Raw genomic sequence first — 72089 nt, 5'->3', positions numbered from 1 at the left:
GGTTCATGGTCTCTTTGTCACTGAGGCAATTAGCCAGGGATACATCAGTAGAGGATTGGCCAAGCAGCATTTACATGTTTTGGTCAACTGTGCAGTAGTAGTAGGCTTGGGTATCTGCAAATAGGAGTAATGAGCAAGCAAAGTTCATTAGACAAACAAAGTCTATATCAGATTGATGAATGTCAGACCATGGGCATGTTTCAATAGAGATGAGTTGTATTCTATTTGTTGATGGCTGTTGTACAAGGATGCAAACCATTAAGTAACTGGGGCAAAACGTCAACATTATTTCCCCTCCCCTGTAGGTCCTCTTATGCTGCCCACCTGGCATCTCCCAAATGTTATTTCAAACAAGCTGTTTTAACCAAAAACTGCAGATGTTTTTGGATTCCATAATCCATTTAGAGTCTAACTCAAGACTATTATGCTATCACTCTCTGGAATACCACTTTTTAATTCCCAAATGTCAAGGGAGAAAAAAAATGTTCCTTTTCTCAACTGTCTCCTCATAAGGCACAAACGATTTTGAGATACATGTCCATACATTACAGTGTCTCTGGTTCTTTAAATGGGTTTCTGGATTTACCACGTTTGCTGGAAGTGTGTGGCCACCTCCATTCTTCTGATCGCATATGTTGATATCACTGTGTCTTTGTCACAAGTTGTAGAAGCAGGAGGAGTTTCTCCTTGAGCTCATTACAGGGCCAGCTGGTTTTTGATCAGCCTAGTCTTCAACCAGGAACTTAATAGAGACTTGTCACCTCCCTCTCCTGGGGTCCTGATTTCTAAAGTCTGCATGAACTCTCCGCTTCTGTTCATTCCTGCCCTTTCTCTGTGTCCTTACTTTATGTTACGCCAGCTATTGGTTTGCCCCCATAGGATTGGGGCCTACCCCTTGTCACCAGGCCTCAGGTTAGCATACCTTCTCCTTTCTGCCTGCTTTCTCTAGTAACAACCTTTCTTTGCCTTTGCTTCTTCACTTGGTTCCCAACTTCTTCTCCTACTGTACTCCTCCAACCACCACCTGATTTTTCTCTCATACCCTTATTCCATTTCCTATCACCAACTGATCCAAACACCTTCTAATATGTCTTTCTTTCTTATCTCTTCATATTATCGTGCTCCAACCACTTACTGATCATTCTCTTCTACCTTACTGAACTGTTCTACTGTACTCCAACCATCTCCTTATCTTTCTGTTGTACCACTTTGTTTTCTCTTTCACAATCACCTCTAGGTGTGTCTCCTAATTGGTGATGTTTTTCTTCCAGGATTGCCTAATGTTTCTTCATCTCCTCTATTCTCCATCGAACTCTGTTCTGTCTATCTCCAAGCTTCCCTTTCCTGAGAGTAACCTGGTGAGTCCATTGACCTTGGTAGGTCTATGCTACCTGTCGCCTAAAAGTTGTTGCCCATCTGATTTTTTTCTTCTTCTTTTTGTTCACTGTGCCTTTTAGCAGCCTTTCGGCGACACAAGCAGGTACCGTCCATTTTTTACATATAATACCTTATTTTGTATACCTACTATTAGACACACAGGGTTTATCCCTTTTTAGTAGGTTTGCCGTTTTTTCTTTCTTAGCGAGGCTGATTCTTTTAGCCCAAGTGGCAGGTATTTGTCTTGTTTCACCTGTGGACCGTGTTTGCTCTTGTTTGTATTATTTACATTATTCCTTTTTTTAAGAAATAATGTGCAGTTATGTTTTCCAGGATAGATGTGAAAATATAAAAACATGAAGCTCTTATTTCTGGCAAAATATATGCAGTTGCACGCCACCCTATTTTCTACATTTCCTTCAGAAAAGAGTTACAATACTATTTAACATTTATCCCTCCATTCTCACAGAATGTTTTTCTCAGCTGTTAAATCAGGGCTTGCCTAGGAGTGCAGGAATGGTCTCTATTTTGCTGTAACTGTTCGATAGTGGAAATGGAACATGTTCTTCCCAAATTTGTATTCACTTACAGGAATTCTCATTCATAGTACACATTTGTACTCTCAGCTGATTTCTCTATGTTTCTCTCGGGGAATGCAAACGCATGCTGAAGAATTGTCCTTAGTTTGGGATGTATTCATGAACCATGGAGGCATTGGTATAGGTCTGCTTGTTATTAGGATGCACAAAGTGTTGGGAAAGTATACTTGGTTTATCTGCTGACTATTTAATTGTTGTTGAGAGGTTTGCTGTTGTAGAAGTGGTAGTCTAAGAGCAATAAGTGTTTGTGCCATGATGGATCTGCTCCTTGCATTTTCTCAGTACACCTAAAATGATTTCTTTATATATTTCCTCTACTGGAAGCTAACAGGAAATGCCATGAAATGAGAAGTTTCCTTTCTCATCCAGTAGTTGCCATATTGACGTCAATACTTCACTGTTCAAATGGCTTCCACTGTCTACCTAATGCATCGGTATGGACAAAGCGAGGGAAGACATGGTCTATCAAAGGTAAAGCGGCTGTCTCTGGTCACCAGCATCCTGATGGAAGCCGTTCAATCCATTTAGTAATTTAACATGTCTAATATTGAAAAGGTTTGGCCACCTTTAATGATGGGGCCAAGTGGACTGTGAGTTCAATTCAATTTGAGCTTTTACCTGACATCCACTTGTATAAGATGTACTATATTGGTCTATGTGTCACTAGTATGCAATTTCCCTCAAAAATATTAACCATTTTGTGTGCTTCTATGAGGCACTACCCACTGAGCTTGTCGACAAAGAGGTTTCCTGGTCAACAAACCATTACAGATGTGAAATAAAGTATTGATTATTATCAGCAAGATGAGTTTTTCTGTCCCATCTCAGCCTCTAATTTCAATTAAATACCCAACACGGATTATTACATGTTCATCTGGAGCTCATACATTCAGTTCTTTTTTATGTGATGTAACTAAATTTATCTTGGGAGTTTCAGAACTCATGCAATTGGGTTCTCTCTCCCTTCCTCTGAGTGTGCTTTAATGATAATTGAAATTTGTATTTCCCCAGTGTTCAATGTTCGATGTTCAATGGAATTGTCTAGGTGCAAGTACAAATTAGTTTGCTTGGCTGGTTCCACTAAGTCTTTCTCATCATGAATGAATAGTTTGAAATGTTGTATTGCCCACAACATAACGTAGTAAAGCCTTAGCACCTTCATCAAACTGTAGTACCATTGCTTTTCTAGCTAAAGCAATAATTTCACAGTGTCATGTTTTTTTTGTGAAAGTGCAGCAGACAAGGACAAAGGGTTTGACAAACTATATTTAAATATCCTTGGCTTGGCCTGGAAGTGCTTTCTAAGCCCATTTTACTCCTTTCTTCAATGACATTTCTAATGGTTGTGCATTCTCTGCATGTTCCTCAAAGAATTTTTGTCTCTCATTAAATATTCCTAACAGACTTCGCAGTAATGGTTGTAGGACCCTTTAATTCTAAGAAAGATTGGATTGTTGTCTTTTGTGGATGAAGTCCCTAAGTTTCATGATCTAGACAATTCACTTTGGCTGTAACCTGATTCGTCATGTCCACCAATGAGTGGTGAGTCTTGTGAGTTTGTTGGTCACACCGCCTGTGTACATATCATAAATCGCTGCAGTGGAAGTCTTTTGATGATATGATATGATATGATATGATATGATATGATATGATATGATATGATATGATATGATATGATGATGATATGATATGGCATTTCTAACGCACCTATACACAAGTGTTTCAAGGCGCGACGAGGCAGGGAGGGGGGAACAAGGGGAAGACAGACAACGATCCTACTAGGCCAGGTGTCATTCAGACCGCGCAAGTGCAGGGGTAGGGGGAAGGGAAAAAGTGCAAGGGGAAGGGGGAGGGTGGGGTGCAGTACAAATAAGTAGAATAGAAATAAAATAATAAATAAATAGGGCCAGCTGGTGGCAAGTGCAAGGTAAGTGCAGACAAGTGCTGGGGGGGGGGGGCTGTAGGGATACAGAGACAGTCCCGCAGTGCAGGGGTTGCCAGGGAGGCAGTGCAAGTGAAGAGTGACTGGGCCCAGGACCGAGGTCGGTGAGAGTGGCCCAGTTGCAGAATCAGTGCAGTTTAGGTGAAGAATTTAGCAGGGGAGAGGGAGAGAGAAAGCAGAAGTGAAGAGGAAGGTTTTGAGGTGCTTCCGGAACCGGAGATGGTTCTCCTCAAGTTTCAGGGAGGCAGGAAGGCTGTTCCAGAGGGAGGCCCCTGCCGCGGAGAGAGATCTACCCCCAGCTCGTTGCTTCGAGAAGCGGCTGACCCTGAGGGAGTTGGAGACGAATGAGCGTAGGGCTCGGGAAGGAAGATATTTAGGAAGAGAGAGTTGAAGGTATTTAGGCCCCAGGCCCCAGAAGGCCTTGTGGACAATGCAGAGGGTTTTGAACTTAATCCTCGCAGCCACTGGGACAAGTGTAGAGATTTCAGTCCTGGAGAGATACGGTCCCTGGGCTTGAGGCCAAGGACAAGTCTCGCAGTTCTGTTCTGGATGAGTTGCAGAGGGCGGAGAGTGGAGGCAGGCAGATTAAGATAGAGGCTGTTACAGTAGTCCAGCTTTGAGAGAACCAGGGCTCGGGAGACAGTGAGTTTCTGGGGGAAGGAGAGGAAGGGAAGAATACCTCTGAGGAGGTGCAGCTGGTAATGTGACTTCTTAGAGACGTCAGATATATGATATACGATAGTCCCACAACCAATGGGACTTCAGAAAATGTTGGATTCCCTCTCCCCAACCCCCTTCCCGGGCATTGAACTCAATACCCGTTGTCGGCAGTTCCAATTTCCTGCACAACATCTCCCCTAAAAGGAACTGAACCTTGGATTGATGGCGTCCGAGGTGAGCCAGGTGCTTGCAACCGGCCTACTATCGGACCGCCCATGAGGGTCATAACCACGCGACCCCCAGCACGAATATAATCTCACCATCAGTTTGAGCCCCCATTCTTGAAATGTCAACTTGAATTACAAATTAACACACAACAACAACTATTTTCACTGAGTAACAAATGTAGTGATACATGCGGTTCCCGGTTCTCTTGCGACCAGTCAATCATCCGTCCCGGGTCTGGAGACAAATTCGTCACTGGCCGGCTCTGTTGGCTGTGATGTGCTGATCTCCAACGTGACGGAGGGACTCCAAGACCATAATTCCTGAACAGGCCTCACCGGGTCAGAAGATACGTGCATCCCACTTCATTTGGCATTCTCCTGCGTGTCGTTGGGTCGCCTATATTTTCTAGCTCCTTTGACCTTCTTCCTTCTCGGGCCTCGGGGTCCCCTCTGCGCACCCTCTCGTGATGATTCGTCTTGTGACCCCTCTTTGGGGCCGGTGTCGAGGAGATCCGCCATGCAATCCTGAATCTCTTCTTCTGAGCGGAGTATTATCTTCCTGCTGCCATGTTCGAATGTTAGGAAGAAGGGATAACCCCACCTATATCTCTTGCCCTGGTCTTTGAGGCATCTGGTTAGCGGGCAACACAGGCGACGCAGCGCTAAGGTGAGCTAGGATAGGCCCTGGAAGATGGTTATTTGGGCTCCACCAAGGGTGAGGGTGTCGCCTGACCTGGCTTTAGTGAGAATCCTCATTCTGTCTTGATATCTATGAAATCTGGCCAGGACCGATCTCGGACCCCCTGGTGGGCCTCCAGCTCTCTGTGTTCTTTCTATTGCAGGTTCATCGATATTCTCATCCGCGGTTAGGATTCTAATGATTTCATGTATGGTGTGTTTACGGTCCTCCTCTGTTTCCCCCTCCCGTTCTGGAATCCCAGTTTTTACGCCTCTCCCTGTTTTCTAAATCATCTATCTTCAGCCGGATGTCTTCTTCTCTTTTCTCTATATTGCGCATGCGGGGGTACAGCGGGGTTTCCAGTGTGTCAATTGAGGCTTGGTTGTTCTTGACACTTATAGCCTCTCCTCAATATTGTCCACCCACTGGGCCATTTTGTCAATCTTGCCACCCAAGTTGGCGCCCATGTTTCTGATTTCGCTGAAGAGGGCGGCTATGTCCCCCTTGGTAGCCACTGCCTCTGTTTCGGAGGGGTCTGCTGACATTGTGCAGGCAGTTCTAGGTTCGGGGTGCGGCGGGGTGTAGGCGTATTTGGCTAGTTTGGATCTTGTGCTCATGCGTTGTGTAGGTGCGAGGAGCCACTCGTCCCTGGAACGGGGACACTACCCTCAACACCAAGGCAATGATCTGGTACTGGAGAGCGTTGCTGGGCAATCTCCGGAATGTCCTCGGTAACGAGAGTCCAGCGTTGGGAGGAGGCACACACCCTGGGGTCAGGGGCTCTATCTTCCGGATGCGTCACCTTGTGTTCAGTTCCATGCAGACCTCAGGTTCGGTGCGGGTTCCGCAATGTGCCGGAGTGAATGCGGGTTGACTCGTGGATCTTGTTGGGTTTGCGTAGAGGGGGGTCTCTGATCGGGTGGCCTGGGTCCCAGGAGTGTCTCTTGGAAGGCGTACAGAGGAGGGCACATGCTCCACGAGTGGGGGCCCAACCCTATTTGGCGGGGTTCAGTGTCGGAGTGAGGTTTGTCCTGATGTCAGGAGCTTGGAGGACGAGTTAAATAGGGGAGGCATAGCTAGCGCCCAAATCCAGATTCAGTAGCCAGAGGTATTGGGTGCAATCCTCTTGGTCAGGGTGTGTGATACGTGGCTTGCCCAGTTGACTAAATGTGGCTGGTGATACCGTACCGAGCCCGACGAGGGTTGAGGGATATTCTCCAGGAAATGGAGGGAGCAGCCTCACCGGGCAGATAACTGGGGTTGCGCCGCACACTCTCTCTCGTAAAGGGCCACTGTGCATGGACGTGAGGTCGGGGTTAGGTAGGCCTCTCGGTGAACAGGCACAACGTCCGTAATGGGCTAGTGCGTCAGCGGATGGGGGGGAGCACTCACTCTTATGCACAGTGGACCACAGGCTGTGCCGGGTGCGATGGAATTGCCGCGGGGGTCACGGAACGGGAAGGGCCGGCTCCTCCTCTGCCTGTCAAACTAGAAATTATATTGTGCCTCCTATTGCTATGAATATATGTATATTGGCCTATGCCAAGCTGCTAACAAGCTGCTTATAAACTACATTTGAATAAACTCGCATTGCAAGGTCCTGACCTTAGAAACCATGTAAACTGTCATTTTGGGGCAAGCCGCCATTTTAGGTTTTCTTGCTCTATAAAGTCACCATGTGAGCTAAAATGGTAGCCTATGCTATTCAGAACAGAACTCGATTGTAATGACCTCTGTACAGCTAATGTATAACTTGCCTGCAGGCCACTTGTTAGGGTCATGAGCTGAGACCTTGTCCTTCTGCTGACCTGTGTGCAATGGATTACCTGTATCACCGAAACTGATCTATAATTGAATGAGAACACCTGCTTAACTATATTGTATAAATTAAGTACCGCATTGTAATGTTAGGCCTAGAGCATACATTATTACCATTTCTTCTTGTTAATGTATAAACCTAAGATGAACTAGATTTGACCTGGCAAGGGACCCTAGAGCAGTAACTTATTTATGGAATGGTTAAGGAGGGCTGAACAGCAGGCTTGAAATGTATAAAAGCCTGACTGTTTCAATGAATTTTTGCACTCACTAAGCACACCAAACCACGCCGGAGTTCGCTGTGTTGTACTGAGGGTCGATAGCTATCTGAATTTTGTTCTGTTCTTTTGTAACTGGATTCAGTATAAAATAAAGTACTTTATATGTTCCTTTGTAACCTGTGTTTGGTGCGTTTCCTTTTTGGTTACCCTGCCTCATATTATTTCCTTGTTTTCACAGTTGGCGCCCGGAATAGGGACCCTCAAGATTGATGTCGGATTATTGAAGGTTGACGCACGCTATCGGAGCGGGATCGGACGGTGTGACATAACGGGCCCGACTGAACGAGACGCAACACCTCAACAGCGCTGCACGATCCGTTCCCTGGACGATGGCCGTGTGGTCTGAGACGGCATCTTGACGAGGGTCAATTTTTTGAGGCGGGCAGATTTGCCGAAATCACCATACACAAGGTAAAATTCGTTAGGTAAGTCCTTTGTAAACCGATCGGTCCTCCTTAGGTTTAGTCAGGTGAGTCGTTACCCGACTCTTAATTCAACCCTGACAATTTGAATTTGGCGCATTGTATCTGCAGACACAATTATTGACCAGGTAACACCGAGTATTTGAGAAATGCCTGGGAAATTGTCTAGCTGCTTTAGGGCATTATTTAGCCGTCTGGCACCACAGGCGGGGTCACCGGCATGTACTATGTACTGTAAGCATGGCATTGGAAGTGTAGTATTTAATAAAATTTGGCACAGACAAACCAGACATGCCTCCGAACTTCAGTGGCCCGTCAATGGTAGTTTTGAGATCCCTCGTATTGAATATTTAGAGTCAGTCTTGTTAAAAAAGAAGGCCAGACCTGCAGCATTTGATGTTTGGCAAAATTGGAAAAGAGAAGCGTTGCAGCAGCTTAAAAGTAGGGAAAAACATGTGCGCCGTCATAAAACAAATGCTGAAAAGGCGTTGTTAAATGATCAGGACAAACAGTCTGAGTCGGTTAGGAATATGGACAGGGCTTTCTCACTCGGTATTCAGAAAATCTATCCTTCTAAAGATCTTCATGTTTCTGATGAGTTTATCGACAAATTGTTAAATGAACGAAGGCCTGGTGCCTCTGCACCACCTCCGTATGTTCCTCTTCCTCCTGCTGTACCTCTTCCTGCTGTTATTCCTGCTCTTCCTGCTCAACCTGTTGTTCCTATTCCTCCGGTTGTTGTTCCTCCACCTGCTCCTCTGCCTCTTTCCATTGCACCAGTAATAGTACCTCCATTGAATTTGCCTGCACCCTCACTCCCAAGTAGTTAGTTCTGTACCGCTTGTAGTTGATCAGGGTGCGGGGTCGAGGATTGTTACTCGTAATACTGTTCTTACAGAAAAGAAACAGGATTTGTTTGCATGGGCTAAGCATTGTATGGAGAGAGATGATCGAGCTAATGTTCTTGCCACACTTTCCAATATGGATAATTTTCCTGAGAAAAATGTATTCATTGAAGGTTTAGGGATTCATTTATGTGTAATGCGGGGTAAATTAAATAATGCAGACCTCCCATAAGGATTTAGGGACCTGAATACTTTAGCGTTTTCAAGAGACACTGTGGAGAAAGTACATGAGCATGTTGAGAGGATATTTGTGTATAGGAAGGAGTTGGAAAGGTTACGGAATGAGGATGACGAAGAAGAAAGTATGTATGTACAGAAACAATTTCTTCCGTGTCGTAAATCGACATCTGAGGAGGCGCGGATTTGTACAAAAGATGCGATTAGATGGATTTCAGACATATCGATAACTCCAGTTGAGGTATATGACACATACAGTCAATATACGCTAGAAATGCAGAGGAAAGTGATACAGGTAAGGGTAGAGTACCTGCAGGATGAATGTTTAAAGAGAAAGGTTAGTTGTCCCACAGAGTTATTGAGCATTTATAAGAGAGCTTTTTCACTTGACACTTCTTCAACTGCTTTAGCGCTCGACTTAGCTCTGTTGCTTAGTAAGCGTTCAGAGTTGCCTACATCTCAGTTGCCTATGAGAGAGGTTCCTCCGACATTTGTCCCAAAGGTTGAGATTCCTGCTAATGCTGCAGCAGGTACACCTGCTGTGGACATTCCTGCACATTATGTATCGCAGTTTTTTCACTTCCCGTTTTCACCACAGGAAGTGAATACTATTATACAAACTTTTCCTGACATTAGGAAAAATCCGACAGGGTTCGATAAAGAGATAGAGTCCGTTTTGAAGTCCTCAGTCTTTACCCTAGGCGACATTGATTTGCTATTCCCTGTACTCCTGCCTGTAGATTTGTGGAAACAAGTTAGAACTATAGACGATGTACCAGGGTTGGGAGATACATGGGCTAACATAGTTAGGCTTGATGGGGAAAGGCCAGCTGGTGAGAGACCACCTCAGGTGATACTAACTTTGCCTGACAGAATCATTGAAAAACTGAAAACTATAATCCCCGAAAAGAGAATTATTTGGGACAAGCTTACGGCCTGTGTCCAAGGAAAATCTGAGGGTGCTACCGAGTTCTTTAATCGGTTCGAACAGGTATTCTCGGATTTCAGTAGACAAGACTTAGGCACAGAGTCTGGGAAAAGATTATTTGTGGACAAATTTGTACGTGGATTGCTGCCTGACATCCAGTCACAAATTATGTCTTCTGAGAGCGCTTGGCAGGCGAAATCCCAATAAGAAGTACTGCACATGGCTCAGTACTACGAGAACCGTGTCAATAATGAAAAAGATAGAGTCGAGAAAAGAAAAGGTGATTTGAAGACTAAAGTATTGTTACAGCAAATTGTTAGAGGCCCCAGAGGGGGTAGTTCGCAGATTAGAGGTCAGTATGTTCCACAAGGGAATGTGCCCTTGGGTCCCGTGAATATTAACCAGTGTGCCTATTGTCGCCAGGAGGGTCATTGGCGTGCACAATGTCCCGTCCTTCGATAGAGGTCAAATGACACATTTGGAAATATGGGTAGACGATCCAGAGGTCACCCGGGTGTAGGGGGCCCTGGTAGAGGCCAGTTTTCGCAGGATCCCCAACAACCTTTTTCAGAGGATAATCAGACTTCGAGTGTGGATACTAGAAACATATTTGATCATCCTTCTGCTGCATATCTATCTGAAGAGCTTCCTTTTGAGGATATTTTGTTTCGTTAGGATTGCCCGAAGCAGGGTTTGGAACCTACACCTATTCCCGTTAATCAGAAAGGTCCCTACGTTGAAATGGTAGTGGGAAATAGGAAACATCAATTTTTGATAGACACTGGAGCACAGAAGTGCTCCATTGATCATTCTCGGGTTCCAAACATTCCACTGTCAGGGCAAACCAATGTTTCTGTAGGGTTTTCTGGCACACCAGTTGTTTGTCCGGTTTCTTCACTGGTACCTATTTCTTTGGGTCCCTTTACGGACCACTGTCCATTTCTCTTAACTTCGAATTGTGGAGAGAATTTGCTGGGGTTAAATCTGTTGAAGGAATTAAATGCGGTAATTCATTGTTCTTCTGATGGAGTGCGTTTGACGATTTCACCACAGCAATGTTCTGTTTCACAATTCTTGACTAGACCTTTGCCGCCAGAATTCAGTAATGTATCAGAGTGTTTGTGGGCAGTTGATGACAATGATGTCGGTGTTTTGCAGATTGAGCCTGTTAAAATAGTTTTGAAACATGGAATTAAGCTGCCCCGTAGTCCACAGTATAAGATCTCAGTTGAAGGCGAGCGAGCTTTGAAGAGCATTGTTTCCGATTTTGTGCATCGTGGGGTGATTGAGGAGATTGCAGGAAGTTTGTGCAATAGTCCGATTTTACCCGTGTACAAAAAAGGTGATAATGCAATTCCATTTCGTTTTATAATTGATTTACGTGCCATTTATAAAGTCGTCGCTCCGCAATTTCGAATTGTGCCTGATGTGATGACAATATTAACCATGATTCCAGCTACAGCTACTCACTTCAGTGTTGTGGACCTAAAGAATGCTTTCTTCAGTATTCCTATACATGAGGATAGTAGATACTTGTTCGCGTTCACCTTAGGGGGACGCTCATTCACATTTACTCGTGCACCTCAAGGTAATACTGAGAGTCCTAGTATTTATAGTAGGGCTTTGAAAGAGCAGCTTGATACCCTTGGATTGCCCCCTACTTGTACGTTGCTTCAATATGTTGATGATTTGCTTTTAGCCGCTGACTCTGAGAGCTCTTGTAAAGAGGGCACTGTGTTGTTGCTCATCCATCTACCTAAGCATGGTCACAAAGCTTCGCTTAAAAAGTTTCAATATTGTTGCCAGGAGGTCGCCTATTTAGGCTATCTCCTGTCAAAGGATAGAAGAAGATTGACACCTGAAAGAATAAAACACATTTCTGGCATCTCTGTCCCAAATACACAAAAGGAAGTTAGAGCCTTGATAGGTATGGCTTCTTACTGTAGGTTATGGATCCCAAACTTCTCACTAGTGATAAAACCGATGTTGGCCTTGACGAAGAAGGGTATTTCTTCGCCATTGCCATGGAATACGGAGCATCCACATTCATTCGAGTTGCTCAAGACTGCATTATGTTCGGCGCCATTTTTGGGCACACCGAACTATGAGGAGGCCTTTGTGTTTTTTGTGCATGAATGTGATGGATCTGCTTTGGCTGTATTAACGCAGGAACATGGAGGGAAGAATAGGCCATGCGGTTACTACTCTTCTGCCCTTGATCCTGTTGCATGCGCTTTGCCAAGATGTTTGCGCGCTGTTGCTGCTGCTGCTGCGTCTTTAAAACAGAGTGAGGGAATGGTCCTAGGCCATGATTTAACCCTGATGGTGTCTCACTCAGTAGATATTCTATTGAACAAAACCCAAACGCAACACCTCACTTCCGCACGACTGACAAGATATGAATTAATCTTGTTTGCTCCCCACATTCAAATTAGGAGGTGCTGCGTTCTTAATCAGGCTGAACTCCTACCTTTCCCGCAAAATACTGTTTGCAGTGACGAAGAGTCACATGACTGCCTGTATACTACTGAACAAGATACAAAAGGCAGAGTTGATTTGAGGGACACTCCTTTGGATAACACACAAGGAGAGCTGTTTTGTGATGGCTCCTGCTTCAAACTACTGGATGGTACATCCACAGCTGCTTATGCAGTCACTACATTAAGTACGGTTGTGGAGACCAAGAGAATTACGCATAACTCTGCGCAGGCCGCAGAGATTATAGCATTGACTCGAGCTTGTGAGCTTTCCGAAGGGCTAACAGTAAACATATATACTGATAGCCAGTATGGCTTTGGGGTGGCTCACAACTTTGGGAGACTTTGGTCAGAGAGAGGGTTTTTAACTTCGCATGGCACCAAGATCCAACATGGCTCCCTGATAGTACAATTGCTTTCAGCGCTTGCACTCCCTAGTCAGTTAGCAATCATTAAGTGCGCAGCACATCGCAAGATTATAGATGATGTAGGGAAAGGGAATGCTTTCGCTGATCAAATAGCCAGACAAACTGCCTCTGATCTCTTCACGGAGATGTATGTTTCAAGGGAGACTGTAGATGTCTATGCAATGGATGAGGATGTTGGGTCTGTACGGGATATCCAAGCCGATGCCACATTAGAAGAATCCAAGAGGTGGGCTGAGGGCTTGGGGAAACTCGATGATGATGGGTGTTGGGTGGACATGGTTGAAGGGAAATGGTTGCTTCCTAATGCCTATATAGTAATGATGGTTACCATGGCACACGGTCCCACACATGTGTGCGCTCAACGAATCACGAGAATGTTAGAGAAAGTCTGGGTAAATGATAAGATTTCAAAAATTGCCCAGCATTATGTCCAAAATTGCATGCTTTGCCTACAACACAATGTGGGAAAGGGGACGGCAACTCTAAGAGGTAGCTTTGGGCCTCCTTCTGTCCTGTTTGAAGTGATTCACTTTGACTTTATTGAAATGGAGCGATGTAACAATCTAAAATATGTCCTTGTGGTCATTTGCGCCTTTAGTAAGTGGGTCGAGGCTTTCCCTGTTAAAGACGCTACAGCCATGACCACTGCCAAGACCATGTTAAAGGAATTCTTCCCGCGGTTCGGTTTGCCGAGAGTTATCTGGTCGGATAATGGTCCGCATTTTATCGCTGCTGTAATTCTACAGATATGTACGGCATTGCAAATTGACAAACGATTCCATTCGGCCAGACATGCTCAGAGCGCCGGATTAGTGGAAAGACACAATGGTATCATAAAAAACAAGCTTGCTAAGACGTGTGCCGGCACCAAACTAAAATGGCCAGACGCCTTACCGATCGTGTTACTAGCCATGTGTACAACCCCTCAAACTAAGACTGGGCTCTCTTCATTTTAGGTGGTAATGGGGAGACCTGCCAATATCTCAGGTCTTCCGAAGCCTAGGGCATTGAGGAATGTAGAAAATGTATTGCTTTCAGACTATTGTAGCCAGTTGACTAAAAACCTGTATTTCATTTATCACCAGGTACGAAACGCTTTACCCGCGCGATACGAGGGCCCAGGCCAAAATATACAACCTGGAAGTTGGGTTTTGGTCAAATCCTTTGACCGATCTTCCTGCCTTGCACCTCGGTGGCGGGGCCGTTCCAGGTCCTGCTGGTCACCCAAACAGCGGTGCGTGTCGCAGGCCGGAAGCATTGGATCCACGTGACGCATGTCAAGAAACCTCCTCACCCAGTGCCACACGTTACAGAAGAAACAGAACCCCTCGCTAACGCTGCAACCAATGATCCCAAAGCAGTGAGTAGCACTGAGAGTGCGTCGGAGAATCTTTCTGAGCCCGTGAGGCTTGGGGAAGCTGCCATTTTGTCTCCGCACTCTCCGAAAATTTTGCTCCCGGAAATTGCTGTTCCAACGTCACTTGCCTCTGATACGTTGCTTCCAACGGGAAGTGACGACATATTGTTCTCGGATCAAACAATACCAGGCACAGCAAGATACAACTTCCGGCCACAAAGATAGACATACGGCACGGTTTTGCTGTGCATCTGATAGGCATACGGCACGGTTCGGCTGTGCATTCAAGGAAGGAAAGGATCATCAAGGGCTTGCTTTTGCCCAAAAAGTTGAGGAAGGGGATTCTGTTGGCTAGGGGTTGTGGAAGGACTAAGAAGCCGCGCGACCGTAGTGTCGCCAGCAACGAATATTGGGGTCGTCGATTGAAAATCTACAATGCCTGCTACCGCCACCGCTGCTGCTCGTATTGGACTTATAAATAAGGGGGTGACCAACTCGGACAATGAACAATGTGCCTGGGCCCCGAAAATGTATTGCTGTGTTTTTATGATAATATTTGGTTTTATAATAGTCACTGTTTTAGGCCTTTGGTATTTTGAAGAAACTCATCCTTTAGAGTCTTTGCTGCCGACTGAAATTGTACCCACTGTTCCTACAACTTTTGTACATTTGCATACTCTGTCACCTAGGGACTCACAGCATAGACAGAAGTATCACAATAATACCTTGTTGCTTATAATGAATGCAACACATGCCATTTTTAATAAGACTAATTGTTGGGTCTGCTCACATTTACCGCAACATGGGGATAAGGGGCTAGGTTGGTATATTCACCCTTTACCTTTGACAACTGTTTGTTATGCTTCACCTAGAGCACTGTTCTTTGGCCGATGGAACAATAGCATCTCGGGGAACTTTGATGGCACTAATTTGAATAGTTTTGAGAAACGTGTTCTGACTCCCCTGGGATGCTCTCTTTTCGCAAATAGGAGTAAGCTCAATATTGTTTCTATTAGGCCTTCTGATAGACTGTCTCGTCCTTTCCAATCTTTGATTTCCTTTAAAATTGCTCCGATAGGCAATAAGGATGCCGTGCCTCCTTCTTATACTGTTAACCATAGCCCCGATTCAGTTTCTTTCTGCATACAGAGCAATGGCACCCGGTCAATGGGAGATTTTAAAGGTTGTGCCAACGTTGCAAATTTGACTGGGGAAGACAGACCTTTGTATGTAGGCGAACCTATCTATTTTGTTTGCGGTAATGTAGCATTTCCATGGTTGCCCAGGGATTGGCAGGGAACTTGTTATCTAGGAATCCTGTTACCTGGGGTTTTTACAGCAAGTACTGTAGAGGTTTCGAAGGCTCGTCCACGGCGGGACGAGAATGGCGACACCCTAGCACAGGTTTTAGGAGATGTAGCAAAATCATTCCTTCCATTCTTTGGGCAGATAGCGAATTCCAAGGATATCAGGAAACTAGCGAGAGTACTGGAGAGAACCATCAACCGGACCACAGATATACTCTATAATATGACTTTAGAGCAGAAAGCGATCAGATTGGTAGCGCTTCAGAACCGGATGGCATTAGATGTCATTCTGGCTGAACGTGGTGGAGTATGTAAACTAGTGGGGTCCGCTTGCTGTGTTTTCGTACCGGATTCCTCCCCAACTATTTTTAAGGCAATACAGAATCTGCACATTCTTAGTTCAGAAGTGCATGTTCCCGAGGGAAATTGGGATCTTAGCGCTTGGTTCTGGGACTTCTTGCGGTCTTGGGGTTGGAAAGTGCTTTCAGTCTTGCTGATTATTTTGGGAATTCTGCTATTTCTTTGTTGTCGTATCCAATGTCTACCAAGTATATGTTCAATGCTAGGGGGATGTTGCGCTCAGGCGGTAGGTACAATAGGACATAAAGTGTATGCCCCGGATAAAACCTCTAAGGAGTATGTACTGAAAGAGTTCTTAGTAAAAGATCTAATGGCGATAGATATTTCTGACAGCTATTCAGGGTGTATGGACGATGACACATGGAGTTATTTGCAGGGAGATCAGAAGTAGTTTAGCACTTGGCATAGGCCAAAAGGAGGGTTTGTCAAACTAGAAATTATATCGTGCCTCCTATTGCTATGACTATATGTATATTGGCCTACGCCAAGCTGCTAACAAGCTGCTTATAAACTACATGTGAATAAACTCGCATTGCAAGGTCCTGACCTTAGAAACCATGTAAACTGTCATTTTGGGTCAAGCCGCCATTTTAGGTTTCCTTGCTCTATAAAGTCACCATGTGAGCTAAAATGGTAGCCTATGTTATTCAGAACAGAACTCGATTGTCATGACCTCTGTACAGCTAATGTATAACTTGCCTGCAGGCCACTTGTTAGGGTCATGAGCTGAGACCTTGTCCTTCTGCTGACCTGTGTGCAATGGATTACCTGTATCACCGAAACTGATCTATAATTGAATGAGAACACCTGCTTAACTATATTGTATAAATTAAGTCCCGCATTGTAATGTTAGGCCTAGAGCATACATTATTACCATTTCTTCTTGTTAATGTATAAACCTAAGATGAACTAGATTTGACCTGGCAAGGGACCCTAGAGCAGTAACTTATTTATGGAATGTTAACCCAAAGGAGGGCTGAACAGCAGGCTTGAAATGTATAAAAGCCTGACTGTTTCAATGAATTTTTGCACTCACTGAGCACACCGAACCACGCCGGAGTTCGCTGTGTTGTACTGAGGGTCGATAGCTATCTGAATTTTGTTCTGTTCTTTTGTAACTGGATTCAGTATAAAATAAAGTACTTTGTATGTTCCTTTGTAACCTGTGTTTGGTGCGTTTCCTTTTTGGTTACCCTGCCTCATATTATTTCCTTGTTTTCACATGCCGTCGAGGGTCTCCTCTGTCCACGGGGGCCCAGGGGCTGCGCGGTGAGGTGGAAACTGCCTTGGGGGCCCGCTGCGCTGCTCGATGGTTCCGTGGGAAAGCGGAGGGCGGAGCCAGCAGTCCCAGGCTTCGCAGATCTCAGTGCCCCGTCGTGAAGTCGCACTGAGGGCCTGGAGAGGGAGGCACGATCCTGGAGGCTGTACTCAGGCTACAGAACTCCGATTTTCACCGGATTTTCACTCAGCATGTGGGGGTCCGGTTCCCCCGTCTCATGGATCCGTTGTTATGCGGTGGGGGGGCCAAAAGCGGGGGCTCAAGCCACTTTTGAGGGTCACATGTCGGAGCTCACATGGAGGAAGACCACATTTGTGCGCCCCCTGCCGGCCAGTTCATTAAACACTTTAAGGGTTTATGGTCAGTTTGCACAGTGATAGGGCCTCAACTTCCTAAGGGCCGACACAACAGAGAAACATTCTTTCTCTATGGTGGACCATCTGAGCTCTCTGTCCTCAAGCTGGCGACTAGTGAAGCCAATAGGGTGTTCCTTACCCTTCTCATCTACTTGTGATAGTACAGCTCCTATCCCAGTGTCAGGCATCTGTCTGCATAATAAAAGGTCTTTGGTAATCAGGGGCCCTGAGAACAGGGGCCTGGCACAAGGAGTCTTTTAAGCCATTGAAGGCCTTCTCACACTCTTCAGTCCAAGTTACATTCCTGGGTTTCTTTGGAGTGGTGAGAGCAGTCAGAGGGGCAGCTATGGTACCATAGTCTGCCATGAAATTTTTGTAGTACCCAGTGAGTCCTAAGAAGGGTCTCACTTGGTTCTGTGTAGTGGGGGTAGGCCAGTCTTGTACTGCTTGTACTTTACTGGGTAGAGGCTGTATCCGCCCTCCACCTACTGCATGTGCAAGGTAGACCACCGATCCTTGTCCAATCTGGCAATTACTGGCCTTTATGGTCAAGTGGGCCTTCTGAAGAGCCTGTAACACAATCTCAAGGTGTTTCACATGGTCTTCCCAGGTGGCACTGAAAACTGCTGTATCATCCAGATATGCAAGACAGAATTCATCCAACCCATTCAACACATGATTCACAAGCCTCTGTAAAGTGGCAGGTTCATTCTTCAACCCAAAAGGCATTACCCTGAACTGGTAAAGACCCTGTGGATTTGAGAAAGCTGTCTTCTCCTTGGCATGTTCTGCAAGGGCTATTTGCCAATAGCCTGGAGTGAGGTCAAACGTGCTGAGGCACTTGGAGGCACCCAAGGTATCCACCAGCTCATCTATTCTAGGCAAGGGGTGTGCATCTGTCTTGGTGACAGCACTCAGAGCCCTGTAATCCATGCAGAACCTCAATTCAGAAGTACCTGCCTTTGGAACCAAAACCACAGGGCTGGACCAAGGACTACTGGAGGGTTCAATTGCCCCAAGATCCAACATTTTGTTGACCACCGTCTTAATGTAAGACCTTACTTTGTCTGACATCCTGTATCCCCTACTTTTAGTAGGTACACTGTCTCCTGTGTCTATTTTATGTTTGCACCAAGGTGTCAAACAAGGGGACTGTGAAAACAGGGGGGAAAATTGCCTAAGCAAACTTTTCACCTCAGCCTGCTGATCAGAAGTCAGGTGAGGGGTCACTCGGACCCCCTCAAAGGAGCTATGTGAAGGACTGCTTTGAAAAAGGTCAGGGAGAGGTTCAGACTCCTCTTCTTCAACATCTGAAGCCAATAGCAGTGCTGCGATTTCAACTCTTGGGATGAAAGCCTTCAGCCTTTTTACATGGAACACTTTTGGGGCATGTCCAGGCCTTCCAAGGTCCACTAAATAGTTGACCTCACCCAGGGGCTCCACCAATGTGCAAGGACCTGACCACTTGTCCTGTAAAGCCCTAGGCCGTATAGGATTCATGATCAGGACTTGCTGACCTGGTGTGAAGTTGATGAGGGAAGCTTTCTGGTCATACCAATGTTTCACCAGAGCTTGTCCTACCTTCAACTTGTCACTAGCCAGACCCATCAATAGTACCATCCTTTTTCTGAGCCCTAGTCTACTACGTTGGTTGTAATAGGGGAGTGGGCATCTCCCATCCCTCCTTGACTATGGCTAAAGGTCCCCTTACAGGGTGACCAAACAGAAGTTCAAAGGGGCTGAAGCCAACACCCTCTTGTGGTACCTCTCTGTAGGCAAACAGAAAACATGGCAATAGAAGATAACATTTTATTCTTTGAGGCTCTTCCAGAGCCCCAATCATGCTTTTTAAGGTCCTGTTAAACCTTTCCCAGACCATTGGTCTGGGGGTGGTATGCGGAAGAAAACTTATAGGTGACCCCACATTCCTTCCACATAGCCTGCATATACTTGGACATAAAGTTGCTGCCTCTTTCAGACACAACTTCTTTAGGGAAGCCAACACTAAAGAAACACAAGTGTTTCCCTTCCTCCTGAAACACTTGTGTATAGGCGCGTTACAAATGCCATATCATATCATATCATAGTAAGGATGCCCAGTAAAGCTTTTGCAACTGACTTGGCAGTCACAGTTTTCAAAGGGATGGCCTCAGGATACCTGGTGGCATGGTCGACCAGCACCAGGATAAACCTATTGCCTGAGGATGTCTGTGGGTCAAGGGGACCAACAATGTCGATCCCTACCCTTTCAAATGGTACTCCCACAACTGGGAGTGGTACCAATGGAGCTTGGATGGACTCTTACCAGATTACTGGCAGGAGGCACAACTCCTGCAGTGACTTTCTACTTGCACCCCCATCTTGGGCCAGTAGAAATGCATGGATAACCTTTGCTTGGTCCTCTTAATGCCAAGGTGACCAGCAAGGGGAACTTCACGCGCCAGCTGCAGGAAGAAGGGTCTTACAGCAAGGGGAACCACCAAGCTCCTATGGTCTCCTTCTGTAGACTCTGTGGGCTCACTGTACAGGAGTCAACCTTTCCAATAAATCTGATGCTTCCCAGGAGGTTCACCCTTATGCTGGGAGCAGGCCTGTCTCCTTAGGCCTTCCAGAGATGGACACACACGTTGGCCTTTACTGAATTCTTCCCTGTCAGGACCACCTTCTACTAATAAATCCTTTAGTTCAGGATGGTCATTGGGGTCAAACACTTCAGGCATCACCACCTCCTCATCAGGTCCGGGTGATTGACCAACTACCTCCACCTCAGTGGTAGGTGAGCTTGGGGGAATATTCTCTTTCCCTCTTTTTGATTTTCTTACTCCTTTAGCCTTGGGTTTCCCCTTTGGCTGGGGCAGGGCAGTGGTCTTGGCCAGTGCTGCCCTTGTTTGAGACCTTGTGCAGGGTCTGTCAGCTGTATCCCCCACAAGCCCTAAAGCTCTGAGATCATTTCCCAGCAAGAACTTTCATGGGACACTCCTCTGTATGCTCACTGGAATCCTGACAGCTGTACCACTGATAGTAAGATTTAAAGGTATTACTGGGAACATGAGAGGTGGGCCATCAGCCAACTTAGTGGGCATCAGAGTAGCTCTGACAACTTCCTCTGGGTCTACCAAGGTAGACTACAGTTCGACTGCACCCACTATCCCTAAGAGCTGGAGTATCTACTCCATTGATCAGCACACTGTCTTTAAAGTAGTGCTTGGTGTTATCTGGAATCCTAGCATAAGCCTCTGAGACTTTAGGCTCCCAGGAACCCAGGGAAACTAAAAACTACCTCAGCTTCTATCCAACTGGGGAAAGAGTCTGAGGAGAAGGATGCTCCAGTAATCTCTTCTTCCTCGTAGGAGGAGAAGGCCAGATTAACAGAGGGGACCCCCAAGGTTTTGACCTTACATCTGGGATCCCCCATCACGTGGTCAGTTGCTCCACAAGAAAAACAAGATCCATTGGGTCTGTTTACATAGGGAGGCTTACTATAGTATAGTTCTGTTTTGGAGGCTGAACTCCACTACCCTGTGAATTCTCTTGTGTCTTACCCTTATTTTTCTTTTTGTGGCCTTTATGGGAGGAAGATTTATCAGTTTCCCCACCCTACTTATCTTTGGACGTTTTCCCTTCCTCCTGCTTACCAGGATGGGTCTTGTCCTTATGGGACACTCTATGTGACACCCACAAATCTGCTGCAATGGCAAGCTTCTTAGGATCTATCTCCTTGGAATCTGCCAAATGCTGCTTAAGCTCAGTGGAAGAAGATACAAAAATATGTTCCAGCATGACAAGACTTATTATACCTTCAAAGGTAGAAACCTTATAACCTTCAACCCAGCCAGACAAGTTTTTTAAGGATTCAGTTACATAAGATACCCAAGTACCACCTTCTTTTTTCTTGTACTCTCTGAATCTTTTTAAGTATTAGGCAGGACTCTTTCCAAACCTTAAAATCAGAGTTTGCTTCAACATTGCAAAATCTGCTCTCTCAGCTTTTGACATTTCCATAGTGGCACTGCAGCCAGAATGGGGCAGTCTGCTAAGTAACCAGGCAATTTTATCAGCATTGTCAACTTGTTGAACTTCACATGCATACTCAAATGCATTCAGCCAGTCCATAATGTAATTCTTTTCCTCATACACACTGAGCAGATCTTTTGGAAACCTTGGATGAGAGGAAGCCCCAGACCCATGTCCAGGACCCTTGGATCCATTTGCAACTTGAAGCTTGGCCAGTTCCAACTGGTGATCCCTGTCTTTCTGTTTTTCTGCCTGCTCGATTTTTAGTTTGGCCATATTGAACTCAAGCTCCTTCTGCCTAAACAGCAGTTCTTGCTTCTTGAATTTAAGTATGGCTTCCCCATCAGCACTGGCAGAGGAAACAATAGACATTACATCCTCCATGTCCTCATGGTTACTGTTACCAGTGCAGCGGCAGAACTATCAGTTCTACCATTGAGAGCAGCCCCACCTCCTTCTGCACTGTCCTCCGAAGCTATAGCACTAAGCTGAGCTTCTTGCCAGGCCATGATTCTTTGGATCATTTCCACTTTTGTGCCCTGAGAGGAGACACCTCTCTCAGCACACATCTTTTTCAATGTTTCGGATTTAGAAGCATTTAAAGTTAACAAGGTACTTGTTTCCATACTGTTAGATAGGACTATGGCCTTTAAAAAGTTATACTACAACAATTCACTATGTGTCCTGTTAGAAATAACTTGAAATGCCTTCACTAGTATGCAACAGTGGATACCTTCAGTCCTATCCCACCCCTGTCACCAATTTGTTAAGAAGGATTTCTGAACTCTGACCTGTAGGGGCAGGGGTTCAGAAGGCCAGCCTAGTTTCTTGGAACAGGGTAACCTCTGGACAAGCCAGACCAATCAGGGTAGCTATGGCAGGCGGTTAAGACTAAGTCTCAAGAGGGGTGAGGGTGACTGAAAGATCTCAATGAGCATACAAAGCAAGGACACTTACAAATTACTCCAGACAGGTGTTATATTAAAAATATATACACATTTATTACAAGGCCTTTGTAAAGTAGACCATAGCAAAGAATCACAGTAACACTAGAGTAAAGCAATACATCAATATCAATACAATATATATATACAATACCATTGGGGTCTAAGGGGTTAAAAGCATGAAATATGTAGATCACCTAGATGGGGAGGAAAACAGGCAGTGCAAATAATCTTTAGACCCAGTTCCACATCGAGGATACACCTAACTTAAGGGGCAGTCCAAGCCCTACGAAGAGAGGAGCCTTATGCTCAATAGTACATGCACGCGCTTGTGCCAATGGACAAAATAGGGTCTCTTCAAGGATCTCTCACAGCTCAGGAGGTGGATAAGGCGATGAAGAACAAGTTCCCACTATTCAAATAGGACCTCCACTTGAGGGCAGAGGCAGTTGGAGAGTTCGGGATGGAGTCGCTATTTTACAATACCTGTGAAAAGGAAAGGGGCCCGAAGAGGCTATTTTGTGCGTAAAAATGGGCTCCTGCACTAGGGACCACCAGTTGGGGTAAGAATTACTCAGACCCAAACTTCGCCAGTACAGTCCACTTCACTGGCAGGTTCGAATGCGACAATCAGGACATCTGGACACTGTGTAGTTCCCGAGATGCAGCGTGGATTCCCAAATGGGACAGTGGCGATTTCTCCGCTCAGGGTGGAAGAATCGGCCCAGTTCCACTGCAGCAGGCTTCAGGGGCAAGGGGGTCACAAATGCAGTGAACTTGCACAGGTCGTTGCCACAGCAGGGCAACCCGGCAACCTTTGTTTACTCCGGTCCGGATAAACTCGTCTCACTTCAGACCTGGGAATACCAAGTGTACGAAATTCGGTGTGAGGGTGCCGTGGACAAAGAGCTAGCAGTATGCCTAGATTCGAGGGCCTCCTCGAATCGGTGGCGGTGACAGAGCAAACATCCCGCGTAAACTGGTCAGTCCACTGGTTGGCCCAGGGACACTTCCGAAGAGGCTTACTTGCAGGGTTTGGTGAAGGTGCCGAGAATAGTTGGTCCCACTATTCCAATGGGTTGAAGCGCCTTCACAGTCCTTGTAGGATGACCAGATGCAGAGGGGTCTCACTGGACGACAGCAGGTACAGGGTGCCAAACCTTCCAGCGGGTCCCCAGCGATTTCTTGACTCTGCTTTTGTTGCAGGATACTTGGCTCCTTATCCCTTGTTCAGTGTGAACTCGGGAGATCGACCAGATAGTGGTGTTTTCAGCTTCCTCTTATCCAAAGTTCCATTTGCGGCATAACAGAGAGGACCCAATGGGAGATCTGCTCACAAACACTCACTCCATACGTGGACCAATCATGGACCACGGTGGTCCCAGGCATTCAAGACACTCTAGACTCTCTGGCACCCAGGATGTGTATTGGGAACAGACATCCCAGCCCACATCCTGGAGGCACACACACAAGGCATGCAGAAGTCCGTGAAAGCATTGTGATTCGCGGGAAAGTGCATGACCAAATAAGGACTGACCTGGGTCGACTCGACCTGGGGAAGGTGAAGGGGCAAGATGACCAAAGGACAGGACAAAGAACCTCGTGGCATGGCCATTTTGGAGCCAGGCCACCTATTCGTGCCAATCGCGGTTAACGCAGTTTAACATGGCAAGAAAGGGTTAAAAATACATGTAAATGATAGCTGCCACCAATCCTGTCCCTGACACATCTGCACAGTTCATAAAAAGTCCAGCGAGAGTTTCTAGGGCCTTTGGAAAGACTAGAGACCCAAGTGTACTCTAAGGTAAGTTACTTTGTACACTTGTTACATGTTGCACAAAAGTTGCAACATGAGGAAAGGACTAAGGGAAACAAAGTCTCCCAGTACTGACTGTCTTAAGGGCATGTCAGTTTCCCCATAGAAAGTGAGCGAAAGCCCAGAGGAGTGCAGCTGAGGGCTGTGCTTCTCTGGCAAAGTTTAGTTACAGGTGTTTAAACAGCAGCAAAAACTTTGTGGGTTGACACATGGAGGGGAAATTAAATTAAAATATGAAATCTTTCCTAACAATATGTTCTATAACAATTCTGATGATAAGATACTTTTATGAATTTAAACCGGATAAAGTTATGTGAAACACATATAGATGATAACAGAAATAGTCAGATCACAACATTGGAGGTTATTTAAAATTGTAAATCAGTCATATGCCTAGGGGAATACGATCTACTACCTCAAGCCAAGCCTGCGGAGCCCAGAGGCACCTTTACATATCAGGAGCCTAGGAAACCGTGTCATTTTGTCCGGGAGAATCTATACAGATCCTGGAAACCTGCATGCAATCTCAATAACCTTAGACACACTTCAGTAGATCATTTGGTGAGCATTGGAAAAATACAGAGACATAACCTGAATGCTCATTTTTTAGGCATTCTTGGAAGGAAATCTCTTTCACATCATTCACATAGGAAAATAGAATCAACATTTGTCAGCGACTAATAGCGTTTTCAGATTCTTTAAGTCACATACCATTAAAATACTTCAATAACCTGGAAACATTTACATTCATTACTTCTGGCTAAATACAGTATTATTTGGGAACCTCTGTTGCTTGTCAAATCTAGGTCTGTGCTCAAAAATACCCTAATAATAATAATAATAATAATAATAATAATAATAATAATAATAATAATAATTAATAATAATAATAATAATAATAATAAAATATTCAGAAATACTGAGCATACAATTTTCAGACTTAGCTTGCTGAATGATCACATATTTATTTCATGAATGTTCTATTTTTCCTTTTGGGTTTATTTCATGTGATTTTCATGTAATACTCATTGAATGCATTACTCTGAATATCAGGAGCTCGGGTTTATTTTGTGTGTAGGGAGAAGCACAGGGAGCTCTACATAAGGGAGACAGCACACAGGTTCAAGTTTGCCGGGAAAGCCAAGGAAACAACCATTTACATATCACCCGAGATATCTTCAAGTAGAGATGTGATTTTAGTAAGAGAAAATATACCATGTCACACGAAACCGCATGGGAAATATTGGGTTTCGAAAACATCCCATTAATTCTTCCAATATTATTCAATGATATTCTCATAGATAACAGCTTATCATTCTATTTAATTTGTTGCTAAGCAGTTTGTAATTAGCACAATCGTTATCTCAAAAACAAACAAGGTGTGTGAAATTATATATTACCTTCCATTTTGGATGAAGGAGAGATCTAGTTAGTGTGTAGACATGTTGCATTGCAGTGTCTATCAGACCATACATAGACTTATAAATTGTGTGTAGCTTTTAAATATTGAACTCCAGACTAATTATCAACCGAGGAAGTCAGTAAGGCTCGGCTGTTGTCTGGTCTGGATTTTCCATGTTAGCCCATGAAGGGTGGCAGCTTAATACAGTTTAGCTCTGTTTGACTGAAAATGTTTCCCATTTGACCAAAAATACGTGAGGATACTCCACTCCCCACTTTCCCCTACCTCAGCCTATTCCCTTACCCCACCCCTCATATATATGTAATTTAATTCAACCAAAATTCCCCCAAAAAACGATTTAAAAAAATCGATCAAATTGAAAGTTCAATTTGGCCTGCAATCAAGTTAGCCAATACCCTTAATACAACTTGTTTGGAGACTAAATGAGTTGTAAAACAGTTTCAGAGGTTAGGGATTGCTTTACCTCTGTTTAAAAAGTGATGTTTCTGAATCAATATTATATTTCAGGGTTGTTTGAGTCTCCCAGTTGGTTTCGGTTTTGGGCAACTTTCATGTTACAGTGGCAACCTGCTGTTCCTTTCTGGCCAAGGACATATAGGGGGTTTGTCACTGAGGCAATTAGCCAGGGATACATCAGTAGAGGATTGGCCGAGCAGCATTTACATTTTTTGGTCAACTGTGCAGTAGTAGTAGGCTTGGGTATCTGCAAATAGGAGTAATGGGCAAGCAAAGTTCATTAGACAAACAAAGTCTATATCAGATTGATGAATGTCAGACCATGGGCATGTTTCAATAGAGATGAGTTGTATTCTATTTGTTGATGGCTGTTGTACAAGGATGCAAACCATTAAGTAACTGGGGCAAAACTTCAACATTATTTCCCCTCCCCTGGAGGTCCTCTTATGCTGCCAACCTGGCATCTCCCAAATGTTATTTCAATCAAGCTGTTTTAACCAAAGACTGTTGCTCTCTGAGGAATGTTGCAGATGGTTTTGGATTCCATAATCCATTTGGAGTCTAACTCAGGACTATTATGCTATCTCTCTCTGGAATACCACTTTTTAATTCCCAAATGTCAAGGGAGAAAAAGAAAAGGTTCTTTTTCTCAACTGTCTCCTCATAAGGCACAACAGATTTTGAGACACATGTCCATAAATTACAGTGTCTCTGGTTCTTTAAATGGGTTTCTGGATTTACCACGTTTGCTGGAAGTGTGTGGCCACCTCCATTCTTCTGATCGTATATGTTGATATCACTGTGTATTTGTCACAAGTTGTAGAAGCAGGAGGAGTTTCTCCTTGAGCTCATTACAGGGCCAGCTGGTTTTTGAGCAGCCTAGTCTTCAACCAGGAACTTAATAGAGACTTGTCACCTCCCTCTCCTGGGGTCCTGATTTCTAAAGTCTGCATGAACTCTCTGCTTCTGTTCATTCATGCCCTTTCTCTGTGTCCTTACTTTATGTTACGCCAGCTATTGGTTTGCCCCCATAGGATTGGGGCCTACCTCTTGTCACCAGGCCTCAGGCTAGCATACCTTCTCCTTTCTGCCTGCTTTCTCTAGTAACAACCTTTCTTTTCCATTGCTTCTTAACTTGGTTCCCAACTTCTTCTCCTACTGTACTCCTCCAACTACCACCTGATTTTTCTCTCATACTCTTATTCCATTTCCTATCACCAACTGATCCAAACACCTTCTAATATGTCTTTCTTTCTTATGTCTTCATATTGTCGTTCTCCAACCACTTACTGATCATTCTCTGCTACCTTACTCAACTGTTCTACTGTACTCCAACCATCTCCTTATCTTTCTGTTCTACCACTTTTTGTTCTCTTTCACAATCACCTCTAAGTGTGTCTCCTAATTGGTGATGTTTTTCTTACAGGATCTCCTAATGTTTCTTCATCTCCTCTATTCTGTCTCCAAGCTTCCCTTTCCTGAGAGTAACCTGGTGAGTCCATTGACCTTGGTAGGTCTATGCTACCTGTCGCCTAAAAGTTGTTGCCCATCTGATTTTTTTCTTCTTCTTTTTGTTCACTGTGCCTTTTAGCAGCCTTTCGGCGAACACAAGCAGGTACCGTCCATTTTTTACATATAATACCTTATTTTGTATACCTACTATTAGACACACAGAGTTTATCCCTTTTTAGTAGGTTTGTCATTTTTTCTTTCTTAGCGAGGCTGATTCTTTTAGCCCAAGTGGCAGGTATTTGTCTTGTTTCACCTGTGACCCGTGTTTGCTCTTGTTTGTATTATTTACATTATTCCTTTTTTTAAGAAATAATGTGCAGTTATGTTATCCAGGATAGATGTGAAAATATAAAAACATGAAGCTCTTATTTCCGGCAAAATATATGCAGTTGTACGCCACCCTATTTTCTACATTTCCTTCAGAAAAGAGTTACAATACTATTTAACATTTATCCCTCCATTCTCACAGAATGTTTTTCTTAGCTGTTAAATCAGGGCTTGCCTAGGAGTGCAGGAATGGTCTCTATTTTGCTGTATTTGTTCGATAGTGGAAATGGAACATGTTCTTCCCAAATTTGTATTCACTTACAGGAATTCTCATTCATAGTACACCTTTGTACTCTCAGCTGATTTCTCTATGTTTCTCTGGGGGAATGCAAACGCATGCTGAAGAATTGTCCTTAGTTTGGGATGTATTCATGAACCATGGAGGCATTGGTATAGGTCTGCTTGTTATTAGGATGCACAAAGTGTTGGGAAAGTACACTTGTTTTATCTGCTGACTATTTAATTGTTGTTGCGAGGTTTGCTGTTGTAGAAGTGGTAGTCTAAGAGCAATAAGTGTTTGTGCCATGATGGATCTGCTGCTTGCATTTTCTCAGTATAGGTATACCTAAAATGATTTCTTTATATATTTCCTCTACTGGAAGCTAACAGGAAATGCCATGAAATGGGAAGTTTCCTTTCTCATCCAGTAGTTGCCATATTGACGTCAATACTTCACTGTTCAAATGGCTTCCACTGTCTACCTAATGCATTGGTATGGACAAAGCGAGGGAAGACATGGTCTATCAAAGGTAAAGCGGCTGTCTCTGGTCACCAGCATCCTGATGGAAGCCGTTCAATACATTTATTAATTTAACATGTCTAATATTGAAAAGGTTTGGCCACCTTTAATGATGGGGCCAAGTGGACTGTGAGTTCAATTCAAATTGAGCTTTTACCTGACATCCACTTGTATAAGATGTACTATATTGGTCTATGTGTCACTAGTATGCAATTTCCTTCAAAAATATTAACCATTTTGTGTGCTTCTATGAGACACTACCCACTGAGCTTGTCGACAAAGAGGTTTCCTGGTCAACAAACCATTACAGATGTGAAATAAATTATTGATTATTATCAGCAAGATGAGTTTTTCTGTCCCATCTCAGCCTCTAATTTCAATTAGATACCCAACACGGATTATTACATGTTCATTTAGAGCTCATACATTCAGTTCTTTTTTATGTGATGTAACTAAATTTATCTTGGGAGTTTCAGAACTCATGCAATTGGGTTCTCTCTCCCTTCCTCTGAGTGTGCTTTACTGACAATTGAAATTTGTATTACCCCAGTGTTCAATGTTCGATGTTCAATGGAATTGTCTAGGTGCAAGTACAAATTAGTTTGCTGGGCTGGCTCCACTAAGTCTTTCTCATCATGAATGAATAGTTTGAAATGTTGTATTGCCCACAACATAACTCAGTAAAGCCTTAGCACCTTCATCAAACTGTAGTCCCATTGCTTTTCTAGCTAAAGCAATAATTTCACATTGTCATATTTTTTTTGTGAAAGTGCAGCAGACAATTACAAAGGGTTTGACAAACTATATTTAAATGCATCCTTGGCTTGGCCTGGAAGTGGTTTCTAAGCCCATTTTACTCCTTTCTTCAATGACATTTCTAATGGTTGTGCGTTCTCTGCATGTTCCTCAAAGAATTTTTGTCTCTCATTAAATATTCCTAACAGACTTCGCAGTAATGGTTGTAGGACCCTTTAATTCTAAGAAAGATTGGATTGTTGTCTTTTGTGGATCAAGTCCCTAAGTTTCATGATTTAGACAGTTCACTTTGCTCTCTACAGCACTGTCCCATTTGGAAAGAATCTGTAGCATCGGCATCTCACAGTTGAGTCAAGACATGTCTAAGTTCTGCAATATGTTCATCAAATGTCAATTTCATCTACATAAGTCAGAATTCACCTCTTTGGCATCTTTCATGACTTCCACAGTTCACATAACTGAAAGGTATTATAGTGAAACATAATTGTTGCCCTTAGAAGTGAAACACTAATTGGTATTGGTTTTTCCCTTACCACTAGCATGGACAGGAACCTGTGAGGTCTAGCGAAGCATACATTTTGGAATCTTGGATTTGAGCTAGACCTTGGCAATTAATGCTGTAAGTGCAACTCAGGTTTTCAGGTCCCAGGGATCAGCACACATGCACTGTTGAACATTTTTGTTTTTCAAGACTGTGTATAGGTACATTTTTTCTTTTGGATTCTAAATTCTTTATGATTTCTGAAAGATTTTCCATGGATGCTAGTTGTATTTTATACTTTAAGTAAAAAGGAGATGCATTTTGATCTAGAGGAATAGTTGCTATAGGTAGACAAGCAAACCAGATGGGTTGCAAGATAATATATTTTCAAATTCAGCAAACAAATCTCACAATTCCTATTTATCTTCTTTGCTTTGACAAGCCTCAGCCAGTTTTCAGTCTTCCAATATATTGCTAAAATTCAGGAAATGGTTCCTTTGAAGATATCTATGCAATCACCTCAATCTTGGTTAGCAATGTATTTGACTGTAATATACAGACATGTCTTGGATTTATTCTCCCTGATGCAAGGGCACCATTTTGAAAGGATAGATTACTCTTGATTTGGAAAAAAAAAGTATTTCATTTTGAAATTAACAAATACCACTATCTCTTTCATATGGGTAGATAGAGTAAACAGGGAAACATGATTCATGATTAGTGGACATCATATTAATCACCAAAAGTAAAATAGTAAAATGCTAATAATGGCAGCAACTAATCCTTCTTTGTTGACCTTAGCAACCTGATGGTTTTTTGAGAAGTAAATCATCTGTGTCCTCTGATTTTCCACATCAACATTGAAATGTTCTTCATTAATAGGCACCAAAGGAGTATATTTGTTCACAGGTCCCTATTGGATGATTTGATATTTTAGTCCTGGTGTACACATGCATAATATCCTGAAATGGTTTGACCCTCTCCTCACTTGAAAAGGAAGGGTAGATTGTCCTGAAAATGCTGGGATTCAGATATCTTTCCTTGCCTCAATTTCAACTGTGTAGGGTAGCCTTTGCTTTGTGTTGGAGGCTTGAATATCATTTGAGAAGGATACAGCTTGTTGTTTGCTTGTTGGTTACATCAACAGTGACAGAAAGAAGAGATAATGTATAACTGTTCAGTTAGACATTATTTTGGACATTTCTCAAAATGAGCAGATTGTCGGGCATCACATTGCTTCCGATGGTGAGTTTAAGCATGCATCTGCCCATTAGAGGTATTTTTGTATTGGGGTCGTTAGGTGACTTGAGCTACATATCTTTGAATGCATGATATTTAATGTCTTCGCAATTAAACAGATATTAGGATAATTGATCATTAATGTGTGTTTTCGCCTTTTAAATTTAGAATAACTTTGACAGGTTCTTGACACTCAGCAAGGTGATCCAAAGGTTTTATGTTCTGATTTTGTTGCTTAATCTGAGCAATCAGAGACAGATTTGGATATGGTGTTTACCTTTGGAGGCGTTTTGTGGTCATCAGAGAGGCATTGCAATTTGATAGTGCTTCTGTCTACTTTGGTAACCAGTTTTTGCTGAGGACTCAGTCAAATTGCTTGAATCTCATTCCTGTGTACCTGTGCCCAACAGAATACTGAAATCTGACACTCATAGTGTCAGGATTTGCATATTTTCTAGATACAATCCTACACTGTTCTCTATTATGTTGACAGTGAGATCATTGTTTGGTTTTCAAGGTCACTTTGTGAGGGACCGAGCTATCAAGTTAACATCATACTATACAATAACAGGCCAGATGTATGTTTGTCCAAGGCTGTCCTTCCCGCTTTGCCTGCTGTCACCGGTAGAGGGAGATAATGCCTTACATATACAACAATACGATTTCAAGTTCATCTTCCAGGCAAACAAGATGTGTATTTCAACAATATAACATACAATTAGCTGCAAAATAGGCCCAAGACAGGGATACCACTTTAACAGCATACTTCAGGTTGCATACAGTAAGAAAATATATGCATTACAAAAAACCATATAAACAGAAATACATTTGATTAAGCACTATTTTTCTAACAAAATGAATTACTTTTTGTAATGTACTATGTGTTATGTAATTACTCTTGGTATGTATTATGATATCAATAATATTCTCCATGTACGTTTTAAACTTTATTTGACTCCAATGTACTTTATTTTATGATCTCATGTCTACTTTCCAGCCCATAAGTGGAATCCAAGACAATGAGGAGCAGATACAGCAATTGGCCATACTTACGCTGTTGAACTTTCAAATAATTCTGTGAGATTTTATTTGAGGTTACTACTCCACATAAAAGTAGCCTTTACAATTTGTTTTTTTTTCTATTAATGAAATTATGTTAAAATACACCACATCACATATTTACACTCTGAGAATGTATTCCATTTTGCACATTTGTCCGTGTACACAGGCTTTCCACTAGTAATCAATATATAGACTTAGTCTTCTGATCTTTCCATTACCTTAAGGAATGGATATGCTGCCTTTTGATTTGGAGAACAGACCAAAACTCATTGCGTGAAGTTGTTTGTCAATCTGACCTTTTACTTCAGACTGAGCAGGACACCCTATTGGAGTCTCATTCACAGTTAGTCATTGACATCATATATGGAGTCACCTTCTCTTGGGTCTTGGCAGCTCAATTTTTGTTAATCTGTTGGAAAATGAGTGGGAAACCACAAGTGATTGAGTCCCATAATCCAATAAAACATATACTGTTTCCAAACATGTTACATTTTCAAGCATAGTGGGGATCTTTAAGAAATGCAGACCCTTATTCAGTTATGGCATTATCATTTTGAGCAACACAATGTGGATGAGTATTTTGTTTTGCTTGAAAGATGTTTATTTCAGAAGATAAAGATTCACATATAATATAATTGTTTGTTGACTTTTGCACCACGGGACTATTTTGGTCTCTGATGTTTATGTTACTTTGAGAAGTGTTAATGTGGTCTGTATTTAGCATGGCTTGGATGCCTTAATTTTAGTAAGCGACATTTTGTTTCCCTATCTGGGCATGCACTAGAGTGTACTGAAAGGGTGTTGCTATAATTGGTTTGGCAATTATAGAAATGCTATTCATATACATATTCTGTTCAAATGGAGCGATACATATTTCAGGAAATATATTTGAATATGTGTTGAATGTAGTAGTAGTTTGTCACTTACATGTCTGTGTCAATGTTATGTTGTGGCACAGCCGTGTTTCAAATGTTATTATTCCGAGAAGTGACGTGCTGTGCCAGCTCACTTGAGTCTACATTTAGGGTATACTGAACTCACTTTTCAGTCACATCATTCCTTTATGTTACTGGGCATAATCTGGAATCTTTTAAAGTCTGCAATTCTTCGTACATACTTAGCTGGGCAGATTTTCTGGTCGCCATATTTCACCTTACGGGAGTTTCTCTCTGAGAGCGAATTCCATCGCATCTTGCTTGTAGCTCTTATCATCATTTAATGAGAATGTTAGGATGTGTTTCACTCTCAAAGCAGCGTGCACTCTCCAGCGCCACTCGCCACACATTTCCCTGACATTGGAGTCCTCGCTATAAGTAACCTTGTAAACTAATTGATTCAGTAGAACTCTCCCAGCAACTATCGTACAGGTTGCGACGTGAATTAAAACATATGTTATATCTGTTGGCTTCTTTAAAATCGTTTCTGGGCTAGTGTTCACCGGAGAGCCATTTATAACTAATGGTGAAAGCTGGGAATGTGCATCATAATTAATATTACTGAGCTCCTTGCCAGTATCACATACACTGAATATCACAATTGTCTTTCATTTGAGTTGTGCTCTTGCTTCTGCATTCTTAATGTGTCTTCGTTTGATTGCCAAAATGAATGCCTCGCTTTGTTGGCTGCTTGTGTACATATATATTGAAGCAAAGTGTGATGTGCAAAACCTGTATCTTTGGGCATTGTAAATCTAAGTCATTTTCTGTCTTCTGAATGTTGGATTTTCATGATACGATTGCAGACGCTCTCCATGCAGGTTTCAATAAAATCTATCACGTTGCTGCCCTGACTCTCCAAAAGGTGTTCTTCTGCAGTCATATGTCCTTTCATTTGAATTAGAATAATCCTGGTTGTGAAAACATTGCCCACTGGGGATTTTCAGATTTGTTTTAACATTTGCTTCTCTGCCGAGACACAAATACTTCAGGTGAATTGTAATTCTAGGACAGAGTTTCAAAACTCTGTGTCCTTCCATAAATTAGCTTCCTGGTTTTAAATCTCTTTATTTTTTTGTGATTAGGGAACATACTTTACACCTATGTTTTGTTCCTCTATAATTTGGCAAAATATATGGGTCTCGTCTCAGGGTTGATTGTGCAAACGGCCTCCTCAGAGGGGTGCTGAGTCTGAGGAGCTGCTTACAAGTGCTTGTGTTTCCACTTTCGCATGATATATGGACAGCTGTGAGTTTGTCAGTTCAATTTGTTCAATTGTGATCTCTGAAACTGACGTTTCTGGGATTTTACTTTCTGAGGAACACCAGTGTCTGTAACTTAGTGTGATACCTCACAAATGCTTGTTGCTCGCCTCATTGTTTAAGGAATCCAGCATTTATCACTCCAGTCCCTGGCCAGGCTATTTTGTATGTAGTCCTGCAGCTCATAAAAATAGAAGCCGCTAAGCCCTTCTGCATCAAAATCAAATCTTGGGTTTTCACTGCCAAGGCATTTTTACAACCATGGAACTCAATATGATTGTTGTGCAGACCTTGAAAGCAAGCAGCCAGCGTGACTTCTCGCAAGAGAGGGGACTATTCATGGCAGTAGGGATAAAAAAGGCCGAACTGCTGAAAAGCCTCCATGCTTTTGAGGAGCCAAGGTGGGTGAAGGGTTTCCCAGGGACCAGTCGAATGCTGGATCCCCTAGCCCAGCTGTCAATTCAGCTGGGGGGGCAGATATAGCTGGGGAGAGTGTCAGTGAGAGCAGTTCCCAGTATTCCTACCAGAGAGAGGGCAACATACTGTCCCAATAGTCACAAGCAGAGAGAGTTCAGCATACTGTCCCAATACTCACAAGCAGAGAGAAGGCAGCATACTGTCCCAATACTCACAAGCAGAGAGAGGGCAGCATACTGTCCCAATAGTCACAAGCATCCCGCAAGTCATAAACAAGATCCAGTGCTTCAGCCGGGTCCCGAGCCCCTGTTTGGTCCTCGGTGAGTCCCGCTGGGGATGACTCTGATAGGAAATGCCTCCCAGAGAAGATGGTAGCCATCATAAAGAAGAAGCAGAGGGAAGCTGCATAATGTAACATTTTTGGAGACTCACACACAAATGCTTTTTACCTTGCCTCCCCATTGTCACTTCATTTGACAACGCGTTTCCCTTTGCCCGGTTTGTTTTGTTTTTGTTTTACTTTTTTTTAACAAACTGAATTTTTAAGAACAACTTTGTTATAAAAATGCAATTATGTTGAACTGTTATTGTGAAAAACCACAGCGTCCAATTTCAAAACTGTATTTGTTTCCCTATTCCGACATATACTGTAGACTTTGAGAAAATTCCAACACAGTGAAACGGAGTACTGATTAAACACTGCCACCCTCATTAAAGAGACATGAGTTTTGGCTTCAGGATGCACAATCTACGCATTCTGCTAAATCTCACTAAAAAGCATTCTACTTAACACCAAGGCTCACTTTATTCTGTAGAAATGGTGCATGCATGAAGTTGGGAAGCAAAATGACATCTAATTGACATGTACATTTGCAACATAAAAAGGTATAAATTGCCAATCTACCTCTGTGAGAAAAGGAAGAAGTATACATCCACCCTCGCAAAGACAATCATTTGCTTAAGAATCAAATGAGTTCTGCTAATAATGCCTCCAAAGAAATGCTCAAAATGTTTTCCGCAACCATCACTGTTGTCAACATTGCTGCAATAGTCCATTACATTGTTTAATAAAATGTCAGGTTTCTGAAGCTACTATAACATGAGCAAATGGGAGTAATAATTGATGTCCTTTCAGTCACAATATGAATATTCATAATGCCCTCAATAATTATTGGTATTGACTTAATTTCAAACATCTGACAACAGAGACGAAAATGCATAGAGGAAATCCATTATACAATCTCCAATACTGCCATCTGATTTGCATAGTTAGTGACTACATACCAAAGCTGGCATCTGCACACCAGATTAAGTTGGTTTTATGTCACTACTAATCCCTGGAGAATGACAAGTGTTTCACCTGACCCCACCTCGCTATCCAGAATAGATAACAATGAGTATGTATAAGATGAAAGTAGGTGGACTGCCTGAAGACTCTGCCAGCCGCAAGGGGAAAACACACTGTTTAGCTTTGGTTTCCCATACCAACTGAATCCAGAATCACCTTCCCTCCAATAGCCGAAGGAGACCTTACCAGATAGATGTAAAATCAGCATATTTCAGAGATGATGCAAGAAGGGAACCCAATCTGAAGATATTAGGAAATAGAAAACAAAAGCACGAAAAAGATGTTTGTATGGAAGTTTCCCAGCGTGTGTAAATCCGATCGGGTAATCTGAAGAAATGGTGGCAAAATCTAGGCCCGAGTTCAGCTACCTGTACGTTCCAGCAATCAAGATAAGCATCGCATCACCACAGTTAAGGAGAAGTATCAGCAAAGTAAACATTACAGAGTGCAAACCAAAATACACCAAACAGATATGCAGAAGAAAAGATATTTATCTGCCATGGAACGATTGAGACGCCTTGTTTCCACGTTCCCTGATTGTGACGACATCCTTTGAGCGCATTGACTGAGTACGTCTTGATGCTACCCGAGGCCAGCATGCTTGGAGCTTTATCCGTGCCTGACCTCTTTGTTCCCCAAGCTGGCACATCAGTTCCCAAGGCCGTCGTATGTGTATCTGCACCTTCTTCTGTAACAATATATATTGGCAGACCACGATTAACAGTTCCTTCCCCACCAATTAAGAGAGCCCACCATATACCATTCATTTTTGAATTCAGTAAGCCCTTCTATGACTCATACAGAGCCACGTAGATCCCTCCCCCTGTGCCAACAATGAGCCAAGAACCAGACCGGGATGCAGAGAGAATATATATTTATTTAAAGCATATCTGCCATACATCTTTTAATGGTTACACATTTCACCTTCTCTGTGGCACAAAACAAAACTTCCACATGACATGGCTCGCATTTCTGTACTAAACAGGCATATGTTAATGGATAAAATGTATATTGAAAACAAAGCAGAGTTTTGATTATAAAAAAAAGTCACACATTACATGTACACTGCTTGACACATGTGGTTTCTCTGCACACTTCAAACGCTTGCAGTTTTGAAAACACACAGACTTTGAAGATACTTTTTTTATTTATAGAACCTTTCTTTCTGCACCCCAAAGGCAATACAAAGATCATTCTGCTATCAGGGTTTCTTACTCACTCTCAGGAAAGAGTGTATATTTTTCAGTGGAGAATTACGCTGGGTTTCACTTTTGCAAAGCACTTCTCTCACCAAACATCAAAAACTCAGGCATCAGTTATATGCAGCACCCCTCTGTTTAAATTTCAGGTTAGGGAGTGGGGACAGTTTAGTAATTTCATTTTCAGCCAAGTGCAACCCTTTGTGTTATGTTTAAGGAGTGGTGACAATTGGGAATTTCGTTTTGTGACAAAAACAACTTTTGTTGCAAGGCAGGGTTTTGGGAAGTGGTATCAGCTGGGAATTTCATTTTGGGACAAGCACCTACACAATGTGCTCCCTCCCCCACCCACTATGAAGGGAAGATATTAAGGCAGGCAGATCCCCCACAAAATTGGTTTTAAATTGATCAATTCTACTTACCTTGGACCCCTGTTTGGGCTGCTCAGGTAAGACAGCCAGGCTTCTCTGGGGGAACATCTTGGGTCAGGTCACAGGCTGCTGTCGAAGATAGTCCTAGCATCCATCCCTCAGTTGGCTCTCCTTAAGAATCAGGGCCCAGTCAGCTGTTTACTTTCCCAGTTTCTCTTTCCCATGCACATTTTAGGGCCTCTCAATGTTAAGGCCTATCCACCCAAGAGGGTTTTAGGCAAGTTTAACTTTTTCTCATCCTCCCCTTTGCCTGTCCTTTTTCCCTTTCTGCATAGAGCAACTGCTTTTTAATGTATACGCCACAACTTCTATTATTACAATTAGGAGGTGCCAATTTATTGGTGCTAGCATTTCATTGGAGGATTATCCTCTCTTCCTCCTCCCAAGAGCCAACCCCTCTCTGCTGATAAGCCCTTGATTGAAAAGTGAAGAGGTACACACCTTCAATCATTTACATTTTTTTTCATTACAACAATTTCACTGAAAAAGTCCCTACATGTCAATAGTTAGTATTTTACTAATAAAAGTCATATTATATAGATATTAATATTCCCCTATTCATGACAAATCGGTGGGGCTTACTTTTATTTTGGGATGTTATTGCATGAGTGTGCTATGGTCTTCAGCCCTTCATGCAAAAACAAACAAAATTGGGAATATGAAACTTCATAATTAAATGACTAATTTAACAAGCCATTAGCTCCCCAACATTCAGATTTCTAACCTTGTTGGGGTAGCATGAAACACATTTTGTGTTGCAACTAAAATTCCACAAATCACATTCGAATGAAAGTCATATTAATACCTTAGCCTGAAAATGTGCTTTATAATGGCATCTATTACAATGCAGTAAGTATCACAGTTTCAAAAGAATTAAATAAAATGACATTTGCAATGCTTTGAGCTGGAGCTAAATATGGCCACACTCTGCTAATAGCACTGGCCTGAGATTCAGTAACACTATTTGCATTGGGTGGTATCCGGGAGGATTTACTGCTGGGATACCATCCACTTGTGATGAGGCCATTAATGTTAGAAAACTCTGTTTTTCATGTAACATCAATTTCTGTATTCTTTCTTGGCCTTCTACGCATATGCAAAGTCCTTAATCAGAGTCTTTTCTTCTTGCTTTGCCTATTTTGTTATCACTTTGGCAAACTGAAAGTGAAAGACTGCTGTTCATTTTCTACTTCACAATGGGCATTTTTCATGTTATAATGTTCCCTGTGTTGCTTAACTTTCAGGGTCCACAGCTTTTTAATGTGTGGCAGTTTCAATGAAAAAAGCTGTATTTCTTTCAGACAACCATGTCCTTTTCCATGTTCATACACATCTTTCAGCAAGACACATATTTTCCATGATACACTGTTCATTGTGTCATTTCCAGCAAGACATCTGTTTTCCAGAATACACTGTTCATTGTGTCATTTTCAGCAAGACACGTAATTTGTACTCACCACGTTCCTTCACTGTATTAAGGTTTTAGCCCTGTGATTTTTTTTCTAGTGGGCCTTGCCATAAGAACGATGCATTTCAAATTAGAGGCCTTTCGATTTGTGTGCTAGGGCTGTCATTAAACCCCACATCGCACTGCTTTTATAACCCTGACCATTGCACACTCTAGAAATGCAGACATATAATCTCAAATCATGTTGTGCAAGTCCTGTCATGTAATTGTACTATTCTGTATAAACTATTAAGGCAGGCCTACAAGTAGCAGAATGAAATATGAAGTGAGCCTGATTTTCACCTTGTTAAATATTGTACAACTGACATGGGACAACATGTGATCTGTACAAACCATACTATTGGGTTGCACTACTTTCGGGGCTTGGGCACTCCACCAGACACGCCTGTATGATCATCATCTTGAATGATGCTTGTTTTTATGCATAATGTGCATAACATTTTCAGTTCCCCCCAAAAATGCACATGACTTTCCAATTCGAACAAGCGAACACAGGAAAGTGACTTTTGCCAAGTTTTTTTTACTGTGATTAATTTTACTTAAGAACAGCAGACAATAGGGGCCTAAAAATGTAGATGGCTTATCCAAAATATCAAAACTTAACAAGCTTGACAGAGAATGCCCATTCAAATACTCTTTGAAATGTTTGCTGCATCCTCTTAAAAATCCATCTGTTTATTATTAATGAATTGCTCTGAGCACAGACACTGTGAAAGAAAAAGTATTTGGAGCACAGTGTTCAGCCTTGTGATGGCACATAGGACCAATTCATATTTTCATAGAGGTCTCAGCTGTCCCAAAAAGTCCCCGCTGTCCAAACATGACTTTGTTCCCTTCACTGTCGAGTCTTCATGAGGGCAAGCTGCACTCCATACGTTCTGGTCAGTACAGCCCTGAGGAATTGGTTGAGGGTGTCAAGAGACAGAGTAAGGGGCTCATATTGCATGTAGGTAGTGGGTGGGGTCTTTAAACGGCCTGTGAACAGCGTCCATCTGTCTTGGTTGCAGAAGGACTGCTTGGCCAATCCGGTACCACAGATAGACAAATAGTGTTTGCAAAATGGTGCATATGGTTTGCAGCTGTGAATACTGCTGACTCGTGAGATCTACACCTTTGATCTGTTACTGTGACTCAAATTGCCTTACTTGATGATAGAGTCAAACAAAAATTTCCCCATTTTCATTCCCCCACAGAAAACAGAATTTGGAGGTGTATGAAGAGAAAGCTGACATCCTGTCTCACATTTAGCAAAGGTTTCCATCACGGCACCGAGGAAGATTCGTTCTATGTTCTTTCACCGCCGGAAATGTAAATGCCTGCAATTTAAACGTGTACACAATTACATCTACAATCGTGTACACAATCTACATCCATTTTTTTTTTTGGAGGGGGGGTTTCATCACCCCCAATCCCCCTAGTTTTACCTATTGCCTACACCCGCAACCCATTATCTGCCCTTTCCCACCCCCCCTAAATATTTCGATGTACATTTTCGTAATTATGTACACGTTTAAATTGCAGGCGTTTACATTTCCGCCGATGAAAGGACGTGTTACCGGGAGATTATTGCTGTGATTTGTGGTGACCACGAAAACACTCCCCTGGTTGTGCATCAGTAAATGTGTATTAACCTTGCCACACAAGCATCAGCAAAGCAGGCACGTTTGCCTAACCTCTGCTAGTTCTTTACGTTGTTAGAGAAATTACCCTCTCGTTTAGGCCAGCCTAACAATCAGAAGGTTCTGTCCCCAAAGCACTTTCAAGCATGACATAGTTGGAAGATGGTTGGTACACTAGGTTATTCAATAATGCCTCGTTCCCTGCAGTGGTAGTAATATATATTGGGAGAAGCCCTACTTGGAAAAGGGTATATTTCAAAAATAAATATGAGTATTCGGGTGTCAGTGCCCCTGCCGAATTCGTCTTCTACCTGGCATTCTGCGTGCTTCTTGACCTTGACTACCATTACAAGGAACATTTTGAAGCGCCGACCAGGGCATTCAGTGATGCAAGAGTTGTGTTCCGCGGTGGGATGACATCAACTGGAGCAAATACCTAACCAGATAAGGAATCCATTGTCCGCTAGCGGAGAATCAACCATATTATAAGACTAGCACTAGCTGACTTTGCCACCGGCGTGTGATCCACCTAGTGCTGCACATAGCAGGAATTCCATGCTGAACTACTGTAAATTGTATAGTTAGCATTAGTGCATCACTGCCTAAATCCCTGTGCGCAAGTAGCAAAGCCTATTACACGGACCTACAAACACTTGGCACCGTTACAGAGTTGCCATGCTTGTTGCTCTAGATAGACTTTTTGACATTCAAGAATAGAAATGTTGCCTAGTGACATGATCTCTTAACTCTGCACTACAACCAGCACTGGTTCTGAAATCAGAAGTAGAGTAATCATCTTTGCATGGTGCACCGCAGACACCATGAACATAAGTATTCTTAATTAAACCCACACGAGGGCCGCTTCAATTGGACATTGATACCCCTCCTTTATTTTCATAAAGTTATTAAGTCCATTCATGAAAAATAACTTCACGTTTATGCTTATTGTAAACACCTCTGAAGTCATATTTAAAGCAAATTGACACTTACTTACCCATGAACATACCGAGTTAGCCGACATTAGTAGGTTCTAGGTTTCTGGTGTATATTGTACCGATTGCTGACTAGTGCTAAATGGATGCATGCTCTTTGTTATGCTCTTTGTTAACTAAGCCTAATATAGCAAAATTATGATTGCAACCACTGAACTCCTTTTGAAAGGATAAGAATGTGAAGCCTGTGTTCTAATATACCCATTTGGGGTGGGAACAAGCCTGATTTGCATATGGTCCATCCTCTTCTGTAATGGCTTGGCAGGCTGAAAAATAATGTTCTCGAGGGTTGCCCAGAGCTGTGCCCGTGGATATGAATTAGTCAAACCCTTCCAGCTATCAATCTTTGGTTTTATGTTCTCATATCTAACAGTGTGCTGCATGGCAACAAAAACATTCAAGTTGTTAAAAGAGCCGGTGAGTGTGGCTTTCTCCTTGGGTTGATCCCTCATGGCAGTTGTTTTTTCCTCCATCACAGTCATTTCGTGTGTGCAGTGTGATTTATTTAGTCTGTAATATAGCTTCCACTGTTGAAATTCATATAAGCTCTGTTTTAGTTTTGGCTATTTGTTGACGCTGCCAACATTTTACAACTCTCAAAATATACATAATAGAGATAAGAGGTGCAGATGGACTAAGTACTGCATCCACAACAATCAAGATATGCAGTGTGTATCCTTCCACATGCCAAGAAGAACTACTGAGTTTGCCTAAGTTTTCTATGAACACTGACACTAGTGTACTTGCACAACATTACCCAATTGTTCAGAACCTAAACCCCTTTGATGGGACAATGTGACTTCATGTGTTGGTTCACAGATGTGGAGGTGGACTGATGATCAAGACAGATGGCTATGTGTGTAACAATGTTAGCAACCAACCGTATATAGGCAAGCTATTGATCTTAGAACACCTTGTATAAAACCTTGTATGAAACAGTTTTTTTAACCAATATTCTTTTCCTACTTCTTGAGTGTCAGTGGTTGGTTTTATCAATGCATGACATATACCCAATTTCCTTGTAGTGTTAGTGACAGAGAAGGGATAAGATTATGTACTGCCATTTTACATTGGGAAGCTATCAACACATGCAAAGGGCCATCACATTTTGTACAGTGCATGTGGTATTTGCACAATTCATTTTATCAATGCAATATATTTGAGAAGAAGGGGATACAAATGTCATTGATCTTTAGTAATGTGCCATTCATTGCACATGCAACCATTTTCAATAGCAAGTATGTTTCACACCTGGGTCAGCCACAACGGCCATGCTAGGCAGAGTTATTTATCCCAGAATGCGGTAAAACATAATATCCAACCATTACTAATTAGGTAGAGAATGAGCTGTGCCAGGGTTTAGCTTCCTTCTACTGTAGCTGACAGCAGTACTACCAGAGGGTTGTTAGCTATGTCAAAGACTACTATCTTTTTAAACATAGCTCTCACCTTGAACCAGAACATCTTTATCACCGACATCCTTATCAGATATATGAAGTATATATATCCTGTTTTTTTCCCCAAAATTGCACAAGCACGCATCCATATCTGATGACTAAGAGGTTCCTTCTGACAAACTTATAAATATTTGAAGACCACCTCATGGTTATTTTTACGAATGGACGTTTGTGAAATCCTGGCCCATACATTTTAGAGGTTTTGCCCCAGATTCTTTTTTGATTACTTCTCATGCTTCCATGCTGTGGTTTCCGGTTCGTCTGGGAGCAATGTCTACACCGCTCTGAGCAGGTGTTTTAAATTATTTATGGATTAAAGTATTTTTCAAATTCAATCAATTTTGACATAGATCGCTCTTTTATGGGGCCGGTGATTTGGAGAATTTAACACTTTGCATGAAACTAGTGGTGCAACTACAATTCCTCTCTCAAGTGTGATAAAGTCACCTACGCTATGGGCATAGTTATCGGGGTGACCCTGGGGAGTGAGGGCCTCCTGAAGCAAGTTAATGGTGGACCTCAGAAGGCATGGGGAGGATCTCCTGGTTAGCCTGAGTATCGACTCTGAAGTGCATGAACAATAGTTTGGGGGGATTCCATTGTGCCCTCCAGGACCAGAGAGCACATGGAGCTGGAGGGGTATGCAGAAGTGCCTTGAAGAATTCCCCTGCTGCAAATCAGCATGTGTTGCATTGTGGGAATGGCTGCTTGGGAAATTAGGTTAGGGGTTCTTTTCTGCCCTCTGGGTCTTTACCATGAGATGAATGCTGTTTTCTGATTCTGTTTCTAAATCATCACTCTGCAAAGCTGCTATACCGCCTCAGACCTTTCAGAGTCCAGGAATGCCTGTGTGCAGCTGCAGAATATCTATGTGCACTCAGTACTGCCCGCTGCACTGCCCTATTGCACTCGTGCCTCGCTTCCTTAATGAATATGAAAGGCTTTATTTAGTTCTTAATCCCATTAATTTTCATGATCTCTCTGACTTCACTACACTACCAGCTCGACAGTTTGTAGACACAGGGGGCCTCATTACAAGTTTGGCGGTAGCCTTGCCGGTAAAACCAGCAGGCTGCCGCCAAACTTGCAATTTTTTCTGGCACCCGCAAATGGACAATTACCGGGTCATTACGGCCCAACCGGACCCGGTAATTGGCCATTCGCGCGCGCCAGAATGCATTACTCCCCATACGAATTTCAGCCCCATAGGGCTCAATGGGAATGTGGAGGTTGGATGCACAGGCACTATTGAGAATGGGGCCAGTGCATCCGACATGCCTTGTTCGCGGCTGCCGGTACGGCGGCCAGGACAGACCTGGCAGCCGCAATGACACCCGCGAGCAGGTGTCACAGTACTGGAGTTCCAGGAACGGCACACTTGTAAGGACCCCCAGGGTCTTTAAAGACTACTCTCAGTGTGGCAGACCCAGTGTTGCTGATTTGGCCGTGGCAGGTCAGTACTAACATTGGGTCTGTCTTCCAGGTTATTTGCAGTCCATTCAGGACTTAGAACCTGAGTAACTCTTAAAATATCACTACAACAACACTAGTTGATGTAACAATTCCAGGCACTTGAGAAATGTATGTGTTGATTATTGTTACTTTGGTGGTTGGGTGCCTCGGACGACCAGGGTGCCCGGTGCAGGCTTTGAGTCTAAACAGTCTTCATCAGCACTGTCTCTCTGCCGGGTTACAGTTTGTTTTAGTACTGAATTAAGGACTGGCACATGTTTTTCTTCTGTTGCATTTTTTACAAAAACTATACAATTGGGAAATTATTGCAAAAGGATAGCATTAATTGAAGAGTAGAATGTCCGTACGCTTTTGCAATTTGAACCGATCTTAATCGGTTTTATGGGTGCAATTCTAAGGTCAGTTGGCTCATTGTTGGCTAATTGTGTTTTTTTAAATTGTACCTAATATAAGATTCATTTATTGATTATGTATCTATAGCTGCATCTAATTTTATGTTTGGTGGAATGTCAATTTTTAATTGGATGCAAAACTTAAATAAGCCATTATTGGGGATCTGCCTTCGGCGATGATAATGTTAGTTGACTGCATATTCAAGGATGTACATGGCAAGTAAGATAGGACTTGTATGACTTGTTTTTTGAAGACCCTACAACTGACCCCATTCGCCAAGCAAGGACCATTTTAGAAACAATCATTATTTGACCAAATGCATAGTCTGCTTAAGGAAGTGGAAGCTTTTGCTTCAACTTGTACAAGGGAGACAACAAGACACCTCTAGTAAAATAACTGATCTATTACAACTAATAAGCATAGAAAACAAAGGGGGAGGGAACAGGGTCTTCAGCCACAACCACCCCCTGAATGTCAACAAACAACAGAAATGCATATACAGTTTTAGTTATTGAAGGACAAGGGATCACATACTGTGGGCATTCAATGTGTCTGCTTATGTGACTGATTAACCATAATGAAATTATTTGAAGAAATTATGGTTGAATTCAAGGTGATTGCGGCTACAAAACACGTTAAAAAATAAATGTGGGAGTCACCTGTTGCTTTTGACACTCTGCTGATATGTCCAAGTCAATCAACTATAAAGGGAATCCCTGTTGTACAGAGCCTAGAATTGAATAACATTGTAATTACTAACAATCAGAAAACTCATGAGCAACAAAGATGGGCGAGTGTGAGCATCCGTCATGGAATAGGTCATGCAATAGGTTCTACATATGATGTGCAAACAGAACGACCTACGAGCATGATGGAACACTCAAAAGTTAAAAAGGTGTGTAATCTGGTTTGTGAAGGAGATATACACTGTATTGTTGGGATACTTGTGAATTGCTGCTTTATCATTTGCTTTAAATCTGTGCCACTACTTGTAAAGCACAATCCGTGTACTGTCCAAGCTGATGGAAGGTCCACTCACATGTTAAACAACCCAGTCAATGCCATCGAAGAATACAACTCCAGTGAATTCAGCACATGTTCACAATTCTGAACAAACTATTTTCCCATTATTCTTTGACGATCCTGAGGATGGCGTGGCTGATTCATTTAGACATTAATAACGTTATGGGGGGGGGATGGGGGCGTGGACTAATGTTTCTTGCAGTGATATTGCCAATCCATTCAGTGATTCAATCTAGTTTCATGGGACATTGTGGGCCCCAATCCTAAGGTAGAGCATCAGGGCGGCTATCCTTTATGGGGCTATATACTATGTGTTTATTTTAGGAAACCTTGTTATGCGGGGACATTTATAATCCTGGCTTTATGTCTTATTGCAAACCTGCAGTTAAATAAATATAGTAGAAATGAGGATGGTTTAATAATCTACACACAAGGGATATTCAGAGGCACCATTTATTAACATAGTACAATGGACTATAATATGCAATGGTTCAATCACAGAGAAGCGGATATCTTTATAGCTGAACATTTCAATATTTACAACTCCACTGTACACTCTCCCACAATGCAGGCACTGACAAAGCTTCTTAACAGTCATCAGCCAACCTGGTGAACATATGGTAGATGTTCTGCTAGGTGACTTCAGCACAGACATGTGTTTGAATATTGACATAGTGATCTTTCCTATGAGATTTATTGTCACAGCACAACAAAAGGTATTGATATGGAACCACAGTGTGTGCCGATACACAGTGGTTCTGTGGTATCCACTTCTTGGGTAAATAACCAGGCACATGGGGACTACATTCTCCAGCACCCCAAGTGCACGCATATACAAGCATTAAATAATAATAGTATTTCATGGGATTATACATACCACATACCAATGGCAACGCAGCAGAAAGGACAAGCTGCTACAGCATAGTAATTAAATACCCCACCCACACACCTCACCGTGGAATGATGCTTATCAACCGGCATTCAATGTGGATTTAAGCTCCTGGATTTTTGCTTGCCTTCACAGATTTCCTCCTGGTTTTGTCTGGATCGTCAACCTTTTGGCTCTTCTTCGGGGCTTGAAGACTATCTGCATTATATCTCCATCTCCATCTGGACTTCTTTGGTTTTTGTACTTGGCTTTTGTACAAAGGATGTTGGACTTCGATTTCCCTTTCCTTGGATTATACTGTGTTCCCCCATAAAAGATCTCGCCTGTTGAACAGCTGGTATTGAGTCTGACTCTTTTCACTCTGTTGTTCTGCCTGCAATTTGGAAAAAAGGAACAGTGTGTGGGTACCTACTTGACTGCAGTGACTGGGATGTTATGAGGGGGAGGTTTTGCAAAGTAGGCTAAAGTGCCTGCTCCATTTAAAACTGTGATCTTATTTTGTTTTGCAGCCTGGATAGAGAACCTGTTCGTATTCCTCCCAACTTTTTGCTTAATACCATTGTCTACAGATTGCTGTATCTTCTTACACATTGTTTAGTTAATCAGGAGTTTGAGAAGTAAATTGAGTGCCACCTAAATTTAGTAAAGTGCTAAGTGCACATAAACCCTGATTACGAGTTTGGCGGTGTGGAAAAAAAAGTGCTGGTAACAAGTTACAGGCACCCTTTAAAGATTCCCAAACTATGGGTCTGCCTTTAGGGGCACGGAACTCCCGGCAGGCCTGACCTGCTGGGGGTTCAGGCCCCTACTGGCAGGTTTTTCTCTGAAGCACCGACACTAGCTGTGCCAGTGCTTCAGGTTAGTGTTAGGGAGAATTCTCACAAATGTGCTAATTCCCTTCACCTTAGAGACCCCCAGCAACTTTGCTGGATTTTTGAGGACTTGATTTTTTTCAGGAGAGAGTGTGACCCTTTTTTCCGACTCTTTCATGTACTTTGATGTGTGTTTAACATTTGTGTTCTTTGATTATGGAGTTTTAGATAACTCCATAGGCATCATCTTGTCATGTGTGTAACAGCACCCTCAGTGCAATGACACAGGGATGTGTTTTAGACTTCCCACAGGTTTAAATTCCTTCTCTGGGATAAACTATTATTTCCCAGAGAATGTAAAGTGAAATTGACTTTACTAGTCTTTCCAAATTCCGAGACCCAGCACACACCATCCTACAATGGAATGCTGGATGGGGTTACATAGTATCCCCTGTGTCTAAATACTCATGTAGCAGTCAAATTCTACCCTTTCCTATTGAAAAGGCTGGTGGCAGTGGTTTTACGGAACAACAGGGGGGAGATCCCAAACATCCACTGTATGTGGAGTCCTACCTTGAATTTGGGAAAATTGAAAGACTTGCAATATAGGAAAGGTAGGGACAGAGGGATTGTCAACAGTCACCTCTTCTCTTAATGATTAGATCGCATTTAAGAAAAATATAAAACGACTTTAATAGTGATGGTTTTTGAATTCAACATCGTACATATATTAATACAATAAAATACATTTATAATTTCAATTTTAGACACTCTAAAATGCATGCATGATCAAGACAGTAAACAAAGACTAATTGAGACTCATCAATCTAAAAAAGATTTAGGGGCATATGGTGGTAAAGCCATTTGTTTTTAACCTTGATTGTAAATCCTATAGTTTTCGTAAGGTATTAGATCTTATTAGATCTCTAGGTAAATTAATACAATCTAAGTAGACTCGTAGATTGCCAACTCAACATGTTTCAGTCCTCTGTAACGGGTGTTGGGACTTTCTTCAGGAGTAGTCTTTAACATCCAGATAGAGTAGTCAGGCGAGTGATATAGAGTCTTCTTTAGGTGAAGAGTCTTTAATTCAAAAGCGAGGTAACTGTTGACAAAACCAAACAACCAGAATCAATATTATGTAGTATTCTGGTAACACGGTTGAAGTGTTATGCAACGGAGTAAGATAGATAAATTACCTTTCCGTTTTCGTGTAGAGACTCCCTTAGATGGTAGAGAGGTGTCCACGTTAGTTGGATTGGTTCTCTTTTTGGGCTATGGGTATAATTACTTGAGTGCCTAAAAGGGATTAGATATGGGAGTCAGAAAAATCTGTTTTTCCTATCAGGGTCGGGATTTACAAAAACATTTGCATCAGTATAAGGATTAAGAATGTATTGCCTAGCTTGCCTACCTTCTCAAACGTAGGCGGGAAACTACGTATGGGTATGTATCGCTTGAGAGTAATCTCGTAGTTGGTAAAAGGGCTCATCTAATTTTCACAGCTTGTGCACGGCACCTATAAAATCAATAGGAGCTGTTAATATTGCCGTGGTGTTTAGTATAGTAATGCAAAAGCCTTTTAATGTGGAGAAACTGTTTACCTTAGTTTCAAGATGATAGTGCTCGTCAATGCCTTATTGTGCGCGACACGCAGTCTGCTACGCGGTCTTGTTAGTGGGTCGCGGAACGTATATTGATGTCGAAGGTAAACCCGGGTCGGCTGCCATTTTGGGTGTATAAATGTGTATATGCTTAATTCTCTGTTAGTCCTTCTTTTTTGTTTTTTGGTGTTGAACCGTTCCAAAGAGGCGGCGTTATTCACCAGTCGATTGTTCCGCTAGTATTTTATTTGAGTGCGTTGTCAAGAGAAATTTTGGATGTTCTGCAAATGTGTATGTTTAATCATATTTCTACAATAGCAGATAAAGTTTTTTTCAAAAAAACTTTTTTAGATTTTTAGCCATTCAATGGACTCATTAAGCCCTTTCTTGTCACTTTGTGTCAGGAAAATAAGTTTTTGTTCTTTTTTGAAAAGGATTCTGCTCTTAGTGAGGTGGTCATTCCCTTTAATCTTTAGCAGTATGGTCCAATTGAAATCTTCATATCCATGTTTAGCTTCTAGAAAATGTTTTACTAGAGGGGCATTTATTGTTTTGTTTTTCAGGCAGCTTTTATGTTCTTGCATTCTAACCTTTGCTTTTCTATTTGTTTTTCCTATATAGTGCTTGTTGCAAGGACAAGTGATCATATATAGGACATATTCCGAATTACAGTTAGTAAACTCTTTTTGTTGCCACATTTCTGGTAGTCCAATATCCACTTCTTTGGTTTTTTGTGTTTGTTTACACATCATACATTTACCGCATGGAAAGTGGCCCACTATTGGGTTGTGGCCCCAAATTTGTGTGAGGCTTGGCGTTAAGGGTCTATTCATCTTTAGTTTGTTACTGCTAACTCTATCGCCTATAGTGGCTGATTTTTTATATGCAAACATTGGTATTGGTATGGGTGAGTCACCCTTTTCAAAGATTTTCCATTGTTTCTTCACTATTTGGTTAATTTTTAGACTCAAATTAGTAAAAGTATTCACACATACAAGGCGGTCTTGGATAGGTTGTTTACACTTATCTTCTAGCAGGGCATCACGATTGTTATTAAATGCTCTCTTTGCAGATCTCTTTACTAATTTTTTCGGGTATCCCCTTTGTCTCAGTTTGGTTGTTAGGTTCTCAGCTTCTTTTTCAAATGCTGATCTTTGGCTGCTGTTTCTTTTCAGGCGTAAAAATTGACCATAGGGTAGATTGTCTCTTAGGTGTTTAACATGATGGCTTTCGTAATGTAACAAAGAGTTTTTCTCTGTGGGTTTATGAAAAGGTTTAACAAGTAAACGACCTTCTTCGTGAAAGATGGTGAGGTCTAGGAAATCAATCGAATATTTTTGAATATTGATGGTGAACTGCAGATGATGGTTGCAGTTATTAAGCCAGATAAGAAATTCTCCGGCTTTTTCTGCTGTTCCTGTCCAGACCATAAGTATATCATCTATGTATCTTGCCCAGGATTGGATGTTGTTTTCAAAAGGGTTCGTCATATAGATGAATTGTTTTTCAAAGAATTCAACAAAGAGATTAGCTAGACTGGGAGCCATAGTGGCTCCCATTGCTGTGCCCTCTATCTGTTGAAAAAAGGTTTCTTGAAATTCGAAATAGTTTTGTGTAAGTGCAAGTTCTATGCACCATAAAATAAAAGAACTGGGTACCGGATCATTATCTAGTCTGTTAAGCAAAATTTCGCTTATTGTTTCAAGTGTAGCTTGTTGTGGGATATTAGTATATAAAGAAACAATGTCTAGTCCTATCAAGTAGGAATTCTCTGGATTGTATGGTAGATTTTCATATTTAGTTATCACATCTTTAGTGTCTTTAAGATAAGATTTCATTTTTACTACATAGGTTTTAAGATAGTGATCCGCAAATTTAGAGAGGGGTTCCAGGATGGAATTAATACCAGAGACTATTGGTCTGCCTGGTGGATTCGTTAGTGACTTATGTATTTTAGGTAAACAGTAGAATTTTGGTACAATGGGTTCTGGATTGTTTAGAAATGCCCATTCCTGTTTGCTGATCCAGTTTCTTTCTAGGGCTTTGGTGGTTTTGAGTTCGATCATTTGTTGTAAGTCTTTAGTAGGATCTGTACTTAATTTCTTGTAATAGTTTCCATTTGTTAGTTGTTTTTGACATTCTGCGATATAGTCGATCTTGTTTAGCATCACGATGGCTCCGCCTTTATCGGCTCTTTTAATGATTATTTTATCATTCATTGCTAACGATTCCATGGCTAATCTTTCTTGTGTCGTTAGATTATGATACATAGGTATATTCTGCTGTTCTAGCTTTTTAACTTCTGCCAGTACTTTCTTCTCAAAAATTATAGATTCTGGAGAATAGGTGTAAGTGGGTGGGCAGAAGGTAGATGGATTCTTTAAGCCTGAATGATTCATAGTATTGGGTCCTTTTGGTATGTCTGGTTCTTTAGCGAAAAACTCTTTTAATCTAATCTTGCGCATGAATTTAAAAAATTCCATGCGGAACTGGAATGGATCATGTTTGTTGGAAAAGACAAATCCTAAACCTTTTTCCAAGAGTTGTTTCTCAGTATTAGTTGGTTCATAGGTCGATAGGTTAACTAAAAGTTGTTGCCGCTTCGGAGGTATCTCTGGTCTCCGTTCCGGTTGCCCCTGTTGGGGCCCTTGTATAAAAAAGGTTGAGTACTCAGGTTCCCTCTTCTTTGTCTGTAATTGGGGTTCCCTCTTCCTCTATTAGGTGGGTTTCTGGAAGGGCCTGGATTAGAGTTATCTTGGTCATTACTGGAGTTGCTCGAGCTGTATGATGTAGCTCTAAATCTTACTCGTCTGTTTTGACGTGGCTGGCCATATGTGGGTATTGCTTGTGTTTTATATCCATCTTTAGTATACGGATATGCTTTCTCATGTGAGTAATTGGCAAGGTCTTTTTTAAGTCTTTGTATCCTCTCTTGAGTGTTTATTTGTTTGAACTCTTTCATTTCTTTATCAATTTCTTCTATTCTTTTCTTTAGTACGTCTAGAGCGATCAATTTCTTAATATCTAGTTCCAATTTTTTAAGATCGATCTCTATTTTACTTGTGGTTTCTTTAGCTGTGTCTATTATGAGTATGAGCCAGTCTCTTCCGCAGCGGTTCGCAATATAACTCCATTGTAATATGAATTTAGGGTTGTCTAAGAATAGTCGTGGTTCATTAGGTACAGTTAACCCTTGTGGTAGGGCTTTGTTCTTGAGATATTCTAACATGATGGCACCATGTAGTTCTGTTCTAATCAATCTTTTCCGTAGTTGGATTATTTCATCCCAGTCATTGAGTTTGTCGCTATTTTCTTCTAAATCACTATTATTAATGATTGAAGTGGCATTCATGAGTGCTGTGGCGTAGTCATCGCTGTAGGCGAGTAATCTTTCCTCTGTCATTTTAAGCAAAGCAGTGGAAACGTGTATTCTGTATGTTAAGTGTAGCCGGTTGGCTTTGAAATCCCGCTCGAGAGAAGAAAAAACAGATCACTACACTGTGTGAATCTCCGTGACAAATTAGCCACTATGGAAGAAGGAACAACAGGGGGGAGATCCCAAACATCCACTGTATGTGGAGTCCTACCTTGAATTTGGGAAAATTGAAAGACTTGCAATATAGGAAAGGTAGGGACAGAGGGATTGTCAACAGTCACCTCTTCTCTTAATGATTAGATCGCATTTAAGAAAAATATAAAACGACTTTAATAGTGATGGTTTTTGAATTCAACATCGTACATATATTAATACAATAAAAATACATTTATAATTTCAATTTTAGACACTCTAAAATGCATGCATGATCAAGACAGTAAACAAAGACTAATTGATACTCATCAATCTAAAAAAGATTTAGGGGCATATGGTGGTAAAGCCATTTGTTTTTAACCTTGATTGTAAATCCTATAGTTTTCGTAAGGTATTAGATCTTATTAGATCTCTAGGTAAATTAATACAATCTAAGTAGACTCGTAGATTGCCAACTCAACATGTTTCAGTCCTCTGTAACGGGTGTTGGGACTTTCTTCAGGAGTAGTCTTTAACATCCAGATAGAGTAGTCAGGCGAGTGATATAGAGTCTTCTTTAGGTGAAGAGTCTTTAATTCAAAAGCGAGGTAACTGTTGACAAAACCAAACAACCAGAATCAATATTATGTAGTATTCTGGTAACACGGTTGAAGTGTTATGCAACGGAGTAAGATAGATAAATTACCTTTCCGTTTTCGTGTAGAGACTCCCTTAGATGGTAGAGAGGTGTCCACGTTAGTTGGATTGGTTCTCTTTTTGGGCTATGGGTATAATTACTTGAGTGCCTAAAAGGGATTAGATATGGGAGTCAGAAAAATCTGTTTTTCCTATCAGGGTCGGGATTTACAAAAACATTTGCATCAGTATAAGGATTAAGAATGTATTGCCTAGCTTGCCTACCTTCTCAAACGTAGGCGGGAAACTACGTATGGGTATGTATCGCTTGAGAGTAATCTCGTAGTTGGTAAAAGGGCTCATCTAATTTTCACAGCTTGTGCACGGCACCTATAAAATCAATAGGAGCTGTTAATATTGCCGTGGTGTTTAGTATAGTAATGCAAAAGCCTTTTAATGTGGAGAAACTGTTTACCTTAGTTTCAAGATGATAGTGCTCGTCAATGCCTTATTGTGCGCGACACGCAGTCTGCTACGCGGTCTTGTTAGTGGGTCGCGGAACGTATATTGATGTCGAAGGTAAACCCGGGTCGGCTGCCATTTTGGGTGTATAAATGTGTATATGCTTAATTCTCTGTTAGTCCTTCTTTTTTGTTTTTTGGTGTTGAACCGTTCCAAAGAGGCGGCGTTATTCACCAGTCGATTGTTCCGCTAGTATTTTATTTGAGTGCGTTGTCAAGAGAAATTTTGGATGTTCTGCAAATGTGTATGTTTAATCATATTTCTACAATAGCAGATAAAGTTTTTTTCAAAAAAACTTTTTTAGATTTTTAGCCATTCAATGGACTCATTAAGCCCTTTCTTGTCACTTTGTGTCAGGAAAATAAGTTTTTGTTCTTTTTTGAAAAGGATTCTGCTCTTAGTGAGGTGGTCATTCCCTTTAATCTTTAGCAGTATGGTCCAATTGAAATCTTCATATCCATGTTTAGCTTCTAGAAAATGTTTTACTAGAGGGGCATTTATTGTTTTGTTTTTCAGGCAGCTTTTATGTTCTTGCATTCTAACCTTTGCTTTTCTATTTGTTTTTCCTATATAGTGCTTGTTGCAAGGACAAGTGATCATATATAGGACATATTCCGAATTACAGTTAGTAAACTCTTTTTGTTGCCACATTTCTGGTAGTCCAATATCCACTTCTTTGGTTTTTTGTGTTTGTTTACACATCATACATTTACCGCATGGAAAGTGGCCCACTATTGGGTTGTGGCCCCAAATTTGTGTGAGGCTTGGCGTTAAGGGTCTATTCATCTTTAGTTTGTTACTGCTAACTCTATCGCCTATAGTGGCTGATTTTTTATATGCAAACATTGGTATTGGTATGGGTGAGTCACCCTTTTCAAAGATTTTCCATTGTTTCTTCACTATTTGGTTAATTTTTAGACTCAAATTAGTAAAAGTATTCACACATACAAGGCGGTCTTGGATAGGTTGTTTACACTTATCTTCTAGCAGGGCATCACGATTGTTATTAAATGCTCTCTTTGCAGATCTCTTTACTAATTTTTTCGGGTATCCCCTTTGTCTCAGTTTGGTTGTTAGGTTCTCAGCTTCTTTTTCAAATGCTGATCTTTGGCTGCTGTTTCTTTTCAGGCGTAAAAATTGACCATAGGGTAGATTGTCTCTTAGGTGTTTAACATGATGGCTTTCGTAATGTAACAAAGAGTTTTTCTCTGTGGGTTTATGAAAAGGTTTAACAAGTAAACGACCTTCTTCGTGAAAGATGGTGAGGTCTAGGAAATCAATCGAATATTTTTGAATATTGATGGTGAACTGCAGATGATGGTTGCAGTTATTAAGCCAGATAAGAAATTCTCCGGCTTTTTCTGCTGTTCCTGTCCAGACCATAAGTATATCATCTATGTATCTTGCCCAGGATTGGATGTTGTTTTCAAAAGGGTTCGTCATATAGATGAATTGTTTTTCAAAGAATTCAACAAAGAGATTAGCTAGACTGGGAGCCATAGTGGCTCCCATTGCTGTGCCCTCTATCTGTTGAAAAAAGGTTTCTTGAAATTCGAAATAGTTTTGTGTAAGTGCAAGTTCTATGCACCATAAAATAAAAGAACTGGGTACCGGATCATTATCTAGTCTGTTAAGCAAAATTTCGCTTATTGTTTCAAGTGTAGCTTGTTGTGGGATATTAGTATATAAAGAAACAATGTCTAGTCCTATCAAGTAGGAATTCTCTGGATTGTATGGTAGATTTTCATATTTAGTTATCACATCTTTAGTGTCTTTAAGATAAGATTTCATTTTTACTACATAGGTTTTAAGATAGTGATCCGCAAATTTAGAGAGGGGTTCCAGGATGGAATTAATACCAGAGACTATTGGTCTGCCTGGTGGATTCGTTAGTGACTTATGTATTTTAGGTAAACAGTAGAATTTTGGTACAATGGGTTCTGGATTGTTTAGAAATGCCCATTCCTGTTTGCTGATCCAGTTTCTTTCTAGGGCTTTGGTGGTTTTGAGTTCGATCATTTGTTGTAAGTCTTTAGTAGGATCTGTACTTAATTTCTTGTAATAGTTTCCATTTGTTAGTTGTTTTTGACATTCTGCGATATAGTCGATCTTGTTTAGCATCACGATGGCTCCGCCTTTATCGGCTCTTTTAATGATTATTTTATCATTCGTTGCTAACGATTCCATGGCTAATCTTTCTTGTGTCGTTAGATTATGATACATAGGTATATTCTGCTGTTCTAGCTTTTTAACTTCTGCCAGTACTTTCTTCTCAAAAATTATAGATTCTGGAGAATAGGTGTAAGTGGGTGGGCAGAAGGTAGATGGATTCTTTAAGCCTGAATGATTCATAGTATTGGGTCCTTTTGGTATGTCTGGTTCTGTAGCGAAAAACTCTTTTAATCTAATCTTGCGCATGAATTTAAAAAATTCCATGCGGAACTGGAATGGATCATGTTTGTTGGAAAAGACAAATCCTAAACCTTTTTCCAAGAGTTGTTTCTCAGTATTAGTTGGTTCATAGGTCGATAGGTTAACTAAAAGTTGTTGCCGCTTCGGAGGTATCTCTGGTCTCCGTTCCGGTTGCCCCTGTTGGGGCCCTTGTATAAAAAAGGTTGAGTACTCAGGTTCCCTCTTCTTTGTCTGTAATTGGGGTTCCCTCTTCCTCTATTAGGTGGGTTTCTGGAAGGGCCTGGATTAGAGTTATCTTGGTCATTACTGGAGTTGCTCGAGCTGTATGATGTAGCTCTAAATCTTACTCGTCTGTTTTGACGTGGCTGGCCATATGTGGGTATTGCTTGTGTTTTATATCCATCTTTAGTATACGGATATGCTTTCTCATGTGAGTAATTGGCAAGGTCTTTTTTAAGTCTTTGTATCCTCTCTTGAGTGTTTATTTGTTTGAACTCTTTCATTTCTTTATCAATTTCTTCTATTCTTTTCTTTAGTACGTCTAGAGCGATCAATTTCTTAATATCTAGTTCCAATTTTTTAAGATCGATCTCTATTTTACTTGTGGTTTCTTTAGCTGTGTCTATTATGAGTATGAGCCAGTCTCTTCCGCAGCGGTTCGCAATATAACTCCATTGTAATATGAATTTAGGGTTGTCTAAGAATAGTCGTGGTTCATTAGGTACAGTTAACCCTTGTGGTAGGGCTTTGTTCTTGAGATATTCTAACATGATGGCACCATGTAGTTCTGTTCTAATCAATCTTTTCCGTAGTAAAAGCTAGAACAGCAGAATATACCTATGTATCATAATCTAACGACACAAGAAAGATTAGCCATGGAATCGTTAGCAATGAATGATAAAATAATCATTAAAAGAGCCGATAAAGGCGGAGCCATCGTGATGCTAAACAAGATCGACTATATCGCAGAATGTCAAAAACAACTAACAAATGGAAACTATTACAAGAAATTAAGTACAGATCCTACTAAAGACTTACAACAAATGATCGAACTCAAAACCACCAAAGCCCTAGAAAGAAACTGGATCAGCAAACAGGAATGGGCATTTCTAAACAATCCAGAACCCATTGTACCAAAATTCTACTGTTTACCTAAAATACATAAGTCACTAACGAATCCACCAGGCAGACCAATAGTCTCTGGTATTAATTCCATCCTGGAACCCCTCTCTAAATTTGCGGATCACTATCTTAAAACCTATGTAGTAAAAATGAAATCTTATCTTAAAGACACTAAAGATGTGATAACTAAATATGAAAATCTACCATACAATCCAGAGAATTCCTACTTGATAGGACTAGACATTGTTTCTTTATATACTAATATCCCACAACAAGCTACACTTGAAACAATAAGCGAACTTTTGCTTAACAGACTAGATAATGATCCGGTACCCAGTTCTTTTATTTTATGGTGCATAGAACTTGCACTTACACAAAACTATTTCGAATTTCAAGAAACCTTTTTTCAACAGATAGAGGGCACAGCAATGGGAGCCACTATGGCTCCCAGTCTAGCTAATCTCTTTGTTGAATTCTTTGAAAAACAATTCATCTATATGACGAACCCTTTTGAAAACAACATCCAATCCTGGGCAAGATACATAGATGATATACTTATGGTCTGGACAGGAACAGCAGAAAAAGCCGGAGAATTTCTTATCTGGCTTAATAACTGCAACCATCATCTGCAGTTCACCATCAATATTCAAAAATATTCGATTGATTTCCTAGACCTCACCATCTTTCACGAAGAAGGTCGTTTACTTGTTAAACCTTTTCATAAACCCACAGAGAAAAACTCTTTGTTACATTACGAAAGCCATCATGTTAAACACCTAAGAGACAATCTACCCTATGGTCAATTTTTACGCCTGAAAAGAAACAGCAGCCAAAGATCAGCATTTGAAAAAGAAGCTGAGAACCTAACAACCAAACTGAGACAAAGGGGATACCCGAAAAAATTAGTAAAGAGATCTGCAAAGAGAGCATTTAATAACAATCGTGATGCCCTGCTAGAAGATAAGTGTAAACAACCTATCCAAGACCGCCTTGTATGTGTGAATACTTTTACTAATTTGAGTCTAAAAATTAACCAAATAGTGAAGAAACAATGGAAAATCTTTGAAAAGGGTGACTCACCCATACCAATACCAATGTTTGCATATAAAAAATCAGCCACTATAGGCGATAGAGTTAGCAGTAACAAACTAAAGATGAATAGACCCTTAACGCCAAGCCTCACACAAATTTGGGGCCACAACCCAATAGTGGGCCACTTTCCATGCGGTAAATGTATGATGTGTAAACAAACACAAAAAACCAAAGAAGTGGATATTGGACTACCAGAAATGTGGCAACAAAAAGAGTTTACTAACTGTAATTCGGAATATGTCCTATATATGATCACTTGTCCTTGCAACAAGCACTATATAGGAAAAACAAATAGAAAAGCAAAGGTTAGAATGCAAGAACATAAAAGCTGCCTGAAAAACAAAACAATAAATGCCCCTCTAGTAAAACATTTTCTAGAAGCTAAACATGGATATGAAGATTTCAATTGGACCATACTGCTAAAGATTAAAGGGAATGACCACCTCACTAAGAGCAGAATCCTTTTCAAAAAAGAACAAAAACTTATCTTCCTGACACAAAGTGACAAGAAAGGGCTTAATGAGTCCATTGAATGGCTAAAAATCTAAAAAAGTTTTTTTGAAAAAAACTTTATCTGCTATTGTAGAAATATGATTAAACATACACATTTGCAGAACATCCAAAATTTCTCTTGACAACGCACTCAAATAAAATACTAGCGGAACAATCGACTGGTGAATAACGCCGCCTCTTTGGAACGGTTCAACACCAAAATACAAAAAAGAAGGACTAACAGAGAATTAAGCATATACACATTTATACACCCAAAATGGCAGCCGACCCGGGTTTACCTTCGACATCAATATACGTTCCGCGACCCACTAACAAGACCGCGTAGCAGACTGCGTGTCGCGCACAATAAGGCATTGACGAGCACTATCATCTTGAAACTAAGGTAAACAGTTTCTCCACATTAAAAGGCTTTTGCATTACTATACTAAACACCACGGCAATATTAACAGCTCCTATTGATTTTATAGGTGCCGTGCACAAGCTGTGAAAATTAGATGAGCCCTTTTACCAACTACGAGATTACTCTCAAGCGATACATACCCATACGTAGTTTCCCGCCTACGTTTGAGAAGGTAGGCAAGCTAGGCAATACATTCTTAATCCTTATACTGATGCAAATGTTTTTGTAAATCCCGACCCTGATAGGAAAAACAGATTTTTCTGACTCCCATATCTAATCCCTTTTAGGCACTCAAGTAATTATACCCATAGCCCAAAAAGAGAACCAATCCAACTAACGTGGACACCTCTCTACCATCTAAGGGAGTCTCTACACGAAAACGGAAAGGTAATTTATCTATCTTACTCCGTTGCATAACACTTCAACCGTGTTACCAGAATACTACATAATATTGATTCTGGTTGTTTGGTTTTGTCAACAGTTACCTCGCTTTTGAATTAAAGACTCTTCACCTAAAGAAGACTCTATATCACTCGCCTGACTACTCTATCTGGATGTTAAAGACTACTCCTGAAGAAAGTCCCAACACCCGTTACAGAGGACTGAAACATGTTGAGTTAGCAATCTACGAGTCTACTTAGATTGTATTAATTTACCTAGAGATCTAATAAGATCTAATACCTTACGAAAACTATAGGATTTACAATCAAGGTTAAAAACAAATGGCTTTACCACCATATGCCCCTAAATCTTTTTTAGATTGATGAGTCTCAATTAGTCTTTGTTTACTGTCTTGATCATGCATGCATTTTAGAGTGTCTAAAATTGAAATTATAAATGTATTTTTATTGTATTAATATATGTACGATGTTGAATTCAAAAACCATCACTATTAAAGTCGTTTTATATTTTTCTTAAATGCGATCTAATCATTAAGAGAAGAGGTGACTGTTGACAATCCCTCTGTCCCTACCTTTCCTATATTGCAAGGCAGTGGTTTTACAACAAACTACCATGATTTTTCCCGACCGCGAACACCGGTATCTAAAATCACGGGAACCATGTTTTTCAAGATGGCGCCTTTAGCCCCTTTGTTTAAACAGGTCCCGGTCTTCTTTTTTCGCCATTTCTTTTTGGAAAGGTCCTTCTAGTGATTGTCTCTGTGCGCCAAACCAGGTTTGGTCCCTTTGTTCGTGTGCCTTTCGCGGGCCTCAGGACTGAAGTGTCTTGGGTGGGCAGGAAGTGAGGGAGGTGCCTAGAAACACCCTGTGCTTAGTCTCCTAGGAAACCCAGATGCACTCTGGCATGATTGGCTGGCTGACTGTCCAGCAAGGACAGCCACCCTGCTAGATGAGTGACAGCTAAACTGGAATGAAAGGGAGAAAAGTGTTTAAAAGGCGAGTCTCTAGGGCTGGAAAGCAGAGTCGACTGGAACGAAAGAACCGAAGATGAGCTGGAAGAGGACGGCTGCCAAAACTCCTGGACCGTAGGTTTGTCCGGTGAAGCCCTGGTGCAGGTCCGAATTGCCAAACTCCATTCGACAGAGAAGCTCCCTCAAGGACGGCTTCTTCCTTTGAGTTGGTGGGACCAATCAACTCATAAGACACCTGGATACCATTCTCAAGGCTCGTTAGGATTAACCAGGGAGAGGGACACCAGTTTGGGTTCTTGAAGCTACAGCTCCTGGAAACTTAAGTGACTCACGTGCAGTGCAGGAGTCCCCTGACGTCCTCCCTCTTTTGCCCATGAATGAGGCTCAGGAACAGCGAGATCTGCAGGACCTGCCAGGAACCACGACTTCAGCAACATTTGTTTCTTCATACAAAGGTACTGTGCCAACCCGATTGAGAGAACGCCACTCTTGCGGTGAAAGTTCGTGAAATTTTCCCAACTTGCAGACCTAATCAGCTTCTGACCCGACATAAGATTCTTTTTCGACTAAACTACTTCTAAAAACTTTCGCAAAGACTTCACCGTTTGATACCAGAAGTGCTCTTTCCTATGCAGAAAACTAGGCCATTGACTTTGGCCTGGCCTATTCACTTGAATTGAACTCTTCTGGTGAACTGAAACTATTTGCACTGTCTAAAAAGTATATATGATCTATTTTACTTACCATGTGCCTTTTGCTCCTTTCTAAGTAACTAAACTGCCATTTAGCTCCTATTTCAGGGAAGCTCAAACTGTCTCAAAACCTTAGAATTTCGTATTGAAGTGTATGGGTTTATAATAATGAGCAGTCTTCTAGTGAAATGTTTTTAAATGATTGTGTAATAAATTACTAAGTGTTTTTTTACCAATAAACCTTGAGTATAAGTCTCTACTTGAACCACTGTGATTGAAAGTCCTCTGTGTAACTACTTGTACTGCTCAAATTCACTCTTGAGATAAACCTGGCTGCTCAGCTCACTACCAAAAACTGTGTGGGACAGACTTATACCAAAGGTTGGTTTGGCTAACACCTTTAGTCCTAATTGTGTGTAGTGGTCCCAGAGGGTACTGCTTGCAATTCTGCTTAACAGTTTCCCAATCCCCCAGAGTCCTATGGGACTCTATGGGAATAGGAAATAAATGTACCACTGCCACCTGTGCTATCCCAGGAGCACCAGGATGTCAGGCGGCAGTAACAGTGTTACGGAGTTGCCAGTAACTCGCCGCCCTCCGGCGGGATTTACCAGCAACCTCGTCATGAGGCCTATAGTCTGAGTTCAAGAGTTTGATTTCAAAATACTTTGATGGATTCCACCATGATGTCACCTTTTTTATTGAACATGGGCTATCACTAATGTTTTCTATGAGAAATGAAGCCTGGAATGGCAACCAGTTTCGGCTCTGAAAGTCAACTATGGGTGACGCGGGAGAGTATTCAAAGAGCCATCTAGGCCCTCACAGCGAGTAAGGAAAGTAAAAAAGGACAACAGATAAGGTTACTCAAAGTCCAAAGTATCAGAAAAGGGATAAGGTCTGCTCATACACAAAACCTTTGGGGGTTAAGGGAAAAAGCACATTTTACTTTAGGTTCATTGAACTTTGTGAAGTATTTAAGGTGAAAAATCCTTTGTCCACTAGACTTAGGTTACCCGAGAGTCAAAGGATTCATCCAGTGTATCATGTGAGTTTAATAAAATCAGTAACCCCTAGAATAAATAAGGTGGACAGAGTTTCTGCGTTTGAAAACCAGAGACAAGATCCAATATTTGGTAGACTCTAGGGCTATGGGCCAGAAGAGAGAATGAGAATACCCACTAGCCAAGTTTCTGTGGAGAAGTTAAAGAGGGATTTCCACTTAACCAATTCACTCAAGCCAGACCATTATACAAGGCCTGAGAGTGCTGCGGGATAGGCAGGTTTAGATGGTAAGAATGTCTGGGGAGGTGGTGTTGTTTAGGAGTCCTGAAGGGGCTGTTTGGATGAATTATGGTTCAGCTTAACAGTGTTTTCAAAGCAACTCATTAACTAGAATTTTAAGATGTTTGCTCTTCCTTATCCTTTTGCCCTGTACTTGGGCCCTTTAATAGATCAAACTGGGATGCAGAATATCAGCAGAAGTCGTGTCTCATATTGGTTAAGAGGATCAGAGGACATCCTTGGCCCCTCCAGAAACCTTATGGTAATAACTGTTGCCATTGTGGCAGCCCTCAGCAAGTGCTCAGGCATGCGAAGCAATCTCTAACCAGAGAGTGGTTTGGAGTAGTGTTTCCATTTTGCTGAGTAGTGTTTCCTATCAAATTTGTTGTTGAGAGATGCTGAATTTTGTCACAGCCGATTTCCAACCTAGCACTGAACAAAATAGCAATGGTGCCAGTTTTGAACTCTGAGACTTCAACATAATTCCCTTCATATTTAGTCCATGCATTGGAGCACCACAACCCTGCAACCTCCACATTGTACAAAATGTTCGGTTACAGCAGGATACCCATCAGCATGCAGAGCTGTGGTATGAATTATTGGTGGCACCCTGGATGCACTGGGTAAAGGAAAGCTATTCATTATTTGAAATGCTGAATGTTTTTGCAGAGGACACAAAGTTGTGGCCACACCTATGGTGGTGGGTTATGACAAAGGCAGAGCCATCACTTCAGGGACTCCAAAATATATAATTTATGCTGTGGATGTGTTAAGGCACAAACAGATATGGAAGCTGCATGTGGAGGATCCCCAAGGTGAATGTGGTCTTGGTATCATCAACATAGGTCTGAAAGGATGCAGAGTATAGGCTAAGAGGGCAGACAGTGGTTTAAGGTGTGCACAGGTCAACAGTGATGGGTGAAAGTAAGGGGCTGGCGCAACCTGTACCTTTCTATCACAAGCAACCCATGATGGGGCCAAGTCTTAGTAGCACAAGAGCCCCATCTAGTGGTTGTGTAAGTCGGTGTGGTACACAGTGTCACACGTTGCTGCCAAGTGAAGGCACATGAGGATTCCTAACTTGCCATTGTCCAGTAAGTAGAGCAGCTATGCCCCCATGGAAGTAAAATGGATTCTGCCTTGTTGGTATTCTCTAAGCCACAATGATATTTGTGCAGTGAGTCATTGGGCCGCATTCCGAGTAGGGCGGTAAGGGATACCGGGCACCGGTAAGGAGACCAGAGCTGGTAATCCCTTACAACCCTACTACGAGGTCCCTTAGCAGGTCCCTTCCTTAATGCCTGGTCTGACCAGGTGTTAAGGACGGGACCCGTTAAGGGACCTAGGCGCAAATAACGGGCTTGGCATACGCCGGCCTGTTATTTGCGCCCTCCCCATTCCCATTGAGCCCTATGGGGGCTCAAATGGGAATGGGGAATGGTTTGGTAAATGGGGACTTACTGGTCCCTCCGAGGTCGGAATGGACCGGTAAATCCCCATTGAACGAAACCGAAGTCGGTACCGGTATGGAAGGCAGTCATGGCGCAAATAGCGCCATGACTACCACCATACTCAGAATGAGGGCCATTGTCTTCACTTTGGCACAACAGCTGATTAGAGGCCAGTTTTTCAGCAATGTAGCCTGGAAATGAGGTGTTTGCAATGGAGTCGTAGCTGGCCAGAATCGTGAACCATCTGCTGCCTGCCTAAGAAGAGGAGTGATGCCAGTTTCCATTAAAGCATGTGGGACATAGCGAGTGCTGATGGAATTGTTAACAAGCCATGTCAATCTGTGAGCCAGAGAAAAGATGTTCTTTTGATGGTCGTTACTGGACTGGGGTGGAGCTGCTTCATGGATTTGATGACTTCTTCTCGTGTCAAATTGTTGGACGTGGTAAAGGAGTAGATGGACTGTGAGATAAGCGGCTGGAGAGCAACCGAGCGAAAGTGTGGTGGAAATGTTTGCTTGTATGGTAGCTTCTTTAATAAGTAATGATTGCCTGTGAGGTTATGAGATACAATAGGGGCATTGGCGAATTCTGAAGAGAGAAACCATTATTTTCTTTTCATCTCTTTAACACCTTATCTGATATGTTGAACACGTGTGCAATCTGGGTATTACGGCAAGCTTTCTTATTACATTTGGTGGCACTGTACTAGTCTCTGCATGTCTAAAAAAGTTCATCTTTTCTTCTAGCATGAGGCAAACATCTTTTGTATATTCCTTTCACTTCTCTTCTAAACTGGCTTCCCTTTTGATATCTCATCTTCAGGACTGGGACAAGTTTCTCTCTTCTTATAATAACCCTCTTCCCCAACCAGGTTATTCATTACTTGTTTTCTGTGATTTTTCCAATTACAATTACACAGTCTTGTTTTTACTTTCTCGTCCTTACAACTGGGATGAGTTTCTTCAGTTCGATAATGTTGCCCTGCCGGCCTCCTACTTCTCCCGTTTCCAATGTTACCCCTCTGAATTCAGGTGAAGGTGGCTGGGCTCAGCTCTCACTCTGGGACACTTTCTCACTCTTCTTGGTAGTCTGCTTCCTGTTCTTGCTCCTCGTTGGGTCCCTGCCGTACACTGGCATGGATGGTCGGAAGATATCGACGCTTCCCCCAATGGTGATCTCGGTGTCATTGTTTGGGAATCCGGCCCACCACGCTGCTCTCGTGGTTATGCCACTACCGGATTCCTTCTTTCCTCCTCACGATGCTTTCTTCACATCTGCACATGCCGGGCCTCTGCTGTTTCGTACTGTGGTTCTCTGGCTCATTGAAATGAGCTTCTCTTTGCATTGCCTTCCGCTAAATGAAAATATGTCTCATTATTTGTTATTATAGGCAGGCCCATGTATGCAGCATTAGTAGGTGGTTTAGTGAGTTCATCACAGGAACGGGAGTCCTTGTCCCCAAAGGTGAAGTCTCTCCCAGTGAGGTCTCACTTGCCTCAACCCCTTGGGAAGATCCTGCGAAGAGGGATCACCTTCCTAGCCTCACAGAGGTGTCTCCCCCTTAGGGAGAAGGGATGAATACCTGTGATTTGTCCATAGAGGTACACGTTTTTAGCGATTTTGTTATGTAGATAGGGCGTTATATTTATTAGAGGTTCTGTGGTGGACAGTGTCGCTCTCAAAGGTTTCAACGAAGTTGGTTGTAGTGACACTCCTCAGTAGTCTGATTGGTAAGAATTTAGTAGGCTGCACTTGGGTGTCATTCCAAAACCTCTGACGCTGATGATGTTCTTTGGGAGGGCCTTCTAATGAGGAAGGTATTAAGGGTGTGATGCATTGAATGTGTTATACTAATTCTTAAAATGGGTGCTGTGGTTCCTTGGAGGACAATGAAGCCAGATATATAAGTGAGGTCTTCTTGGAAGAGGTTTGTTAATTGGCAACGCAATCAGGCAAATTAATGAGGAACTGGTAGCCTTCACAAAGGGCCTACAGAACATTTCGGCAGTAAAGAAGTGTTTTCGTCCAGTTGATGCTTGCAGGCAAAGCATTCAAAAGAGTGTGATAACATAGCACTAACAGTAATGCAGATGTAGGTTTTTCCTAACTAATTATGATGTGGATTTATTAGGTTATGGACAACATAACAGCGCCTCCCTCTCCAATTAATTCCCCTCTCTGCTTTCAAGTTTCTCATCCTCCAATGGATTTCATTGTCTCTTCTCTTTCTTGTTTATGCCCTCTTTCCGCTTGCTCCTTTTATATGTTTTCTTTCTTCACTGGTTTTTAGTGCTTTCACTCTTCTTCTTCTTCCATGTCTGTCTTGTAGCATCTTTCTCTCCCTCTCTCCACTCTTGTGTTGCACTTTAGTCTCTGCACTTTCTAATGGTCATTCTTCTCCTTCTCTTTCTTATCTCTCCTGTCATGTTTTCTCTTTTCCTCCGTCTCTCCTTCCCTCTTTGTGTTTGTTGCCAATCCCTCATTTTACTCTAGTTTTTAATGTTTATTATTGCGGAGTGTTTGCCGAGTGTTTGGCAGCAAAGGAGAAGGAGAAGCTCTGCTGGAGTCTGTTCGCTATTTCTACTGTTTGGAGCCCTTAAAAACCACCCACAGACGCGGAACGTAGCGGAGTGTTTGCCGAGTGTTTGCCGATGTGCGAACAAATGGACCTTGAGACATCAGGAAACATGCACACAAGAACACGGAGTAAGGTACGTACACTGGATGAAAACCAGTTTAATACCAATACCCCTTCAACCCAATCTTACACCCCACCTAACTTAAAGACCGGTATAAAAGACATCGGGAAACATTACAAAAAATTGACATCGAATCCAAGCCTCATTAGAGCTCACAATTTATCCACAGATGAAAGTATCCCGCTACCCCCCTTAATCCCCTCAACCCGACCAAACAACTGCTCTCCACCCCCCCAACCCGATCAGACAACTGCTCCTCACCTTCATCATCCTCGGATGCCTACGCGGCTCCTGGAGGATCGTCAGCGTGCTGCACTGCGGCGTGTGACTGCCGCCGCGGCTCCGGCGCCCCTGATGGTGGGGTGGCCGCCGGGGCTTCTGCTGATGTTGATGTGCGGAGTTGCCGCTGGAAGGAGCGAGCAGTGGAGCCCGCAGTCGGGGGCGTGGGAGTGCCTGCGGACCCCATTTCGATCGCGAGCGCCGATATGGACGCGGTGCGCCCGGCTCCCCGCGAGAGAGAGGAGGCATGCTGCGGGCTGCCCTTCGAGCCCCCGTGCCTCGCGGTGGCATCGCGTCTGGTGGCAGAGGGCGCTGCAGTGGGCTCGGCCTGTCTGATGCCCTGTGAGGTGGGGGAGATCGGCTGCAGCCCATGCCTTGAGCGGCCGTGCCCTGCTGCGGCGTCGCGTTCAGCGGGCCCAGCCGGCCAGGGAGACGCTGACACTGGATCCCGGGGATGTGAAGTGAAGCGTCGCTCGACGCCGAGCCGTGACGAAGTTTCTCGGAAGCCTGAGTCGGCCCCGAGCATCGCGGACGTAGAGAGAGAAATTAACTCTCTCACGTCTGGTGAAGAAGAAACCTTAAATGAAAGGTTTCTGCCCACAGAAAAGCATGGACAATCTGGACAAATCAAGACAAATCACTCAACCTCACAAATGTCCCCAGACTTACCATTAATCACTCCAAATGGAAACAAAGTGCAAACAATTTTACATGAAGATATATACCCTAAAGCTGTAAAAAAAAGCATTAACATAAAAAAGCCAGTCACTAATGCAGAAGGTGATCAAGAGAAAAGATTCGAAGCACAAGGTATACAAACCTTAAAGAAGCAAACAAAAAAAAGGTGCTATTCCACATCAGAAATCGGCACTCTTAGATGGCACTTTAATGGAAAGATTGCGCCCTCAGAAAAAAGCAAAGTCGCAAACTGTGACAAAATCATAACTTCCACTGCAAGAATTGCGCACAAGGAGAGAAACACATCTCCAATAGAAAATGTGATCACTGAAATAACGGATGATGATCTTCTAAACAACATAGTAGAGATCACAGATACACAGATGACAAATCCAATCATAGAAAAGTGGAATGATACAGAAAATCAGGAAAAATTAACTTTAATCCGAAGTACAGAGAATGAGGCAAATGACACCTGGACACGAAAGCGTCCTCGAATCCACTCACCAGAAAAAATGTCTCTGCTTAACACACCAGAGGCCCCTCCACACACGGTTAATAAAACAGTACCGATCAGTGATATTACCACTACAATAGTGCTCGAACCTGAAAACCAAAGACAAAGGCACTCCAGAGAGGGAGAAACAAATAAAAACTGTGACCCGGAAATGGAACCATTACAAGAAAAAATCAAAAACTTCTTACCATATACAAAAAAAGGATCAACTAAAACAATGACATCAGAGGACACCTCTACATCTTCCGAAGAATTTAGTTCAAATGAAAGTAACAGGAAGAAAAGAATAAATATGCAAAGACATGCAAACAGCACCACACATGGATCTGCAAAGGAAGTGAGGTGGCTAAAAGAGACACAAGAAGCAATTATAGCATCTGTATCAATAACATTGGCCCCATTCCTAAAACTCTACGAAGCTTTAAATGAAAATCAACGAGACCAATCAACAATGATTGCTCTAATGAATAGCAAAATGATCTACGTAGAATCGGTCAGGGAGCAAATAAAAGAAAGGCGAAGCCGAGAGAAAGAAATGGAAGGAGTGGTCCTAAAAACCTTAATTGATCTATTAAAAGAAGCTAAAACTGACAAACATCATTTCCTAGAAGGAATTCGAGAAATTGTTACAACTCTATCCTCTAAATCAAAACATATTGAATCAAGACCGAGTCCCACGTGGACTCACACACATGAGGAACAGAGAGAGGCCCAAAGTACTCTTTGCATGACGAGTCCCGAATTAATACTTCCAGGAGCCGCAGCAATTGCGCCTCCAATTACAAGGACAACTCGTATTCCAATACAAACGGAAAATGAAATTAGTCAAAATTACACATCAGAGACGGCTGAAAAATCGATTGAAAATGAGGAGAAAGCAAAAACAAGTGCCTTCCCAATTTTTGACTTAAATATAAATAAAAATTCAGAAGCAGTAAACAATAATAACACACAAAAGAAAAATCAAAAAAGTTTGAGCAAAACAAAAAATGTGACCAGTAAAGAAAAGAAGAAGCAATGTGGATCAAGGAGCTTTTTACGAAATATAAAAGACACAGAAGAAAAAGAGCCACCTAGCAATGCCTCATGTAGTAAACTTACAGAGCCACCTATCCAGCCAAACCCTGAAAAGACCGAAATAACTAATGTGTCTTCAGAAGAAGAAAACTAGCAAGACAAAAGTATACAGAATCTTCTAGATTGCTCTATATACGAGGACAAAAACGTTCAAACAGATCAAACACAGGAACGAATGATCATGGACTTCAATGCATATGAAACCAAAGAAGTATGCATTGATTCCAAGTCCTTTGACGAAGATTTTCTAACATTAAGCGAGAAACTAAAAAAATGTACAGCTAAATACCCAGAATCAAAAGAACTGAATGGCTATTGCCCCCAAAAAGAAACGCATTCGACTTTCCTGAAAAATGATTACCAAAATGATACAAGAAGGGAGCCTTGGTCCCAAAACAGAAAACAAGAATACTTTAGGAACACCGGCGCGAAGCCCAAATGGAACAAGCAAAAACCAAGACCACCGAAAAACACGGTGATAACAATAGAAAAATCAGGCAAAAATATGGATGGACTGATTCTAAATCGATCAGCAATTATGAGACTTTTACAATACATCCCTCAATTAAAAACAATAAAATCGGAAGAACTACTGTCAGTAAGCTTCCCGGATGAAGCGCGTGTCGATTTGGTGGAAATCGTGACGAGCTCAGCGATACTTGCCTCAAATATGTTAGAGGCCTATGAGAACTTTAGAGCCCTAGGTTTCACGATCTCTGAACTAACGGATACCAAAACTACATACGAAGAGTCCAGAACGAGTGAAAAAAAAAAGAAACTTGTACACTTCGAGAGAACATTCTCTGGAGATGAAAGCCCAAATTTCGATAATCTGAGAACTAAATCTAGAAAGATGAATCAAGAAGAGAATTACCAATATGATCATAGCAACATGAGTGGAAACAAAAATAAATTAGGATTAACCATAGATTCACCATATTGCTCAGAGATGGAAAACGGAAATAAAGAACACATACAAATGAGAGAAAAAGAGCATCTAAATAAAATAAAAATAACAATAAAGAGAAATGGAAATACAAGCGATCTAATAAATACGCAAAAAATGACAAAGGAAGACCCGAAATACTGGAATTGGTTAGCAGGCTCTCTCGCTACAAGACCAAAACTGTAGCCACTCAAACAATCTTACATCAACAGATGGAAAATAGGAAGTTGGAACACCAGAGGCTTCCGACATCTTTTCAATGATTTCAATCCTCTTTTGAATGAGCTAGATATCATATGCATACAAGAATCCTGGCTAAAAACAGCCCCTTTCAAAGAAGGATATACTGTGTTATGCAACCCTGCTAAAGGAAACTTGATTGGAAGACCATCTGCAGGTCTCCTAACCTTAATTAAAAATGGATCAGGAATACAAGTGATTGAATCAAAAAACGTGAATTTGCATATTCAAGCAATAACTATACAATTTCAGTTAGGCATTTCAAAAATCAATCAAAAAATGTTATTACTAAATGTCTACTGGAACCCTACAAAGAATGAAGACGAGCATTTCATAGACCAAGTAATGGAATGCGTAGATGAAAAAATAGAAGCACATAAAGATCTATACATTATCATCTGTGGCGATCTGAACGCGAACTGCTTCGAAGAAAATAAAGCTATTCAAACAGCCACATACAAAAACGACCACAAACGTAAACGTGGCAAAAAATGGAATGAAGAAATGGAAACAAGAAGACTACACAGACTTAATGGAAACACGAAGGGTGACATCCCACCAGTAAAGACTTGGTCAAATGGTAATGTGAGTAACATACTTGACTACATGTTTGTGTGCGAACACTTACTAGCAAAGGTTCAAACATTTAGGATATCACCTTCGATCCATAGTGACCATGATCCGATCATTGGTGAATTCTTACATCCGAAGATTAGAACAAATCAGATATGGGACACAAAAATAGAGTTAGAACATGGGTTAAACCGCCTAAGGCTGAAAAAAAAAGACTTTGATGTTGTATTAGAGAGCCTAGAAAAATGGCACTCTAAAGAACAATTGTCCGTAGAATATGAAACATCATTACAGATCTTCAAACAAACTCATGGAAAAAATTTAAAACCAAGAATCAGAAAGTTACATGCATACGATCCAGAAGTAATGTTACAAAAGAAACTCCTGAGAAAAGATATATGTGTCT

This window comes from Ambystoma mexicanum, chromosome 3p, assembly GCF_040938575.1.
Source record: "Ambystoma mexicanum isolate Mex_15411 chromosome 3p, UKY_AmexF1_1, whole genome shotgun sequence".
Taxonomy (NCBI): Eukaryota; Metazoa; Chordata; class Amphibia; order Caudata; family Ambystomatidae; genus Ambystoma; species Ambystoma mexicanum.
The sequence above is the reverse complement of the archived record's forward strand: the minus strand, read 5'-3'. Positions refer to the sequence as shown.